The sequence below is a fragment of the Ctenopharyngodon idella genome, chromosome 3 (genome assembly GCF_019924925.1).
Source record: "Ctenopharyngodon idella isolate HZGC_01 chromosome 3, HZGC01, whole genome shotgun sequence".
Taxonomy (NCBI): Eukaryota; Metazoa; Chordata; class Actinopteri; order Cypriniformes; family Xenocyprididae; genus Ctenopharyngodon; species Ctenopharyngodon idella.
This window is the reverse complement of record NC_067222.1, coordinates 48,309,091-48,381,179: the sequence shown is the minus strand read 5'-3', so window position 1 is coordinate 48,381,179 and position 72,089 is coordinate 48,309,091. Positions and strand designations below refer to the sequence as shown.

General features: G+C 39.5%; 1 protein-coding gene, 3 non-coding genes and 2 pseudogenes across 4 annotated transcripts; 4 read left to right on the top strand and 2 right to left on the bottom strand.

Annotated features, from left to right (window-relative positions):
* Positions 1 to 5,720: 5,720 nt before the first annotated feature.
* On the bottom strand, positions 5,721 to 5,839 carry LOC127510262 (5S ribosomal RNA). Its single transcript, XR_007929516.1, has one exon. It is a non-coding gene; the product is annotated as a 5S ribosomal RNA (ribosomal RNA).
* A 43,434-nt stretch (positions 5,840 to 49,273) lies between these two features.
* LOC127510299 (U1 spliceosomal RNA) lies at positions 49,274 to 49,437 on the top strand. Its single transcript, XR_007929543.1, has one exon. It is a non-coding gene; the product is annotated as a U1 spliceosomal RNA (small nuclear RNA).
* Positions 49,438 to 50,449: 1,012 nt separating this feature from the next.
* Positions 50,450 to 53,639, top strand: LOC127510143 (transposon TX1 uncharacterized 149 kDa protein). The gene is given in 8 exon segments (XM_051889633.1): positions 50,450 to 50,529; positions 50,531 to 50,744; positions 50,746 to 50,856; positions 50,859 to 52,593; positions 52,596 to 52,818; positions 52,820 to 52,840; positions 52,842 to 53,128; positions 53,131 to 53,639. Coding segments are annotated over 8 exon segments (3,180 nt in total).
* Positions 53,640 to 54,219: 580 nt separating this feature from the next.
* LOC127510313 (uncharacterized) lies at positions 54,220 to 54,400 on the top strand (annotated as a pseudogene).
* A 468-nt stretch (positions 54,401 to 54,868) lies between these two features.
* LOC127510300 (U1 spliceosomal RNA) lies at positions 54,869 to 55,030 on the top strand. Its single transcript, XR_007929544.1, has one exon. It is a non-coding gene; the product is annotated as a U1 spliceosomal RNA (small nuclear RNA).
* A 10,050-nt stretch (positions 55,031 to 65,080) lies between these two features.
* LOC127510303 (uncharacterized) lies at positions 65,081 to 65,233 on the bottom strand (annotated as a pseudogene).
* Positions 65,234 to 72,089: the final 6,856 nt, after the last annotated feature.

The window sequence follows — 72,089 nt, the reverse complement described above, 5'->3', positions numbered from 1 at the left end:
TCAATCTTGCAAGTAAAGAAGTTCATAAAGTCATTACTGCTGTGCTCTTTGGAAACATCAGAAGTTGAAGCTTTATTTCTTGTTAATTTAGCCACTGTATCAAATAAATACCTAGGGTTGTGTTTATTTTCTTCTAAGAGTTTTGAAAAATAGGCAGATCTAGCAGATTTTACGGCCTTTCTGTACTCAATCATTCTCTCTCTCCACGAAATACGAAATACTTCTAGTTTTGATTTCTTCCAGCTGCGCTCCATTTTTCTGGCTGCTAACTTTAGGGCCCGAGTGTGGTCATTGTACCATGGCATTGAATTAATTTCCTTAATCTTTTTTAAACGCAAAGGAGCAACTGAGTCTAATGTGCTGGAAAAGACAGAGGCAATAGTTTCTGTTGCAACATCGAGGTCTTCTAAGCTGTCTGGTATGCTAAGGCGATGAAAATGATCAGGAAGATTATTTATAAAGCAATCTTTAGTGGTAGAAGTGATGGTTCTACCATATTTATGGCATGGAGGCAGTTTAGCCGCCTTGACTAAATGTAGTATACACGAGACTAGATAATGATCTGAGATGTCGTCACTCTGCTGCAGAATTTCAACAGCATCAATATCGATTCCATGTGACAATATTAGATCTAAAGTATGATTACGACAATGAGTGGGTCCTGACACATGTTGTCTAACACCAATAGAGTTTAGAATATCTGCAAATGCCAATCCTAATGCGTCTTTTTTATTATCTACATGAATATTAAAATCACCAACAACAAGGACTTTATCTGCAGCTAGTACTAACTCTGATAGAAAGTCAGCAAATTCTTTGATAAAGTCTGTATTGTGTCCTGGTGGCCTGTATACAGTAGCCAGCACAAATGTCAACTTACATAATGTTACGTAAAGTACCATAGTTTCGAAGGAATTATATTTGAAAGACTTCTGACTAATACTGTAAATATTACTATAGATTACAGCAACACCTCCCCCTTTGCCTTTCTGACGGGCATTGTGTCGATAATCATAACCTTGAGGACTAGACTCATTTAAAGTAATGTAATCGTCCGGTTTTAGCCAAGTTTCTGTCAAACACAGCACATCTAGATTATTATCTTTGATAATATCATTAACAATAAGTGATTTTGAAGAAAGGGATCTAATATTTAACAACCCGAGTTTTATCATTTGTTTAGCATTATTATCTCTATTTTTTATTTGTTGAACATCAATTAAATTTTTACCATTAAATGGGTTTGGAAGTTTTTTGTTTTTACTAATTTGGGGTACAGACACAGTCTCTATTTGAAAATATCTAGGTGTAAGAGTTTCTATGTGTTGAGAGTTATCTGAATTTTCTGAGTTCTGTAACGTGAGGCAGCTAGCAGACGGTCGGTTTAGCCAGTCTGTCTGCTTTCTGACCTGGGCCCCAGTTTGTCATGTTTCAGTTCTAAGACTATGTGCCATATTACTAGAGAGAAGAGCAGCACCATCTCGGGAGGGATGAGGTCACACAGGTTTGCTTCTCTTATGAAAAGGTAGGCAGGAAACATAGGTATCATATAAAAATACAAAATTTATTCACAGATTGAATTCAACAAGATAGAAAAATCACTTAAAATAGCCTCAATGATACAGTGCCACTCCAGGCAGCTCTCATGACACTTCAATAATAAACAAAAATACACAAAATAAATTACGTAAAAGACACAAATTCACACAAATCACAAAAACTCAAATTATACTAAATACAAAAACAAACTTTACAATGAAAAGAAGTACCCTCACTGTTAAAGATGCAGTGACTGGCAACTGATTCAAATAAACACCAAAAGAAAAACACAGCCACAGGAAAACACGTTACATAAAAACAAATTTACAAAACTCAAAATTAACAAAAACAAACTACACTAACCTACAGGGCTGAGTTTACCCACAGGAGTGATCACCAGCACTAGTTATCCAAAAGCACACTACCACACACCCCACCGTGCACTGTCTTATGGCAAACGCTGAAGCAGCACCACCACCACAAAAGATCCTTCACCTGTGGGACCCCAGCTCCTGAAAGAAAATCGAAAACAAATAAAAGGTTAGCAAACTGCTACATGCTAACAGCACATACCTGAAACCACCAACAAACAGAAGGGGGAGGATCCAGATGTGACGCATAACAGGCTGCAACCAATCAGGTCTAAAATAGGAAGCACTCATCGCTGATTGGTGATCACAAGTGTCAATCACCACCACTTACCTCATTCATACTGTCACATAAGCAAGTTATAAAAGAGAAGTTGTACGATAAGTTAGTGGATGCTGGCATTTTAACAGAGGGTTCGGAGGATAATGATGACGAGAAACCTCAGGATGCTGTGGCAGAGACATCTGCGCCTGCGGTTTTTCCAGACTCTGAGCTGGTAAAACCTTATAATCCCATGTTGGAGATTAGGCTTCGAGAATTAGATTTAGAATTAAAAAAAACAAGAATGTGAGTCTCAAACCATTAGGCTCCTTGTCATAGAAGCGGAGAAGGATCGTGAGATTCAATTGTGTAAATTAGATCTAGAGGCTCACGCTTTAATGAAAAAGCCGGTGCCTGTACCTCGTTCTCGACCATCCTCTACTACGACGTCTCCTGTTTCGGCAGTTAGCTTTGTTCCGCCTTCTACTGTTTCTGTGTTTGACATCCATAAGTATGTTAAACTTGTGCCTCCTTTCCAAGAAGCCGAAGTGGATCAAAATCACCCCGTCAACTACCTGCCGGACTTCTTCACCTTTTACCCATACCACGACGCCCCTGGTCTCACATAGCCATAGACTTCATCACCGACCTACCCAACTCTCAAGGACAGACCACTATACTCACCATGGTAGATCGATTCTCGAAGGCCTGCCGTTTCATCCCTCTGCCAAAGCTACCAACCGCCCTTGAGACTGCGGAGCATCTCTGCAACTACGTATTCCGTTTCTACGGTCTCCCCGAAGATATTGTCTCTGACAGAGGTCCCCAGTTCACTTCACGTCTGTGGTCAGCCTTCTTCCAAAAACTCAACATAAACATCAGTCTGATGTCCGGCTATCACCCTGAGGCCAACGGTCAATTAGAGAGGTTGAATCAAGAACTCATACGCTATCTCCGTTCCTACTGCCACCAGAACCAGTCCGACTGGAGTCGGTATCTGTTCTGGGCAGAATACGCCCAGAACTCGCTACAGAAGCCAGCCACTGGACTCACGCCCTTCAGATGTATCCTGGGTTACCAGCCTCCTCTGTTCCCATGGTCTGGCAAACCCACCGACCTCCCGGCCGTGGACCAATGGCTTCGAAGGAGTGAGGAAGTGTGGAACGGGGCTCACGTACACCTACAGAGGGCGGTCAGGCGTCAAAAGGAGCAAGCTGATCACATACGCCGGCCCCATCCTGATTACCGCCCGGGTCAATGGGTCTGGTTGTCAACCAGGGATCTCCGTCTTCGACTCCCCTGTAAAAAGCTCAGTCCCAGGTACGTGGGTCCATTCAAAGTCATCCGTCAAATAACTCCAGTTTCTTACCGTCTTGCATTACTTCCAGAATACCGTATCTCACCCACTTTCCATGTCTCTCTGCTTAAGCCCGCAGGTGGTCCGAGAGGAGAACCTAGAGGGGACCGGTGACCAGAGACCTCCGCCCCTCATCGTGGAAGGCGAAGAGGCTTATCAAGTTCACGAGCTGCTGGACTCTAGACGCCGGGGCAGACTCCTGCAATACCTAGTTGACTGGGAGGGGTTTGGCCCGGAGGAACGGTCCTGGGTCAATGCTGACGACATCCTGGACCCAAGTCTCATCACTGAGTTCCATAGGACCCATCCGGAGCGTCCGGCCCCTCATCCTCGTGGAGGACCCCAGCGTCGTCCGCCTCCTCGCTTCAGGAGCCGCTCGCAGGGAGGGGGCTCTGTCATGAACTCGGTCTCTGTGGCTCCCTCCGACCGCCACCTGAGGGCACCCTCACCCGAGTATTAACTGTTCATGGACTACATTTCCCACACCCCGTACCTGGACTGATTGCACACTCCCACCTGATCCATATTTCCCGGACTATAAAAGACCTTCATGCCCCACAATGCTTCGCAAAGTCTTGTTTTGCCCTGGCTAACATTTCTGAGCGTTTATTCCTGTGAATTATTTCCCGTGTATGACCTTGGACTGCCTGATCACCTTGTTTCCTGTTTGCTGCCTGCCCTGTGATATCTCTGCCTGTTTACCGGTTAACCCTGTCTTGTCTGCCGCCTGTCCTGATCCTCTGCCTGGTATTGTCACTGACTACGTCTTGCCTCCGACACTGATATTGCTGGTATCTGATCCCTGCCTGTACAACAACGTGTATTTAATAAAGCTGCAAATGGATCTCCCCGAGTCCTCCACTGCATTACAACAGGCAACCCCACGACGCTACTAAACATATTATGATTTAACTAAAATATTTAATATAATTACATTGTTGTACAGGTTGTTGTCAACATGTCTTACCTGCTTGATGAAGTCCGAAGAAGAGGAAGTCGTGGCCGCAAGGGGGAGTTTTTAACGTCATCATTAACGGGCATTAACGGGTATTTTCTCAGAATTTCCACCGCTGGAAAAACACGCAAGTTTCAAATTTGAGGGTAATAATCATGTGAAGTAGTAATTCAGTGTTTTTTTTTCTTCTTTAAATTAAACGTTAGCAAATTGTGGTGACGTCACTTAACGACTAACATCCGGGTATTTATTTGTTTTTCTTTCTGTTGTGTAGTTCTCACGTTTGCACTATTAATGTATTCTACCCAACATAGCAACATTTTCTTCTCTGAATTAAAAGTATAACATTAAAAATGCGGTGAACACATACTAATGTCTCCTAATCTGTAAGCACTAAGGTAGCACTGAAGTTACTGGTGTTGTTTCCTGCAGTTGCTAAGCAACGGAACTAGGTTGAGTAATTAAAAGTTTGTGGTTAACATGGTTTAACATCAATTTAATACATTGTTTTAGCGTATCTTTCACCTAAACGAGGTGTCAATCAGCTGGGGAAACAAGTAAAGAAATGAAATCAAGGCTCTGATTGGATGTTTTACTCATATGACAGAGTCTACTTCATTAAAACGTGACATTTACACAATTTTTTCGGCGTGGAGCGGGGCAAATTAATAATAAAAAAAATGTGTAGGCCATATCACGTTTCTTAATTTGTATGCTTGTATGCTCAATGATCACCATACAGCAATATTCCATTTTTATCGGTTTAATGAAAACCAAAATGGGCCGTGGCTTTTTTTTTTGGTTTTTACGGTTATTGCGTGTAAACATCCGGGTATTTCTCCACTAGACAAACGTAAGTTTCACGTCTGAGGGGCTTAATCCGTGACATCGAAACGTTTTCCAAAGTGGACCAACGTGATTATTTGACATCTTGACGTGATACTGGGTTGGTTTATAAGTCCAAAATTGACCACTTTAGTATAAATAACCTCAAACCCCAACAATAAAAACTTTCTGGGGTTTAAGTAAAATAACAAAACTTTTAAACTAATGTATTTTGAAGAAAAATAAAGATAAATATAACAAAATAGAGGAGAGCTTTTCTTCTCCCTTCTGCAGCCAACTCTCTTCCTGGAACATACCAAGATAGGGCCGCTCAGGGTGGTATGGCCGTAAGCGAAAGCTGCTGCCAAGAGTGGGCTATTTAAAATGTTAGCACACTAGTGAAGTAAAAGAAAAAGCTTACAGCACCTGGTATTCCCAAGCGGTCTCCCATTCAAGTACTAACCAAGCCCGACTCTGCTTAGCTTCCGGGATCAGACGAGATCGGGCGTGCTCAGAGTGGTATGGCCGTAAGCGAAAGCTGCTGCCAAGAGTGGGCTATTTAAAATGTTTGCACACTAGTGAAGTAAAACAAAAAGCTTACAGCACCTAGTATTCCCAGGCGGTCTCCTATCCAAGTACTAACCAGGACCGACCCTGCTTAGCTTCTGAGATCAAAAGAGATCGGGCGCGCTTTTATTTATATATTTATTTATTTTTTTTTTTTATTGAAAGTATTCCAAGACAAAATTACATCAAACATTTTCCACATTAAAATACATTAGGGATTTTGTTACAAAATGCTGTTGGTCATGAAGGAAGAGCAGACATTCAGTGAGGGTCCTTTTAAAAGGATTCTAAAAAATACATCCTTTTAACATTCATTCAGTTGTGTTAAAATGACATTCTCAAACCTGAATCCTTTAAAACCTTAGAGACATCCTTTGTAAAATCATCAATTTTTTCTTCTTGTTTAAAATAAAACAAGCATTCAACATACTTTTCAAACTTCCTTTTAAACACATGCCACACATCCATTAAAATATTTTCTCTCTTCTTTCCCATATTGCACTCTTAATCAACATCACAAGTAGATTTATAAGTTTTGTTTTTACATTGGTTATCAAGACCCAACATCATCATCTTATTCCATTCAAAATTTTCCCCTCTCAAACTTAAAATCATTCTTTTACATTTCCCATTAAAATCCTCCAATTCTTTACAATGTAAAAACAAACATAGAAACACTTCTTCATCATCATTACATACTTTGCAAACAGCAGTTTGTTCCATTCCAATTTTGTGTAAAATAGTTTCTGTGAAAAACACTTATATTTTATCAAAGTTCTCCAATTTTGACTGTATAATTTTTCCATTCAAGATCCCCCAAATGCTGTCTTCTTTTAAATCATTGAATTTCCATAACCAATATTCGTTTACAATAGGTTTCCTAAAAACAGTATCTCTAAAAAAAAAAAAAAAAACTTTTTCACAGTACATTCTTTAAAAGCATACAGTTTTCCCCCCAGCCTCACATACACATCTTTTTCTTGTTTCCCTTCTTCCATGTTTTCAATTCTCTTTATCCACTCTTGAGGTATTGCGTTCTTAATTACGTCATATTTGTTTTTTATCTCTTGTCTGCTGAAATCCTCCTTTTCCTCCTCTATTACATCCACAATGCATTGTACTGGTAAAAAACCCCTTTTGAATTTGTATAATACATCTCTGACTTTCATGATTCCCACATCCCACCATTTCTTAAAAAAGATATATTTCCCTTGATTTAAAATGCAGTTTAAGAATGCAGTTTAAGAATAAAGGCTGATTTAAAATGTTCTCTCTCCCTTGCGGATTAAAATGTACACTCGTTAAAAATTTGCCCCAGGCACTCATCAATTCTTTGTAAAAATCTGGCAACCCCTCCAACATCCAATTTTTTGTTCTCATCCACAATATGTTGTCCCTGTTACGTCCATAGGGACGTAGGAATTTATCTCATTTATTTTTCAATGATTTGTGTACTATGTGTCCTTTTTTTCTGTGTGTGCTCTGTTTTTCCATGATGCTCTTGCTCCTCCTACTGTCTGCTTGACAGGCTCATGAGTGCCACCTGAATCCTATTGCAGCTCGTTAGGTGGAATACAAAGGAACCCAACAAGTTCCAGTCCAGGAGAGAGACTGAGGCTTTTCTCTGAGAGATACTACCATTTCTGTTCTCATTTTCCAAAAAGTCAATCTTTCAAACCCTCTTAAAATTTTCTCCCACGTAGTTCCTTCTGCTTTCTTTTCATCCCTCCCCATTAAAACACCTAAAATCTTTATTTCTTTTGTTTCCTTGAAAGTAAAATGCTCTGTTAAAACTAGTGATGGGAAGCCGAGGCTTTCTGAAGCATTTGAGGCTTTCATCAAATTGTGCCGAAAAACGGTTCATTACTCGAAGCTTTTAACACCGTGCGCATTAGCGACATCTGGTAGTCAAACTTGTTTTCTCCACCATATCTAAATCATTGCAGAGCAGATCTATGGTTTGAAAAAGCATGTGACCAAAGCTTCCGTGACATACGGAATCACTCTTGTCTTGAATCAGTTCTATCTAATCTAAACTAATCTCATCTAAATTAATTTGTGACAATGAGACCACAACTCGTGTCATGTGTAACCTGGTCAAAGGATTCACATATTGATCAATAATATAAAATATACAATGATGTGTAGTTAAAAAAATATTTTGGGTGAGCTGGTAACCCTTATGCTCTGTTCAGGGTCTCTGAGACCCCAGCAATAAAACATGATTAAATGCATTTTCCTTCATGCATCAGCTGAAGCGCCAATTTTTTCAAACCAGCTGTCTCGACTTTCCAATACTGCATGACGTTCGAAGCTTCAAACGTCATCAATCACGTGGTATTGTCATTTCCATACAAGCATCAGTGTGCAGTGTGTGATACAATAGTGCTTTGAAAACTGTGTCGGAGCATCGGAGCCCCGGTATCAACCGTCCCATCACTAGTTAAAATCGTAGCCCCTCCGAATCTCATATATACCATTTTATCTTAATTTACTTTAGCTCCTGATCTCCTGCAATACTTTTGTACGATTTTCATTGCTTTTTTCACACTCTCAAGATCTTTTACCAGTAACGTCCATAGATGCAAACTCCTCACCTTTAGGTGAGAATTCACCTTCTTGAGATCAAAACAGGTCACCTACGAGATCCGTGTGGATGCGATGAGAAAGTCTGTGAGGACAGTCTTTGGACAGGGTCATGGTGAATGAAATCATAAGAATCATGCCTTCTCAGTTGTCAAAAAAAAAAAAAAAAAAAAAAAAAAAATCTTCCAACCTCCTGGCTTTGCACCACGTGCAACACTCCTGGGAAGAGTGAACACAACTGAAGAGACTAGTCATCTCCTTAACGTAAGAATCTCGCAAAGTAGTGTTATGATAACCTTAATTTAATTGGCATAAGTATCGATATAAAAAGCTTGGGACTGTTAATAAGCCTGACATGGCTGACTTGTTTTGATTTTAACGTTGTTAGTGTTATTTCCACGAAATCGAACGTACCTTTTTATTCTAAAAACAACTTGTATAATGTGTAGGAAACTTTTTCCTCGTCGAAGCAGAGACCAGGAGACGTTGGGATATCTTTCAAGCAGAAGTTACTCTTTATTGAGAAACGTGCTGTGCGTCGCTGTAGTCATCCAAGTCCAACTAAGGCAGTGTATACATGATATTTTATAGCAGAGATGTTCACGAGTCTTTTATCTGGAGTCCGAGTCAAGTCTTTTGTCACGAGTCAGAGTCGAGTCTCGAGTCATTTAAAAAAAAAAAAAAAAATAAAGATCATACTCAAATCCTATTGTATTATATAGACAAAATAATATGATCTTTCTATCATCTGTTTTGTTTGCAATAAAGGTCCTAAGATGTAAGGGATAATGTGCATCTAGCTTGTTACTTTATAATCCATTACAATGTACAAAACAATCACCCTGGCAACACGAGTAGTCATTTTCAATACAGTCGCTAAGCGGACGCAAGATGGCGCCAGTGAGTTGGTTTGTTATACAGCAGTTTGCTATACAGCTTTGTTGTTATTGACGATAGTCATTATCAGAAAATATCAAACCTCGGAATATTTAAGAACGTCAATAGAAAACTGTACGCATGCTGATTGCGATACGTTAAAATATTAGCTTTAAGTAATAAATGCATTAACATCTCTTTCTATCTCTCTCTTATGGACACATTAGGAAAGAAAAGCTGCATATACTACGAAAAGATGTTAGGTTTAAAAGCTAGATTTTTATTTATTTGTATTTTTGTTCATATTTTAACAGGCTGGTAATCCAAATTAGCCATGCAGCTTCACCACAGTATATAGCTAGCTGTTTGAGTTAATGTGACTACCTTTGTGGATGCGATGTCTCATAAAACTTGATGTTGTCGTTCCGGTGTGTTTTCCCACATTCTGTGCATTTAGCCGATCTGACATGATCACCTTTATTTATATAGCGCTTTTTACAATGTAGATTGTGTCAAAGCAGCTTTACATTGATAACTGGTACATTGTTTGGCTGCACAGCAGCTCTTAAAGAATAGTGTCAATGCAGGCAGATCAAAAGCACTGTTGAATATCAAAATGTCAAGTCAAGTGTCCCCAACTAAGCAAGCCAGAGGCGACAGCGGCAAGGAACCCAAACTCCATCAGGTGGCAGACAAGTGGCAAATTGGTGTTAAAATGGAGAAAAAAACCTTGGGAGAAACCAGGCTTAGTCGGGGTGCCAGTTCTCCTCTGGCCAACAGTGCTTTGTTACAATTCAGGTTGCTATCATAAGTCCAATAGGATCGCAACATTAAAAGTATTTATTTCAGTTCCATCCAATTGAGGATCGTATTCATCACGCCGGTATGGACGGTTGTTGAGGAACTGTGTCGTGGCTGTCGTGTTGATGAGGCCTTCACAGGGGATGATCTAGTTGACTCAATCTCTGCTGATACTTCAGGGCTGCGTTGTGGTCGTGTCAAGGTGCAGGTCCTTGGTCTCACCTGGATACGGCCCGGATCCGGTTGACTACGGTGAACCTCGGGATAAACAGAAAGACTAATATTAGCGTAGATGCCATTCTTCTTCTGATGTAACGAGTACATCAGGTGTTATAGGAAGTGTTCCCGGTTCCGGCTGACCTAATTTATGCAGCCTAATAATCCTTTAACAGATTTGGAAATATAAATTGGTAATGTGTTATGTGTATGCCAGGTTAAAAAGATGCGTTTTTAGTCTAGATTTAAACTGACAGAGTGTGTCTGCTTCCCGAACAATGCTAGGAAGATTGTTCCAGAGTTTAGGTGCCAAATAGGAGAAGGATCTACCACCTGCAGTTGATTTTGATATTCTAGGTATTATCAGCTGGCCTGAATTCTGAGATCGCAATAGACGTGAAGGACTATAATGAATTAGGAGCTCGCTCAGGTACTGGGGAGCTAAACCATTTAGTGCTTTGTAAGTAATTAGCAAGATTTTAAAATCTATACGATGTTTAACAGGAAGCCAATGCAGTGTTGACAGAACTGGGCTAATATGGTCATACTTCCTGGTTCTAGTAAGAACTCTAGCTGCTGCATTTTGTACGAGCTGTAGTTTATTTATCAGGCGAGCAGAACAACTACCCAGTAGAGCGTTACAGTAATCTAGCCTTGAGGTCATGAACGCATGAACTAACTGTTCTGCATTTTTCATTGAGAGCATATGTCGTAGTTTAGATATATTTTTAAGATGGAAGAATGCGGTTTTACAGATGCTAGTAACATGGCCTTCAAATGAAAGATTGGTATCAAAGAGCACACCCAGGTTCCTAACTGACGACGAAGACTTAACAGAGCAGCCATCAAGTGTTAGACAATATTCTAGGTTATTACGTGAAGAAGTTTTTGGTCCAAAAATTAGAATCTCTGTTTTTTCTGAATTTAGTAGTAGGAAATTACTGGTCATCCAATTTTTTATATCAGCTATGCACTCCGTTAATTTTGTGAATTGGTAAGTTTCGTCAGGGCGCGAAGAAATATAGAGCTGAGTATCATCAGCGTAACAGTGAAAACTAACGCCATGCTTCCTAATGATATCTCCCAAGGGTAGCATGTACAGAGTGAACAGTAACGGTCCTAGTACTGAGCCTTGTGGTACTCCATATTGAACTTGTGATCGATATGACATGTCTTCGTTTACTACTACAAACTGATAACGGTCAGATAAGTATGATTTGAACCATGACAATGCAATTCCACTAATGCCAACATAATTTTCGAGTCTATTTAAAAAAATATTGTGATCAATAGTGTCAAATGCTGCACTAAGATCCAGTAACACTAATAGAGAGATACAACCACGATCTGATGATAAGAGCAAATCATTAGTAACTCTAATGAGAGCAGTCTCAGTACTATGGTACGGTCTAAATCCTGACTGGAAATCCTCACAGATACCATTTCTTTCTAAAAAGGAACATAGCTGTGATGATACTGCCTTTTCTAGTATTTTTGACAGAAAAGTGAGATTTGAGATCGGCCTGTAATTGACTAATTCTCTAGGATCAAGTTGTGGTTTTTTAATAAGAGGTTTAATAATAGCCAGCTTAAAAGTTTTTGGTACGTATCCTAATGATAAAGATGAATTGACGATATTGAGAAGAGGGTCTATGACCTCTGGAAGCATTTCTTTCAATAGCTTAGTCGGTATAGGGTCTAACATACATGTTGTTGATTTTGATGATTTAACAAGTTTAGACAATTCTTCCTCTCCTAAAGCAGTAAATGAATTGAATTTTTCCTCAGGGACACTACAATGCACTATCTGACACGATACTGTAGTAGACGGTTGCATGGTTATTATTTTTTCTCTAATATTATCAATCTTGCAAGTAAAGAAGTTCATAAAGTCATTACTGCTGTGCTCTTTGGAAACATCAGAAGTTGAAGCTTTATTTCTTGTTAATTTAGCCACTGTATCAAATAAATACCTAGGGTTGTGTTTATTTTCTTCTAAGAGTTTTGAAAAATAGGCAGATCTAGCAGATTTTACGGCCTTTCTGTACTCAATCATTCTCTCTCTCCACGAAATACGAAATACTTCTAGTTTTGATTTCTTCCAGCTGCGCTCCATTTTTCTGGCTGCTAACTTTAGGGCCCGAGTGTGGTCATTGTACCATGGCATTGGATTAATTTCCTTAATTAATTTCCTTGTATAATGTGTAGGATAAACCCAAATGAAAGAACATAAGGCACGGTGGCTTCCATCATGTTTCATGGGACTCTTATGACATTTCGGAGTTTAACCACAATACACGGACATACGTAATCAAATTCTATGACAAGAGTCTGATCTACCATGACACGTAGGGAAATATCTGTGATGCAGGTATTATAAAACCATTCAAACACAACACAAATTCTTTATTTATTATATGGAATAACACATTTTTGTGTAAGCAATCCCTTTAATCAAGAACGTTCAAATATATGTATTAGGGTGTAAAGATAATTTATGATTTGTTGACGTAGGTTTTATTTTCAGACTAAATTATAAATGCAACCAGTGAATGATTCAGATGTTTCTTAATTGCAAATCTGGCTGGTCATTAATACAAATTATTTTAGTTTTGTAAAATAAAAATAAAAAAAAGTCCTATCCTTTGCTATCACATATCTGCACATAATCTGATTCCTTATTACAGATTATTCTGATTTTTTTTTTTTTTTTTTTTTTTTAAATGAGAAAAATAATCACAATTGCTTTATCACAGACTGAAAACATTCACCTGAGAAGAGTGTGCCCTGTAGGCCCTTTTTTCCTGAGAGAAAGTCCTGAAGACCTCATGAAGGAGTACCTTGTGAGTTGAACGTCAGCATATTCTGATTTATTTTTCAGAAAAAGCATAAATTTGTTTATTTTGTAGTTATTCTAGCAAAAGGCAATGAAACTGGTGTAAGGTCCGCCCACTGGTCCAAGGACGGTAGCCAATGGCACGGTAGAAGGGTTCCTACGTGTCACTGTCTTCCTTTATGCAACGCAACAAAATTAAATTAAATACATTTCTTTATATGTATTACCTCTGTATTTTCATCTGACTCCAATTATGAAAAAGGTTTTCAATCATATTTGATTATTTATAAATTTGAGTAAGTGTTTGATTATTCTATTTAACCCTTAGTTATACTATACTCGTTCATTCAGAAACCTGTAACCTTTTGAGTCTCGCACCAATCGGGAATACGATCTCTTTATCACAAACTTGTCAGTCTTGGTCATTAGACAGAGTACTGTATACTTTTAGACGCCGCACCATGCTTGCTTATTTCTAAAAGTATGTTATTTAGTCCCCATAGATCTGTACACACTTAATTAAAGTAAGACTATATCTATCCAGAGGTCATGACCATTACCATAGAACCAAGCTGATCAATTTAACTTCCTCTAATGGTAACTTTACATAATCATGCCGTGGTTTCCCACGTACACTTAGTTAGAATAATATTACAATAAACAGAGGTTGAGGCTCACCCTATTCAGATTGATCTAACAACACTGTTGTTCTGAACGGAAAAACCCATTATTAGCCTCTACAGTCTAAGTACACATGACTAATGCCAATGTGTTAGTCGGAGCTCTAAAACTTCAGTCGACGTGCCCCGATGCTCCACAAACCGAGTTTTAGTCCGTTACTAACCTGAGCATAGATTTGTGGTGTTACGGACTTAACGTAATCTACTAGAGTTAATCATTTCAGAGTCAATCAGAATAAATTCAAACATAACAATTTATTAGCCAGGCAATAGAACAATAATTCAAACCCAATTCCAAGAATAAAACATACATCCATCATATACATCAATTCAGAAATCAAAGAAGTTTTTACCTGGCAATGAAAAGGACTACACACAGCAATCGTGCGGGAGATCTGTCTACACATTCCTTGAAATTTTTGCCATCTCTCTCTAAATACCCAGATAATTCAATAGGCTTACCAAATGGTGGTGTCTGCAATTATAATTAGGTTTTGGTCCCCTATTCAAGAGGTCACAAATGGGCAATCAGAATTTGTGACTGAATGGGTTATTGATACCTGTAGAAAAGGGCACTTATTTACATACAGGAGGTAGTTTGCATGAAGGACCTGGGGGAGGGCACACCCTAAGTGGCACACAATATTTCTTGTTCTCTAGAACTTCTTGGAAGTTTCTACTATGTCTGGGAGAATGAGACCATTTTACCAGGCACACTGAGACATTTCAAATGATACCAAACATATATATATTCACTTGTTGTACACACTTAACATTGCATAGATTTAGAGTGAATTTTAGGTGAGGGAGAAAGGATGGGAAACAGACTGTGAGGGGAGAGTGTGATGGTGAGGTGTGAACTGCTTGGCGTGGTGCATATCGGATGGTGCTGTTACTTATGCAGGAGGGTGTTCAAGAGAGTGTTCAAATGTTCATTATCAGGAAAGTCCTTTGTTCTCCTAGGGAGAAGTTGTCCCTCAGTCCAGAAGGTCTGACTCCAGCCTTACACTGGTTTGTTTTATGTACACGACTTTAGGATAACCAGACAGATGATTGTGAGGGTGACCTTGAGCAGCTCTTCATGGTGTTGTTCATTATTCGGAAAGAGGGGGAGAACTTCATGAACCACCTGCTGACATTGTGGTTGAGGGAGTTAAAGTTTTGAATAAACTCACTTCAGTCACATCAGCTTGTGCCCTGCTTCTGGGTATGACATCAAGGTTTATATTAAATTAAATAGTCATAAATTTGAATTCAGCGTGTTTTAACTTAAACCTTTAATCAACTCTAACCTTTTTTTTTTAATCATATTTCAAGTTGCACTTAATTTTGTAGTACATTGTAACAGTCACATTTCCAAATATTTATGACCCACCTTCTGTCAGTCATACACTACTACCGATCAAATGTTTAAGAACATTGTGCAGTTCTAACTTCCTCTTTGTTTTTGTTTTCTTTAGATGCCTTACAACAACAAGTGAAGGCTGAGAAAAAGGAGGCCTCAAAGTTTGTATTTGCTGTTTCTGCAAAACTGGCTCCGTTATGCCCCTGATCTCCTTGTGGGCATTGCTCATGGTGGAAATCCCTGAGTTCGTCAGAGTATCAATTTAATGAATAAGGACGTACTTTTTGCATCAGAAGAGTAGCTTCAATCCTTGAAAAGCTTCAAGTCCTGAACAGTGAACTGTGGTAGTGTTTCAGTCTGTAGTACTGTGTTTCTGTCTTCGTTGGTGAGTTTCCATTTGTATTTACTTACATTTTACAGATGCAGGTTGCATTTATGTTGTCACAGTTTTCCAGGCTCTTCTCCTGAATTTTCCAAAGACTAAAATGTTTGAGCTGTTTTAATTGAAAGCATATCTTAAAATATGTTACTGCCATTGTTTTGTCTCAAGATAAACACCAGTAATGTGTTTTTTTTTTTTTTTTTTTTTTTTTTTTTTCTAAGGCATGTTTATAAAAGCTACATAAATAATTGAACTAAGGTCTGATCCTGGCTTAGCCTAAGCCCTGTCTGTGAAACCAGGTCTATTTGTTTGTCACCATGAAATGCCATTTTTACAACCACTTGTTTTTCCTGAATGTGATGTTAATTCCTGTTCAAAAGTGTGTGGTTATAAATAAATACATTTGTATGTAAACTGAAGGAAGTTGTGAATTTTTCATTAAAAACCATATTAACTGCAGACTTTAAATTGTCTTTGATTGAAATGAGTAGAAATAGACATTTAACTTGCATAGAATCTTGCTGTACATAAAGCAAGATTGCTTTGAATATTGTTTCCACGTTAATTCAATGTTAAATAGGTGATTTAATTAAGATTGCATGTTTTACTCATATGACATTTAAAATAGTAGAAGAGAAATATGATATTCTTGCAGCATTGAGGGCTGTACGGTAGTTGAGCAAATGTTGTTTCAAAGCCAAAGAGTGCACAATGAGTCCAGTTTTCCTGCAGTACTTTATTGTAAACTTAACTAAATATTTAAAATTTTCCCACCTTATTCTTTTTTTCTTCCGTGTACATTTCCTTCTCCTTTTCTTTTTCAATCATTTTTTAATACTTAAAACATAGTCCTCATTCTTTCCCTCGTCACAGAACTCCAGTCTATTTGCATAAAAATTGGTTTATGATCACTTAAGCTTGATTCTTCATATTTAATACAGATAAAACTTTCCACGTTCCTTGTACATAATATAAAATAAATTCTTGTCTTGCACACAAAATTCCCCACTGCCTCCTTGAATATTCTTTTTTTCATTTCTTTCTCTTCATATATCGATCATGTTGTTTTCTTCCATTAATAGCTTTAACTCTTTCCTTTATCAGTTTTAAAAACCATTCCTTCACCAATTTCTAATTTGCTAAAAACTGTATTAAAATCCCCCATCATAATGACTTCTTTGTATTTCTTAAACACTAAAAAACTCTTCCTTTTTGTTCTCTTCCGTTGGCGCATGTACATTAACCACAACTACTACTTTGCCCTCGTAACCCATTTCTACAGCCATACATTTTCCCTCTTTATCATTGTATATTGTTTTACATATTACACCGCTGTTTTCCCTAATTAAAAATGCTACACCTCTGCCCAGTCTGTCATCCCCATTATTATATAAAATCTCTCCATTCCACCTTTTCCTTATTTCAGTCATAAAACCTTCCCTCCAATTAGTCTCTTGTAATAAAATCAAATCTTCACCTTTGCACATTTCCTTCATTTTCTCAAATTACCTTACATCTAAAAGTTCTCTGGCCTTAAAAGTAGCTATTCTTAAAAGCATAAAACATATAAAAACATTGATAAAATCCATCATCTCAGTCCGTCTCCTCCAAGCCCTTTAGCGCATCAAACTTATTCCCAATCACAATTTCATCATTTTTAAGTACTTTTTTTCTGGCAGTCTCTAAATTTGGTGTTATCTTTACTGGTCTTTCCTTTCAGCCTCTTGTTCCTTACTTGTTTGATTAAGTTCTATTGTATCCAAGTCGTTTTGCAGATCGTCCTGTTGTGTATCCATCAGTTTATTGTTGATCATTTTGTTCCAACGCGTCTAAAGCATTTTGCAAACTTTCTGTTAAATCCAGCGGAGTCCAGTATTCCCCCGTCTTGTTGTGATTGTTCCTCCTGATCATTACAGTCTTTTCCTTGATGTTCAATGTCCTTGTTCTCTGTTGTTTCACCTTCTTGTATTGCCATTGTTTCCTCTCCTCTGTTCATTGTCTTGATCATACATCTGCTCGTACACGTTCCTCCTCCTCCTCCTCCTCCTCACTCCTCATCCGACATGCATACTTATTTAAAACTAAATTGCAATCCGGGCACATTACTGCATTGCAGTCCCTCGCAAAGTGCCTCCTCTCGGGCGTGCTCAGAGTGGTATGGCCGTAAGTGAAATCTGCAGCCAAGAGTGGGCTATTTAAAATTTTAGAACAATAATGAAGTAAAACAAAAAGCTTACAGCACCTGGTATTCCCAGGCGGTCTCCCATCCAAGTACTAACCAGGCCCGACTCTGCTTAGCTTCCGAGATCAGACAAGATTTTTTTTTTTTTTTTTTTTTAACATAAATACAATCAACAATAAAATACACATACAAACTTCTTCCATATAACAGTCACATCTTAAAAACATTTTTATTCCATATTTCATTAAGATATTTTGTACTTGAAAAGAAAACATTTTAAAAAACACTTCCTTTCTCTTCCATTCTCCAATAATTACACAATGTAAACATATAATCTTCCACCAAATTCGTAAATAGCTTCCACACATCCATATAATCATTCTTAATTTTAACAAAATTCCTTCTTTTCCAAATTGCACTTTTAGCCAGAACACATAACAAATTTATCATAGTTTTGTTTTTGTCATTCTCCCCTAGTCCCAACATAAAGTTTTCCCATTCTTTTCTTTTTCTTCTTTTCCCTCTCTTAAAACATTCACAATGGATCTTAAATTCTCACATAGTAAAAACAAATGTAACAAACCTTCATCTTGCTTTTTACATACTTTATGCATTGCAGTTATATGCATTCTTATATCATATTCTTCCTTAGCCTCTTCCAATTCATTAATAATTACTTGATCTTTTACCTCATACAGTATGTCTTTAAATTTTTGTAATCCCAACCTGCCACCATTTTTTTTAAAGAAAATTTCTCTCCCATTAATTTCCCATAAAACAATGGTTGATCTAAAATAATTTCCCATCCTTCTGGTTCAAAATGTACCTTTGAGAGAAAAAGACCCCAAGCTTTTAAAATCTTTTTGTAAAAATCAGGTACCCTTTTAAACATCCATTCTTTCATTTTCATCCATAAAACACTGTCTCCCAAATTTACCTCCCCACATTTGTTTAAAAAATACTTCATTGTTTCTTTCCATTCTCCCTTTTCTTCTTTATTCAGATATTTTTTCACCACTTTGATTCTCCTACTTTTTTTCTTAAGTTCAACGTCAACTAACCCCATCCCTCCTTTATCTGTCGGACCAATCAAAGTGTTGTAAGCAACTCTTGGGGGCTTTTTCTCCCAAATAAAATCTTTTTAATTTTATTTCTACCCATCTTGGTACTGCGACTACAGTTAAAATATATCACATTTTAGATAACATTAAAATATTAACCACTAAAATCTTTCCTTTCAAACTTAAAACCCTTCCCCTCCAAAATCTTAACTTTTTTTTTCCATTTCCCCTACCACCATTTCCCACATTCTGTCCTTTGCCCCTTTCTCATCTTTTCCTAAAGTAACACCTAAAATTTTTTTTCATGTACCTCTTCAAAATTAAAAACCCCAGCTAAACTATGTACTCTGCCAAATTTCATATATACTGTTTTTTCTTCATTCACTTTCACACCTGTAATCCTTACCATATTTCTCTACATTTTTCATTACCTCCTTCACACTCTTTAAATCCCTTAAAATCAATGTTGTGTCATCTGCGTACTGAAAAACCTTTTTCTCCTTTTTTTTCCTTCACCTATTCTAATACCTTGTATATCTTTGTCCTTCTTAATCATCAACCCTAGTGGTTCTGCTACTAATGTGTACAACTGCGCTGAAAAGAGGGCAACCCTGCTTAATCTCGTAATTTTAATAGGTTCCATTAAAAAGCCATTACATTTTACTTTTGTCATTACATTTTTATATAAAACTTTAATCCATTCCTTAAAATTGTCCCCAAAACCAAATTGCCCTAAAACTGCGAATAAAAAAACTGTTCAACTCTATCAAAAGCCTTTTCAAAATCTAAGTTAATAATATACCCATTGTCCTGTCTTTCATTTAAAAAACCACTCGTTATATCTGCAATGTCTCTTCCATTCACGCCATACGCTTGGTTCGTTATTATAATTTTTGGTAAAATCTTATTTAATCTGTTTGCTAAGACTTTAGCTAAAATTTTCAGATCCGTATTCAACATAGTTGAATGTTTCACGTCATTATTTCAGTCTAAAATTATTTAAAATATTCTTATTTCCTTTTCTTTTATAAATTAATTTCATCAATCCCATACTCATCATTTGGTCTAATTATTTTTTCTTAAATTTCTTGATATACTACTTTTAAAATTTCACTTATTTTATCCTTAAAAACTTTTATAAAATTCATTTACTAATCCATCTATCCCTTGGCTTTTCTTTCAGCATATTTACAGCTTGTAAAATTTCCACTTTACTGATTTCCTTAAAATACTCATACAATATCTGTATATGCCCCTCTAATTTCCGCCTAAAGAAAACCCACATATTTATATTACCTTTTTTCCCTTTCATGACATTCCATCTGCACCATACTGCATATCTTGCCACATTTAAAATAAAATTGACTATGTTTTTATTATTCCCTCTTCCTCTTTATCCAAGTAAAAATACTTTATTCCAATCATTAGGTTTAATTTTTTCTCCCATAAAATCTTGAAGACTCAAACACAAATAAAAACAAATGTAAAAACCCTTCATCTTCCTTTTCACAATTTTACATAATCTCATTTTTGTATAAATTGCATTATGTCTTAAAAGAAAATTAAAATTCTCAATCATTGGATCCATGAAATTTATTCTCAGATTCTCCCAAATGTTTTCATTTTCCGTCCCCGGGAATAACCTACTCCAAAAACCGTTTGCAATTGGTTTAACAAAGATCATCATTCTAAAAAAATTATAAAACAACTTTAGAGAACATGATTGAATTGACATTTTGTTTTCAGTTTCTTTTAAAAACACTTCAACCTTTCCCCTTCCTTCATCCTTATTCCCTATTCCGTCAATCCATTCTTTGGGGATTGCTTTTTTGATTTTGTCAAATTGTTGTTTAACAATACCCCTTTCCACCTCTTCCCCAATCCCCTCAATTTCATCTATTGTACCTTGTAGTGGTATAAAACCATCTATGACCTCATATAAAACATCTCTAACTTTTATTAGCCCTGCTGCAATCCACTGTTTAAAATATAATTCATTTCCTTCATATAAAATATTAAAAAGTTTAAAAACAATGGATGATTCAAAAACTCATTAATTCCTTCTGGCTTATACACAACTATCGTTAGAAATTCTTTCCATGCCCCTAGAACTTCTCTATAGAATTCCGGTACACCTTTTAACATGTGTTCCTTCAGTTTCATCCAAATTACTCCCTCCCCCATATTAAGACCTCCACACTTATTTAAAAAATATTTCATTCCACCCTTCCACTCTTGTTAGTTATCTTTATTTAAAAATTTCTTCATTATCTTAACCCTCAGACTCTTCATTCTTATACTAGGATCCAGCAAACCTAAACCTCCCTCTTCAACAGGTCCTATTATTGTATCATACGCAATCTTAGCCGGTTTCCCCTCCCATATAAAATTTAAAATACACTTTTTCAACCTCTTATAAACCCAGATTGGTAAAGAAGTGACCTCTAAAGCATACCACATTTTTGAAAGCATCAGGGCATTCACAATCAAAATTTTCCCTCTTAAGTTCAGCAATTGTTGTCTCCAAAAAATTAACCTTCTCTCCATGCTTCTGACAATTTCATCCCATATTATGTCTCTAGTTTTCTTTTCATCTTTCCCAATTCTAATTCCTAAAATTTTCATATTTCCTGTCTCCTCTTTAAAATTAAGATCGCCCGGTAATTGTTTTGCTGTCCCTATTTTCATCACCACAGATTTTTCTACGTTAATTCTTGCTCCCGAACCCCTACAATATTTTTTAATTTTTTCCATGGCTCTTTCAATGCTCTCCATATCCTTTAAAATCAATGTAGTATCGTCCGCGTATTGGTAGATTTTTTGTTCTTTCTCTATTTCCCCAAAGCTAATTCCTTTAATATTTGCATCTTCTGCAACTGCTAAACCCAACGGTTCAGCTACTATACTATATAATAATGCTGAGAGAGGGCATCCCTGTCTAATTGACCTTGATATTGTAAAAACTTCCGTCATAAAACCATTATACTTTACAAAACTAATTGCATCTTTATATAAAGCCCTAATCCATTTTATAAAATTAATCCCAAAACTGAATTGCTCTAAAAGTTTAAATAAATAATCATGTTCAACCCTATCAAATGCTTTCTCTAAGTCTAAACTCAACATATATGATAGAAAACAAAAGAGAAGAATATAACAAATTTTATCACAGATACGGTATGTAATATAAGGGATTTCTCTCCCTTTAATTGAATATGCTTGATTTGTTGTTATTATCTGTGGTAAAACTTTCTTTAATCGATTTGCTAGAACTTTGGCTAAAATTTTAAAATCTGTATTTAACATTGAAATAGGCCTATAATTCCTTAAGTCTGCTGAATCTCCCCTTTTCTTAAAAATTAATTTCACCATCCCAACTCTCATCCCTTGACTGGCTTCCCCTATATCATAAATTGCCTTGTACATTTCTTTCAAAACTGGTATTAAAGCATTCCTAAAAACCTTATAAAATTCACTTGTCAACCCGTCTGCCCCCGGACTTTTCCCATTATTCAGTTGTGAAAGTGCAACCTCTATTTCTTCATCTAAAAAATCCATATCACACATTTCTTTATCTGCTTTATTTACTTTTGCTTTAACTCTACTTAATAAAAACTGTTTTTCTTTATCCCGAGTCCAGTAATAAACATGAAAGTAACAGAATTCAAAAGCTGAATTTAAATATAAAGGCCAAATTACAGGGGTTTTTTTTGTGTATTTTTTTTTTTTTTTTTGGCTAAGAAAAATAAAGTTTTTGTTTCTGATAATACTAGAAAAAGGGATACTTCACCCAAAAATGAAAATACTGTCAGAATATGACTTTCTTTCAAATGATGATTTTTAGAAAATAATCCATCTCTGTGAGTGTAAGGTCGACGCTTCAAAAACCACACAGAGTGAAAAGCAAGGTGTTTCTAACACACACCCTAGTTGAAACAATAGGTGTGTGTTAGAAAAATACTAATATTTTAAAGTCTGTGCTTCCAAATGACTCCTCAAGCTTTAAAACACACATCACAAGTTACAACATGCAGACTTTGAGCCCATATTTGACAGTTGGCAAATTTGTAGTGCAACAAATTTACCATAATAGTATTTTCCTCAAACACACCTATTGTTTCACTTCAGAAGACATTGATTCGTCAGCTGAGGTCATGTAATCCACCATCATCTTCACTTTGTTTGGTTTTTGACCTTTTTGCATGAACTCACAGAGATGGATTATTTTTCCTAAAATCTGTTTGTATTCCACAAAAAAAGAGAATGTCATAATCATTTGGAACAGCATGAAGGTTAGTAAATGATGAGATAATTTCTGTTTTTGGGTGGATTATCCCTTTGAGTTAAGTTAACTTAAATGAATGTGCCTTTGTGATATTCCACTATCCCTTCATTTGTAAAAGGGAAAATGCAATGCAGAAGAGTAAAGAAAGGCCAATCCAACCTCTCCTCAATCATCAGTTTCTTGACTCCAAAAATATGCCCATTAAATATCTTTAAAATCCAGTATACCTGTAATTGTTTTAGTTCCAGTGTAAACAAAATATCAGGAAATCCAAAACTAGTCAGAAGACAAAGTGCATGCCCTCTGTACCTGTACAGATGTTCAGTTATTGTGTTTTGTCTTTTGTAGGAGCAAAGAGCAAAACTGACAGTGGTGGAGAGAGAAGTGCCCTTGACGAGGAAACCATGGCAGCCATATATACGGTAAGTCAATACTTGGTGAAAGGAAAATTTACTAGAAACATTTAGTTAACTAAAAAAATAACTAATTTTTGTCTCGCAGTCAAGAAGAGATTTCCAAATGTGTCCAAAGAGGCTTTGAGGATTTGAACTGGGGAAATTGAGACTTCTTGAAAGCCAAAAAAAAGTTATATTTTTTGAACATTGTAAAGTATGTTCCTTGCTGATTTTTATTCACATGTTCATGTGTTATAGACAAAAAAATTAAAGTTTTTCAAATGTCACATGTGAACGTATTATCTTGGGTTGAAATATATGTAGGGCAAAATATATTTTTAAATGCTTTTGAAAATATATATTTTTAAAATGTGTGATTAGAACGTTCAGCGCCTCACGTGATCAACTGCCAAATTCAAATGTGCTTGCGTGCTTTGGCTGGTTCTAAACCATATATGCAGTGTTTTCAACCAAATAATGTTTATTTTAGGTTTCAGACATTTAAATACACATGAGTACTAACAAAACAATGTATTTAGAGTTTGTATAATACACAATGATGTCTATAGAAGCGGAAATAACAGCCCTTTCCATTATAATTAGACGACACGTTTTATTCATATCAGATACACATTGTGAAAGTAACTTTAAAGTTTACTCTACCCCAGTTCACCGACTCACTTACTTTCATGTATTTCGGGATAAGTGGATGAATTCACGTGTTGTAAATCTAACAGATCCGATTCTGCGATCGTTAGTGGTGTGTTATGTGACAAGCAATGACGCATCACCATGGAAACAATAAAGTGATAAATAACGGTCGCCTTAAAAAAACTCACGCTGGGGGGTCAGCCAGAATATTTTAAACTTACGTGCGAAAGGGTTAAAAACACTATCTCTAAAAACACAATAAAACATTTTTACAGTACGTTCTTTAAAATCACACAATTTTCCCCCCAGTTTCACATAAATGTTTCTCCCTTTTTGCTGTTCTTCCATACACTCTATTCTTTTAATCCACTCTTTTGGTATTGCGTTCTTGATGGCTTCATATTTGTTTGTTATTTCTTGTTTACTGTATTCTTCTTTTGCTATTTCCATTGCATCCACAATATATTGTGTCGGTAAAAACCCCTCTTTAAACTCATACAAAACATCTCTCACTCTTGTTATCCCCACTTCCATCCATTTTTTAAAAAATATTTCTTTCCCTTGTCGTAAAACGTTATTTAAGAACAGAGATTGATTTAAAATGTTTTCTCTTCCATGCAGATCGTTAAAAATTTTCCCCAGGCACTAAAAATTTCACTATAAAACGCAGGTAATCCTTCCGTCATCCACATTTTTTTTTTCATCCATAAAATTCCATCCCCAATGTTAAAATCCCACATTTGATTAAAAAGTATTTCAGTGTTTTTTTTGTTTTGTTTTGCTTTTTTTCCATTCCGTTTTGCTCTCTTCTTGCACATTTCTTTTCGCTGTCGCACATCCATTAACCCGAAGCCCCCCTTCTCTACCGCCCCTAAAATCATGTTATGTGCAATCCTTGCTGGTTTCCCCTCCCATAAAAAGTCAAGAAAACATTTCAATCTCTGTTCTGTCCATAAAGGCATCTCAGATACATATAAAACGTACCAAAGTTTAGAAACCATTAAAACATTCAATATTAAAAACTTCCCTTTCAAATTTAGTGTTCTCAGTTTCCAAAAATGTAACCTTCTCTTTAAATCTGTTATTGGTTGCTCCCACATTTCATCTCTTACTTTCCTCTTATTCTTCCCTATTAAAATCCTCATTTCTTCCACTTCCTTGAAATTAAAACAATACATTAAAACCATAGCTTTACCAAATGTCATATATACCGTTTTATCCTCGTTTACTTTACTTCCAGACCCTCTACAATACTCTTTTACAACCTTCATAACTTCTTTAACGCTCTCTTTTCCCTTTACAATTATCTTTGTGTCATCAGCATATTGAAAAACTTTCCCCTCAGCCTTATTTTCTTCAATTTCAATCCCTATTATTCCTTCTTTTTGTCTAACGGTTCCGATACAAGTGAATACAATAACGCAGAAAGCGGACAACCCTGTCTAATTGACAGTGTGATTTTAAAACAGTCTGTTAAAAACCCATTACATTTTATCCTTGTTAGTGCACCCTTATATAAAATCTCAATCCACTTAATTAAATTCTCCCCAAAACCAAAACTCCTTAAAACCTCAAATAAATACCCATGCTCGACCCTATCAAAAGCTTTTTCGAAATCCAGACTAATTACATATCCCTCTTCATTTTTTCCTTTTATATACCATAATGTCTTATACTCATCGTTATATCCGCTATATCTCTTCCTTTTACTCCGTACGCTTGGTTTGTTTTAATTATACTTGTGTCAGGTCTCGTGACAAAAGGACAGAAGATCCAAATGCGAGAACAATAAGCAAGAGAACACAGGCAGGCGATGAGGCGCAGGTGGTGTGCTGGGTGACGCAGGGCTGCAATGAGTACCAGATACCGAGGGATAATCCAACCCAGAAAGCAGGGCAAAACACGAACAGTCCATAGAATCCAGGGAGAGGTGAACGGGGGGGGGGAACCGGAACCGGCGGATTAATGTGGGAATGAAAAACAGGTTTGACTTTGGAAACGTGGAACACGGGATGGATTCTCCTGTACGCCGGAGGAAATTTAAGGCGGACTGTCACCAGACTAAGGATCTTAGTGACAGGAAACGGGCCAATGAATTTGGGTGCAAGTTTATTACAAACGGAGCGAAGAGGAATGTTCTTAGAAGAAAGCCACACTTTTTGACCAATGACGTATATGGGTGGCGATCGGCCTGAGCCTTGGTGCGCGCTCCCACCTGAAGAAGAGTCTCACGGGCTCTTCTCCATGTGTGACGACACCTCTGGATGAAGGCGTGGGCGGAGGGGACTGCGACTTCGGATTCCAGACTAGGAAAAATAGGTGGCTGGAACCCTAAACTACACTGAAAAGGCGACAGGCCCGTGGCAGACACTGGTAACGAATTGTGGGTGTACTCCACCCATGAGAGCTGCTGGCTCCAGGAGGAAGGTTTCTGAGCAACCCGACATTGTAACATTCTCTCCAAGTCCTGGTTGGCTCTCTCAGCTTGCCCGTTACTCTGGGGATGGAACCCAGACGATAAACTGACAGTCGCTCCCAGTAAACGACAAAATTCCTTCCAAAATTTGGAGGTAAACTGAGATCCCCTGTCAGAGACCATGTCTACCGGGAGGCCATGAATACGGAAAACGTGATCTATGACAGTAACCGCTGTCTCCTTGGCTGAAGGTAATTTGGGCAAGGGAATAAAGTGTGCCGCCTTCGAGAACCGGTCCACTACGGTTAAAATTACCGTATTACCCTGTGAAGGAGGGAGGCCTGTGACGAAATCTAGCGCTATGTGGGACCAGGGTCTCGAAGGGACAGACAGCGGTTGAAGAAGCCCATCAGGGGGACGATTGGAAGTCTTACCACGAGTACAGACTGAGCAAGCCAAAACAAAACTGCGAATGTCACGAGCCATGCAGGGCCACCAAAATCGTTGTTTAACCAAAAAACTGGTACGACTGACTCCTGGATGACAAGACCCCACCGGATAACGTCTGACCGTAACCTCTCTGGCACGAATAAACGACTCGGTGGGCACCTGGGCGGAGGCGTTACCCCTTCTAAGGCCGTGCGGACATTCAATTCGACCTCCCATGTGAGTGAAGAGACAATAAGTCTCTCAGGTAAAATGCACTCTGGAGTAGACGGGCGTTCGGAACGATCAAAAATACGAGATAACACATCGGGTTTGATGTTCTTAGACCCGGGACGATATGATAGGGAAAAATCGAAACGACTGAAAAAAAGAGCCCACCGAGCCTGCCTAGAGTTAAGTCGTTTAGCGGACCTGATGTATTCCAGATTCTTATGATCGGTCCAGACGATAAAAGGTACCCCCGACCCATCCAACCAGTGACGCCACTCCTCCAATGCTAACTTGACTGCCAGCAACTCTCTGTTACCAATGTCATAATTGCGTTCGGCAGCGGATAAAGGATGAGGAAAAAAATGCGCATGGGTGCATCTTGTCGTCCGGCGGCGCGCTGGGAGAGAACTGCGCCTACCCCCACCTCTGACGCATCAACCTCCACCACAAACTGACGTGACGGATCAGGGGCTACAAGAATGGGAGCTGAAACAAAGCGGCTCTTGAGGTTGGAAAATACAGCCTCAGCTGCATTAGACCACCTGAACGTAGTCGCGGTGGAGGTCAAGGCGGTCAGAGGAGCGGCTAGTTGGCTGAAATTGCGAATAAAACGCCGGTAAAAATTGGCGAATCCCAAAAACCTCTGCAGGGCCTTACGGGAATCTGGGATTGGCCAATCCACCACAGCCTTAACCTTGTCAGGATCCATGCGCACCCCCTTGGACGAAACGATATAACCCAAAAACGGAACTGACTGTGCATGAAATACGCACTTCTCCGCCTTGACAAAAAGCCCATTCTCTAACAGCCTCTGGAGCACTCGTCTGATGTGTTGCACATGTTCCTGGAGAGAAGAAGAAAATATCAATATGTCGTTCAGGTAGATATAAATAAACTGGTCGACCATGTCTCTCAACACATCGTTGACAAGTGCTTGGAAAACGGCAGGCGAGTTGGAAAGGCCGAAGGGCATAACCAAATATTCAAAGTGCCCTCTGGGGGTATTAAATGCCGTTTTCCACTCATCCCCCTCCCTTATGCGAACCAAATGATAAGCGTTGTGCAGGTCTAATTTCGTGAAAAGAGACGCTCCCTGCAACCGTTCAAAGGCAGAAGACATCAACGGCAAAGGATAAGTATTCTTTACCGTGATGTTGTTCAGTTCTCTGTAATCGATGCACGGCCGCAGCGACCATCCTTCTTACCCACGAAAAAAAAAACCTGCCCCCTTGGGTCTGTGCTTGACCAGCCACGGATGACCCAAAACAACTGGCATGAGCGGAGACCTGGAGATGAAAAAAGAAATCTGTTCAGTGTGATTACCGGACGTGATGAGTGTCAAAGATCCCGTGGTGTGTGTTATGGTGGGCAGTTCTTGGCCGTTGAGAGCATGTACAGTGATGGCTTGTTTCAGTGGAAATATCAGAATCTGTAATTGTTTAGCCAAAGAATAGTCCAAAAGGCTGCCCTCTGCTCCCGAGTCGACTAGCGCCTGGCAGCTGTGATACCCTGATACCCATTGCAGTCTCACCGAGAGGAGAGTCGCTGACGAGGATTTCTCCATGGTTAACCCACCCGACAGTAACCTCCTATCTACTGCCGGGCTTGACCTTTTATGGGACATTCTCTCAGGAAATGTCCAGCTTTACCACAGTACAGACACAGGCCTTTCTCTCTCCGATGTTCTCTCTCCTCCCAGGAGAGCCGAGCTCTACCCACCTGCATGGGCTCGTGTTCGATCGGATGACTGACCGTGCTACATCCGCTGGCATCAGCATCATCCGGGTAGTCGAACCTTGACACTGGTCGAGTACGATCCGCATGTTCCTGTAAGCGAGCATCTACTCGTAGCACCAGTTCAATCAATCCGTTGAGTCCGACTGGTAACTCCAAGGTGTAAATCTCCTGTTGTACACGGTCAGCCAGCCCATGCAGGAACATATCCCACTGCTCCTCCTCGTCCATTTACACTCCGCTGCCAGAGTCCGGAATTCAATCGCGTAATCCGAAACGGGTCCTTTACCTTGGCGAAGATCAGCAAGTTTACGAGCTGCGTCCCGTCCAGCCACCGTGCGATCAAAAACCCTCCTCATCTCCTGGGAGAGGGTTTGGAACGAGGAGTAGCAAGGGTGGTTATTCTCCCACACCGCTGTTCCCCACAATGCCACACGTCCTGTCAGCATCGCCATGACCAACGCCACCTTTGACTCCTCAGAAGAAAACGTTATAGGTTGCAGAGAGAAAAAGATGGAACACTTCGTTAAAAATGCTCTACACAGATTCGGTTCTCCAGCATACCTCTCAGGTGTAGGAATACGTGGTTCGTGTTGGTTGTCAATGTTCACTGGTGGGTGGGGAACAGACGGTGGGGCTGGCGCAGTGGGTGATGATAGATGTTGAACTTAGGTAGATAACTCGGCCACCTGCGTCACCAAAACCTGTACAGCTCGAGCAGTGGCCAGCACCTGTTCATCTTGCTGGTCCATGCGCTGGGCATTCTTGCTCAGATACTCCTCTAAATCGGACGATCTCGCTGGATCCATCGGGGTCAGATCGTTCTGTCAGGTCTCATGACAAAAGGACAGAAGATCCAAATGTGAGTAAACACAGATTTATTGACAGATTAACGCTGCACAATAAGCAAGAGAATGCAGGCAGGCGATGAGGCGCAGGTGGTGTGCTGGGTGACGCAGGGCTGCAATGAGTACCAGATACCGAGGGGTAATCCAACCCAGAAAGCAGGGCAAAACACGAACAGTCCATGGAATCCAGAGTCCAGGAAGAAAAACCAGGGAGAGGTGAACACACCAGGACAGCCTGCAACGATCTGACAAACACGACACGTTGGTACACACATTAAATAGGACGCCGAAACAAGACACAGCTGACACAGATGTCATAAACAAGGTAACGCCCACACACATACTCACGCACATCCTAAAACCACACGAGGGCGAGTCAGTGAACCCATGAACCGTGACAACTTGGCATTACTTCCTTTAACCGGTTTGCTAAAACCTTAAGATCTGTGTTCAACATTGTGATCGGTCTGTAGTTTTTTAAAATCTACTTTTTCTCTTATATATCAGTTTCATTAACCCCATCCTTGTTCTTTCATTAATTTCTTCTTTTTCAAAAATGTCTTTAAAAACCTCATTTAAAATCTTTGTTAAAAATTCTTTAAAACATACATAAAATTCAGTTCCCAAACCATCTATTCCTGGACTTTTCTTTTTATTCAGTTGATTTATTGCTCTTTCAATCTCTTCTTCTCTGATTTTTATCTTCCTCGCTTACTTTTGCTTTTATCTGATTCAACAGTTTCTTTTTTTCCTCCTCTTCCACACCCCTTGCACTAAACATATCCTCATAAAAATTCTTTATTTCTTCTAAAATCTTTTCATTCCCTTCTAAAATTTCTCCATTTCCCCCTCTTATTTATTTTATCATTTCAGCTTTCCCTTTTTTTTTTTCCAGATCAAAAAATAACTTTGTGCATTTTTCTCCCTCCATCACATATTTTGCTTTGCTTCTTAGCCTTGCCCCCTTTTTCTACTATTTCTTTATCTTTTGTATGTCTTTATTTTCTTTTTTCAATTCCATTTCCAAACTTTCTCTTATTTCTCTTTCTTTGTATCTTTTTCATTTCTGTATTAAACTACAATATTTGATCGGGAATTTTTTGATTAAAATCTTTACATTCTCCCACCATATTCTCTTATCCTCTTCATACATTCCATTTTCCTTTTCTTTTTCTATAATTTCTTTAACCTTTGATACATAATTCATTCTTTAAAATCTGTGTATTTAAAATCCATACTCCCGGCCCTCTTTGCATTTTACTTCAGTCCACTATAAAACATAAAAACTTGTGATCGCTAAAACTTGTTTTTCTCATACAAACCCGATTCCAAAAAAGTTGGGACACTGTACAAATTGTGAATAAAAAAGGAATGCAATAATTTACAAATCTCATAAACTTATGTTATCTATATTCTATTATGAATAAAATATATCAAATGTTGAAAGTGAGACATTTTGAAATGTCATCCCAAATATTGGCTCATTTTGGATTTCATGAGAAATAGTGGAGCAATATCAGAAAGGAGTTTCTCAGAGAAAAATTGCAAAGAGTTTGAAGTTGTCATCATCTACAGTGCATAATATCATCCAAAGATTCAGAGAATCTGGAACAATCTCTGTGCGTAAGGGTCAAGGCCGGAAAACCATACTGGATGCCCGTGATCTTCGGGCCCTTAGATGGCACTGCATCACATACAGGAATGCTACTGTAATGGAAATCACAACATGGGCTTAGGAATACTTCCAGAAAACATTGTCGGTGAACACAATCCACCGTACCATTCGCTGTTGCCGGCTAAAACTCTGTAGGTCAAAAAAGAAGACACATCTAAACATGACCCAGAAGCACAGGCGTTTTCTCTGGGCCAAGGCTCATTTAAAATGGACTGTGGCAAAGTGGAAAACTGTTCTGTGGTCAGACGAATCAAAATTTGAAGTTCTTTTTGGAAAACTGGGACGCCATGTCATCCGGACTAAAGAGGACAAGGACAACCCAAGTTGTTATCAGCGCTCAGTTCAGAAGCCTGCATCTCTGATGGTATGGGGTTGCATGAGTGCATGTGGCATGGGCAGCTTACACATCTGGAAAAGCACCATCAATGCTGAAAGGTATATCCAAGTTCTAGAACAACATATGCTCCCATCCAGACGTCGTCTCTTTCAGGGAAGACCTTGCATTTTCCAACATGACAATGCCAGACCACATACTGCATCAATTACAATATCATGGCTGCGTAGAAGAAGGATCCGGGTACTGAAATGGCCAGCCTGCAGTCCAGATCTTTCACCCATAGAAAACATTTGGTGCATCATAAAGAGGAAGATGCAACAAAGAAGACCTAAGACAGTTGAGCAACTAGAAGCCTGTATTAGACAAGAATGGGACAACATTCCTATTCCTAAACTTGAGCAACTTGTCTCCTCAGTCCCCAGACGTTTGCAGACTGTTATAAAAAGAAGAGGGGATGCCACACAGTGGTAAACATGGCCTTGTCCCAACTTTTTTTGAGATGTGTTGATGCCATGAAATTTAAAATCAACTTATTTTTCCCCTAAAATGATACATTTCCTCAGTTTAAACATTTGATATGTCATCTATGTTGTATTCTGAATAAAATATTGAAATTTGAAACTTCCACATCATTGCATTCCTTTTTTATTCACAATTTGTACAGTGTCCCAACTTTTTTGGAATCGGGTTTGTATTTAATCTTTTCTATAAAATTCTCCACATTTCTCGTACATAAAATCAGGTCAGTTCTAGTTTGGCATACAAAACTCCCCACTATTTGTCTCCTTGAAAATTCTTTTTTCTTTTCATTTCTTTCTCTAGACACTATCATATTATTTTCTTCCATTAATGCTTTTAATTCTTTTGTTCCCCTATCAGTTTTAAAAACCATTCCTTCAGCCATATCCTGTTTACTAAAAACTGTGTTAAAATCCCCCATCATTATTTTTTCTTTATGATGTTTCTTAAAACATTAAAAAAACTTTCCACTGGTGCATGTACATTTACTAAAATCAAATCTCTTCCTTCATATTTTGTCTCTACTACCATACATTTCCGCATCTTGTCCTTATGCACAATTTTGCTCACTTTAAAAACATCAAAGCCACACCTCTCCCAAACCTCCCATCTCCATTATTATATAAAATACCTCAATCCCATCTGTTTTTATAATCATTCATTACATTTTCTCTCCAGTTCGTTTCTTGTAGTGCAATAATGTCTTCCTTTTTACATTTTTAAAATTTTCCCATGTCCATCAATCCCCTTGCATTAAAAGTCACACAACTTAAAACCATTAAAAAAAAGAAAAATAAATACTTAAAAATCATTATTCACCATTTTCTCTCTCCAGGCCCCTTAACACTTCATATCTGTCATAATCTTTTTTCTTGCACTTTCCAAATTTGGTTTTACCTTCAATGCTCTCTTTCTTATTTGTCCATGTTCTCCATCTTTATTTCTTCTTCACTGTCCGTTTCTTTATTTTGTTCCATTCTTCCTTCCTTTTCCATCTCGTCATCCAGAAAACTGTTAAAACTGTCCGATATTTCCATTTCCGTCTATTGAGTGACCTACTACATTGTTTGTTCATTATCTTTAGCGTTCTATTTTTCTTTCTCCTTCCTCTCTGTTGCTCAATCCTCCTTCCGTTTCTTTTTGTTGTAGTCCTTCTTCCTCTTGTCTTTCATCAGTTTGTCCATCCTCCTCGTTGTTTCTTTCATGCATTTGCCTGTTCACCTGTTCCACCCCACCTCTTTCCTCCTCTTCCATCCAACACTCGCATTTATTTAAAAACTTTTGGCACTCCGGGTACTTAACGGTATTACAGTCCCGTGCAAAGTGTCCCCTTTCCTCACACTTGTAGCACTTAAAATCAGGGCAATCCTTCACCAGGTGATCCGGGCTCATGCACAGCCGACAAGTCTTCACCTGGTGGCTGTGCATCACCTGGAAATATTGCGGCCCTTCTTCTGTTTCCAGCTTGGTGCTGTATGGCAGGGAAACCACCTCCCTTGGGAACCTCACTTTGACAAACCTAGTGCCATCCTCCACATTAGTGCACGGATACAGCCTCCTTTTAATTTTTGAAATGGGGCAAACCCCCCAACCCTCCAATTTTTCCAAAATATCTTCATCTTCCAGGAAAACAAGCAAATGCATGAAAGAAATAACGTAGTCTCTGTTCTGCTGGTTTTTTTTTTACCTCACAATCAGTTCCTTTTATTGTCAGTCCATCCATGAGTTCGTCGCACATTTCCTCCTAATTCTTTTCCTCCAAAAAATTATACAAAACTACAAAACAAACAGAGAGGTGGTAGAGCCTTCCTCTCCCAACTGCTGCCAACTCACTTCCTGTTGACTCAACAGCGCCCTCAAAGTGGTATGGCCGTAAGCGAAAACTCCGGCCAAGAGGGCGCTATTTAAGAAATTTGAAAAAACAAAAAGCTTACAGCACCTGGTATTTCCAGGCGGTCTGCCATCCAAGTACTAACCAGGACTGACCCTGTTTAGCTTCCGAGATCAGACGAGATCGGGCGTGCATTTTTCTTCTTCTTTTTTTTAAGAAATTTCAATCAATAAAATACAATACAATAAAAAATACAATCACCTATTGGCATATTTCACTATTGATATTGGCAAATATCACTTTTTTAAAAAAACAAGCTTCTGTGCACATACATACTCAAACACGCAAACCTATAGACTAAACACGTAAATGAACGGCAAGAATGCATTAAAGGTATTTGGTTTTCAGTAGGAAAGGTGTCATTTAAGTTGCCCCTAAAGTAATATTTAACAATTTTTACAACGGAAGTTATTCAATCAAAAACCAACTTTAGCTCGATAATAATTTTCCTATTATCACTGTGAAGCTGCTTTGAAACAATATGTATTTTGAAAAGCGCTATATAATTGAAGAGGACTTGACGTGACTTGACATATCACATATTTACGTGTATTCCGTTTCTTTTTGTTGTGGTCCTTCTTCCTCTTGTCCTTCATCAGTTTGTCCTTCCTCCTCGTTCATGCACCTGTCTGTCCACCTATTCTTCCCTTCCTCTCTCTCCATCCAACATTCACATTTATTTAAAACTTCTTGACACTCCGGGCACCTGACAGCATTGTAATCCCTTGCAAAATGTCCACTTTTCTCGCATTTATAGCACGTGAAGATTGGGCAGTCCTTCAGCAGGGACACAGCACACTAGTGAAGTAAAACAAAAAGCTTACAGCACCTGGTATTCCCAGGCAGTCTCCCATCCAAGTACTAACTGCTTAGCTTCCGAGATCAGACGAGATCGGGAGCGCTCAGAGTGGTATGGCCATAAATGAAATCTACAGCCAAGAGTGGGCTATTTAACCCTTTAAGACCTGAAGGCTTTTTTAGAGTTTTTTTTTTTTTTTTTTTTTCTGAGCGACATACACAAAAGTAAAGACCCATAACTCCAAAACTGTAGCAAGGAGAGTCAAAAGGTAGGTATCATTTGATAGAACACTTTTTAAATTTTTAGAAAATATAATTTACATTACATTTGGACATTTTCTTGCTGAGAAACCGCTGATAAAAGACAAAAAAAATCTGTTTTTTTATAATTTTTTTTATAAAAATATCTATATTTTTTATAATTTTTCTTTTTCTCAGGAAGGCAATAAGATCGGAGAAAATTTTATTTTTTGGTGATGCTCTCCTATATGTGAGCTGCATCTGGTTCAAATTTTGTGGTTATAGCATAAAGTATAGTTGAATAAAGTGTTTTTCATTTTTTCGACCCCAGATGAGATTGACAGACTGGTGTTTGTCAGTGACCAAGGTGCAAATGTGCAGGCAGCGCTCTCCTGATGGGTGCACAAAAGCTGAAGCACACCTTCAAGAAGTCTAAGGAAGGTGATGATGAGGATGATGGAGATGAGGAAAAACTGCAACAAGTAAGAAGCTGCATTGAGCAATGCAAGACCCTGACCACATTTTTTAAACAGTCTGGATTACAACTTCGACTCAAGCAGTCTTTGAAACAAGAATGTGAAACAAGAATGTTAAACAAGATGGAATACTAAACTGGATATGTGACTCATGCGATGCATCTCTCCTCATTCAAGCAGAATGGACTGAATGTCTTCAAATGCATTAAGCACAGATTTGACCATCTCCAAAGACATTCTTCAGATGCTTGTCCAATTCCTGCAGCCTTTTAAGCAGGCAACTGAAGAGATCAGTGGCTCAAAGTATTGTACAATCAACTTAGTGGCCCTCTGGAAAACCACGCTGATGACCCATTGCCAATTCTCCCAGTCCCAAGCTGATCCAGCGCCACTCAGGATACTGAAACACAGGTGAGATGTAGTCTAAGTACTCTTCTAATTTCTAACACATTGCCTGTATTTGTAACTGTGGTATATAAAAAAAGTTATTATTATTATTAATTTAATTTATTCACTGTTTGCTATAGTTAGACCTGTTAAGTGTTGTTTAATGCAGTATTCAATTGATTCTATTATATTGTATTCTATTTATTAGGTGCATGATACTTTTGGCTGAACAGTTTTGGGACAGCACGAAAAGCTTGCCGTTCTGCTCTGGCCAAAATTCAAGCAACTTCAGATGTTCACCACAGAAGAGAGGGAGGAAATATATCATGGTGCACAAAGAGAGTTGGCCAGCTTCCCTAAAAATGCTTCAACTGAGGTGAATGCCCAGCAGACGCAAGAGAAAGATAAGGAGATTGCTGGGCCAGTACCACCACCACCAGTGCCGCTCTTTAGCCGGTGGGCTGATATCGAGGATGCTGAACTGGACAGAGGGCTCGATGAACTAGAACAATATTTGAAGCACAAGCCCACAATGGAAAATGATAGAGACATCCTTAGTTTTTGGAAACACAACCAAAATATGTTTCCATCAATGGTACGACTGGCAAGAAAAATACTTTGTGTGCCTGCATCCAGTGTGAGTTGTGAGTCGGCCTTCAGCATCTCTGGTCGCACATTGGAGAATCGTTGGACCTGCCTCAGCACTGCTAGTGTAAATGCTTTGCTGTTTCTGAACAGCAACATGTCAACATGAAAGTGAAAGCAGCCCTACTACACCTCTAAGCACCATGTTATTACACACAGCTTTTTTTTTTTTTTTGCACTGACTGCATATTTAATATTTAATTTCTATTTTTTTCCTACCCATTAATTACTTTTTCATAAGCTCCTACCTAGGGCAAGGCTTCAAGAACACATATGTTGAAATAGAATTAGGATATGCTATATATTAACAAATGACTTGCAAGGGCAATTTAATGTTTTACTAGCTGAAAAAGATCTATGGTTGCTAAGGTTTTTTTGCAGGCAAGGTTTTATAGCCTATATTACACCTAAAAGCAGCACTCTGTTTACTTCAAGATGGTATTTTGTGTTTGTTTAATTAAGTTAAGATAGCCATCATTAAATGCTTCTTTGTTGACATGCATGGTTTTGTGTACAGCAGGGAATCAGATAATTATTTTCTATATAAGTTTATTGTATTCTATATTTTATTTTGTTTTTCTTGGACTCTGTTCTTGGCAGAAACAACAAGATCATGGAGAGATGGGAAATACAGTGGATTTTGAAAGCCTGGAGAAAACCATTAGAGCTGTCACTACCTTTGTTAACCAGCAACATATTGCCCAGGACGTTATGGTTTCCCAGGAAAAGTCTATTATAAGTCCTCCACCACAGGCGCAAAGAGTAGTTGAAGATTCTACATTGATTTTGCCGAAAGAAGATCCGCAGTCTTCCTTGAGAGCTGTATATCTTCCTTTGACAATTAACAATGATAAGAAAGCAGGGGAAGAGGCGCAAAGATGAGAAGACCATCCATTTGAAGGAACTGAAGCTGGAGTCGATGTTATGATATCAACTCCAGATAAAGAAGCTCAGAAACAAAAAGGAAACATTCTTCTGGAGGTAGCTGAAGCCTTCCCTTTGTCTTTGTCTCTTTTGTCTGGAAGATCTTCAACATTAGATTCCTCACCAGATGACAACAATCAGGAATCCTTGAGCCCTATAGCGCTCTCTATGCAGGAACAGGAAGAAGCATCTGTTTGGGCATCCAATTCCACACCTTTTCTGAATTCTGAGGAAATTAATATGATCTCATCCGCCACCCAAATGAAAGAAATACCTCCACGATCTAAGAAAGAAAAGAAAAGGAAAAGACTGAAGAGTAACTTAGCTTCTCCCACGTAACTCTCCCCTTCTTCTTAGATTCCTCGCTTATCTGTTACATCTATCAATACTAGAGGTTTAGTTGATTTGGTAAAATGTTCTTCCGTGTTTTCTTTTCTATATAATGAGGGCCATGATATTGCCCTCCTTCAATTACAAATTCAATTATAGACCCTTTCAAGATGGGTGGAAATATGGTTATTCTATATGGTCTGGTGATAAAAAGAATAGGTCATCTGGGGTAGTTATTCTTTTTAGAGGTTGGCATTTTGAGATTCAGCAAGTCCAGGAAGTTGTTAATAGAAGATTACTGTATATAGACGTAAAATTGAATGGTACACCCTTTCGTATACTCAATGTATATTGCCCTCCAGATTTAAAAGAACGGAAGGAAATTTTGAAAGATATAGATTCAATATTAATTTGTGGGCGTGAAGTAATTATGGGGGGTGATTTTAATTGCATAATAGCAAAAGAAGATAGGAAATCAATAACAACAATAAAACTTGATTCTAGTTCAGTAGATCTTATGGACATTATTAAGGACTTTAAACTTACAGATGTTTTTAGATCGCAGAACCCTAATAATGCAGGTTTTACTTGGCCCAATGGATTTTCTTTCTCTTGTATTGATTTCGTATTCTTCACGTAAAAGTAGATTGTGTAGTAAATATATAAACGGAAGTACGAGAAGACCTGGATTATGGAAGTTAAATACAAGCTTGTTAAAAGATCCTAAAATTGTATTAAAATTAAAAGAAAGGTTAAATCAATGGAAATCCTTGCAAGAATTATATAGTTCGGTAGGTGATTGGTGGCAGGATCTTAAAATTAATATAAAGAATTTTTTTATTAAGGAAAGTAAGAAAGTGACATCCAAAAATAATTCTTGTTTTTTTTTTTTTTTTGAGAAATGTCAGAAAGATTTAAAAACTTTGTATACTATGGCCCACTCGGGATTTGATGTAGTAGACGATATTGCAAAACTTAAGAGAGAAATGGCTAAAATAATGGCTTACAAGAATAAGAGTTATATTATAAGCAGTAGAGTTCAACATTTTGAATCCGATGAGAAATGTACAAGATATTTTTTTAGGAAAATTATTAGTTTCCAAAGTTTGGATTCCTTAAAAGTCCAAGAAGACCAAGTACTAACAGGAACACACAATATAGTATCCCACGTTTATTCCTTTTACAAGAATTTATATAGATCCAAAAATATAGAAAATAACAATATTGTTGATTTTCTTTCCGAGACTGATAACACTCAAGAGGATCTCAGAATTGACCATATAAACCTATGCGTCGATGATTTAACTAGAGCAGTAAAGAGTATAAGTAATAATAAGTTTCCAGGAGCGGATGGGCAACCTAAAGAGTTTTATATAACCTTTTGGGAAGATTTGAAAGATTCCTTGTTGATTATGTTTATGGAGAGCCTACGTATAGGAAAACTTCCATCTTCCTTAAGAGAAGGTGTTATCTCCTTGATGTTTAAGAAGGGAGATAGTCAGGAGCTTAAAAATTGGTGCCCTTTGACTTTGTTAGGTGTAGACGTTAAAATATTGTCTAAGGCACTCTTTTTTTAAGATCCAGCCTGATATGCCTAAGTTTATTGGTCACGACCAAACATGTGGTATTAAGGGGCGATCTTTACGAGATAATTTGGCATTAGCAAGAGATATTTATTTGTTTGCACAAGATCGTAAATTATCTTTGGCAATCTTGGGACTTGATCTCGAAAAAGCCTTTGACAGTATAGACCATTGTTATTTACATATATTGTTGAAATGTCTGGGCTTTAGCCCATCTATCTGTGCATGGATTAATCTTCTCTATACAGATTGCCAAAATAGAGTATTGGTAAATAACTATCTGTCAGCCCCTTTTGATATCTGTTCTGGTGTACGACAAGGTTGTAGCTTGTCTCCATTGTTATTTATTTTAGCAATCGAGCCATTAGCTTGCTCACTTAGGCAAAATCCTGAAATTAAAGGCTTTCCAATCCCGGGTAGCTCAGGCAGAGAGGCCAAAGTTTCACTTTATATGGATGATCTTACCTTCTTCCTTACTGATAACAATTCTATAAAGAAAGCATTGCAAATTTGCGATAAGTTTACTTTGTCTTATTGATTCTAGCACCAGTAGCCAAAGACAGAGGTTTTGTATTATTGCTGGAAAGAACCAAAATTAAAACTGAGTTTTAAAAATCAGAAAGAATCCATAAGGATTCTAGTACTTTTTTGGGGGGAAAAACATGGATAAGATGAATTGGGATTTGAGACTTGATAAGATTAAATGGAAATTAACACAATGGGAGAAGCGAGATCTTACTTTGAGAGGGAAAGTGTTCGGTAATAAACGCTGAGATTTTGGCATCCCTTACCTTTCTGGCCTCATTTAGGTTTTTCTGGGGCTCACAACATGAAAAAATGAGATGAGAGATATTGTATAAGCCATTGGATAAAGGAGGGCTAGCAGTTCCAGAATTGGAATCAAAATTGGAATCTATGTTTTTGATTTCAATTTTAAAAGTTTGTTTGTCAGAGAATCAAATAAAAACTTCATGGCATTGTTTTGCTAAGTTTTGGGAAGGCCAACAGGTAGCTAATGCCTGGGGGATAAGACTTCCACAAAATACTCCTCATGCTGAATACAGACCAAATATTTATGATAGGGTGTTATCCTTTTTAAGGAAAGTTAAAGTTTCGCATATCCCTATTGGGGAAATAAATCGGGTAATTGTTCAAGGTATGTTATGCCCAGGATTACAGAGGATAACCCTAGTGGGAAAACTTACTAAATCTGATTGTATTATAGTCTGGAAGAATGTAAACAATATTTTTTTGTTTAATTCTCACAAAGACATTGCTTGGCAAGTGGCACATCAAAGCTTGCCTACTCGAGTTTTTCTGAAAAAAAGGAATTGTTCAAAGAGTTCACAATGTCCTAAGTTTAAGTGTGGAGAAGATGAGTCTATCAGCCATTTATTTTGGTTTTGTAAATATGCTAGAGAGGTATGGTCCCTGGTACGAGAATGGATGGTTGATTTGTATAGGTCTCCAACTGAACTAGATATTCTGTATGGTGAGTTGAATAGAGTGGATTCTGATGAATGGATTAAATTGTGGGTAGTTATTAATGTCATCAAAGAAGGGATATGGAAGGCAAGAAATATTTCTTGGTTTAAAGAATATGACATACCAGCGGAAACAGTGGTCTCTTCAAGCCTTGCTTTAATTAGAGACTATGTGTTAGGAGACAAGAAAACTCTTTCCTTTAAGGAAATACTTCAGAAATGAAAATGTCTGACTAATTCTACGATTTTAACCCTTTGGGATGATATGGGGGAGTGAATTTTGAGGGCTATGTGCCTTTATTGTTTGTTTTCTATGATGTTATAATTATGTATTGTGTGAAGGATAAAATTAAATTTTAATTTATAATACAAAGGTTACAGAGCATGATGAATGGATTCAAAATACGTGATTATATTCCGTATTTACTAAGACTTGTAATGAATCCTTTCTGATCTGTAGGAAAAAAAAAAAAGGTTCACCCAGGGTGAGACTCGGCCATTGCACTCCGGTTGTGCTGACCCCTGTGAATTCCCCAAATTTGGGAATCTCAACTGCATAATTTATGGTAGTGCTGTGGTTTTTAACAGTCGTGGTGTTGTCTGTGGCTCTGTCTCCGTACGTGTTTGCACGCCCCTTTTTGGAATCGTGTTGCATGTGCTCACCTAGTTTTGCAAAGTTCTGAGTTTTCGTTTAGGGACGATAGGCTTTTGGGGGCACTTGACCACACCCGTTTTCTAAATGACCCTGTGGTAGCTATTGTCACGACCGACTCAAAGCCGTGACAAACGAAATGGAGTACATAGTCAGGTTGGAAGGTTGCAACAAAAAGAGATTTATTAACATAAGAAAATATATAAAACAAGAAATCAACAAAACTAAACACAATTTCTGTCAGACACATCAATAATCAAACATCAGACAGAAGCAAATTTAAATTAATAAGGAAATCAAAATAAACAAAGACCAAAATCAAAACCAAAGCACCCAGGAGCAAGCAACACACCACGCCAAACAAAGCCTAAGCTTTATAGAGGGAAGAACAGGTGTACATGGTTCACTTGATGAGTCTCCCAGCCACACCCACTGGCCGGCCGTAGCAGGAAGAACGAGAGACTCGTCACACTCCCACCCCTAAAAAGAAAAGACCAGAGTCTTTAAGAACAACTCCACAACAACAAAAAACATTCCAGTAGTCCAAGTGACAAGAATCAATCCAGATCACAAATCTCATCAGTCTTATCAACTCTCCAACTACTTCCAGCAGCCTTTGCGCCTAGGAAGCAAATTAAGAAAAAAACAGATAAAAACAGGGAAAATGGGACAAATCCTATGACACTTAGAGCACATAACTGCTGATGCCTTATCTCGTATCCATATAGTCTGAGTCTTTAATGTGGTGAATATCTAACAGGCACCCCTGTAAAAATAAGCACCACCTCATTAACCTTTGGTTAGGGTTATGTAACGAGGGAAGAAAAACAAAAGGGTTGTGATCAGTAAAAACCACCAGAGGTCCCTCAGAAGAACCCACATACACTTCAAAGTGCTGTAAAGCCCAAATGAAAGCAAATAAGCAAAACAAAAAAGCAGAGCTCCGTAAACAACCTTGAAGAGCAGAATCCTCGAGATAGATTTCATCTACCTCCCCACCTACACTGACAGAAGTCGACGCTAAAACTGTAACGTCACTAATAGCACAAGAATCTGTTAGAAAAACAGGTTTGATAGGAGTGTCAAGCACATTGATTTTGTCCCAGCTACTTGATATTGTGTCAAAGCAATCTCTAAAAGCATAAGAAATCTGGCGAGCAACAGTGTACGGTCCCACAAAGTTTTCTTGAAATGGTAATCTGACAACAGGCAACGACACGAGGGCCTGGTCATCTGGTTGCAAAGAGCGCACCTTTGCATGAGGATCAAAAAGCAATTTCATTCGGTCCTGAGCTTTACACATACATGCATTTGCCAACTGGCAAGACTCAAAATCTCTTCGACAAAAATCACCAACATATGACAGAACATTCTTTGGTGGCTCGGACGGCTGGCTGATGGCCAGAATTGGATAAAGAGGTATAGGTTTCGATGACTGATTTGACTTTTCCGCAAGTTGACACATGTGACAAGATTTAATGTACTTGGATACATCACGCTTCAATTTCGGCCAAAAGAAACATTTCCAGAGTAACTTATATGTCTCTTTTACCCCCATATGGCCAGATGTTTCATGTGCCGTCTGTAACACAAATTGGCAGAGAGACAGAGGAATTACAATTTGTACAATGGGATCACCAATTGCAAACTCTCCCTGTGGCACCCACTTCCGAACCAACAACCCTTCGTCCAGGTAACTCCCAGAAGAAAGATTGACGATTCTGTCATAAGGAACAACTCGATCAAACAGCTCAACAAGAGCTGAATCAGTTTTTTGTCCCTTAATCAAATCGTTGCGTGACACAGACGATCAAACATCAGACAGAAGCAAATTTAAATTAATAATGAAATCAAAATAAACAAACAAAGACCAAAATCAAAACAAAAGCACCCAGGAGAAAGAGACTCGTCACACTATCCAAATGTTAAAGTTTAGCTTTTTTTTCCTCCTGGTCATGAATGACCTAGGGAGTCCAGAGAATTGTACTGTGGTGCTTTTGTGGAGGTTGATCGAAAAACCTAGGACCAGTCCGCAAAAGTAGGTTGTTTCAAATAATCTCCAATATTTAACAAACGATCTGATCGACAGCAGTGGTCCTAGAGGCAAAATACAAACTCACCGCGGCCCAGATGGGCGTCACCTTTGCTGGCTCTGCCCCCACTGCTTCACAATGGCATCGCTTCTCGGCCTTTTGGCTTTTGGTAGAGTTGCGATCGCCTCTTTGCGGGTTTTTAGGTTGTGTTTTACCATAGCATTTCCTACATGACGTCTGAGAGGTATATTGTATTGCTTTCAGCATACTTTTTTTTAGTATTTGTCTCTTAATATTGTGTGGTGCTTGCTTTTAGGAGTTTTTTACTGAGAAACTGGTCTTAAGGTAAGTCTTTTATTTCTGCTTTTTGTTCCTTTTGTTCTGTTGATAGTTTTTAAAATCCCATTTTAGCTGTGGGTGCCTCCAACATTCGGCTGCCTGTGCCGGCATGCAGAGGCACCACAGCACTTTTTAGAAAAAGATGGAAAGCTGCTAGAAATGTCTAGGCTGGATTTTTCAAGGAAAATGATTCAAAAACTTTTAGGTTTTACCTACGCTGATCTGAATTGCATTCTGACCCTGCCTTTTAACAAAGGCTTTGATGTTAGTTTTAAAAATGCAGCACTGTTAAATGACTTCTGGCAGCACTTTGACACACAAAAGAGCACTTCGACACACAAAAGTGGAGACCTTTTTCATCTCTACAGAGATTGCCCCAAATCGTTTGCCAACAAAGTCAAAGCACACAATATGGCGGTTGAGGAGAGAGTACAACAAGATAACGAGGAGGCGGAGCCAAATTCAAATCTCCCGCCAAACCCTGTGGTTGGTGGAGAGAAAGCAGATGACAGAGGTAAGGAGAGGGCGGAGCAAATGTCTAATTTCCCGCCAAACCAAACAATTGGAGCGGATGAAAATGAGATGGAACTCCACCAATCATTAATGGATAAAGAAACTGAGTCAGATGAACAGAGAAAGGATGGTGATAGTGAACAGGAAAAGGTAGCAGAGGAGGAACAAAAGATTGAGGTAAGGATTTTTCAGGAGTGAGATTGAGAGGTAAAAAAAGGAATGCCCGATCCCCCATTGAGGAGAAAAGTAAGAAAAGGGATTGGGTGGGGTTGCGGTCAGACTCCTCCTCATCAGATCCCATTCGATTTCCCAAATGAAGTATCCTTTTTGTCAATAGAACTACAAACATCAACCCCTAGAGCTAGCTCAAGGGGAAAACAGCTTCAGTCCCCGGATTCCCCCAATATGGAAGTAAGGGAAAAGCTGGTTTCACAGGATAAAGATTTTTTTTTTTATTGAAATTTTAGTTATTTATTATGTCTACTAAAATGTCATACTTGTCTTTTTTAATTGTTCTTATCATGACACTCACACTCAACTTAAATGTAAGAAGTGTGAGGTCACATTTGAGAGTCAAAACTGTTTTATCATTTTTACAAACTCAAAATAGCGATATACTGCTTTTACAAGAATGTGCCTTACCTTTTATGTCAAATTATAGGAGATGGTAAGAACAGTGGCCCCACTTACAATCTGTGTGGAGCGGATCCAATTTTAACAGAGCAGATGGAGTAGCAACTTTAATTAAAAACCCTCAGCTCTTGGTGAAGGGAAGCACAGTGGTGAGAGATGGGCGAGCTCTTAATAAATGTGTCCTTTTTGGGACATGATTTTAATATATTAAATGTGTATGGATTTACAGATAAGAATGACAGGAATGACCTTTTAGAAGACGTGCAGTCCCATCTTTTAGGGAAGACTCCAATCGTTTTAGCAGGGGATTTTAATTGCATTTTAAGTAAAAATGATAGGAAAGGGGGAAAGAGAAGATTTTAAAATAGATAAAACATTTTTTATTATAGAATATTATGACTGACTGTTTTAGAGCTATGCATCCTGGGGAAAAAGGACTCACCTGGTTTAGAAGTGATGGCACAAAAGCCTCACGTATAGATTATATCTTTACATGGGACCTTGTACCAGTAGATGGTAAATTAACTCCCGTTTTCTTTTCAGACTACGTTATGCTTTCTTGCAGTCTTTCATTTCCAACAGGTGTGATGACAGGTGGAGGGATGTGGAGGCTAAACTGCTCCCTGTTGGAAGACCTAGATATCATGACAGACTACAGGGAGCAGTACATGCAATGGCAGACCTTACAAGACTTCTATGATTCACAAGCACAGTGGTGGGAGATGGTGAAGGGAAAGACCAAGACCTTTTTTAGATGGGCAGGGAAAAAGAAAAAAATCAAAAGAAAAGAGATGAATGGTGGGACTGCAAAAGAAGCTACAACGTTACTTTTATCTTCTTAATCAGGGTTTTGATTTTAATGATGAAATAAAACAAGAAAGAAATTTCAGAATTGGCTGAGGTTAAAAGTAGAGGTATTATTTTCAGAAGCAAAGAAAGGGAAATAGAGGAAGGTGAGAAATTCACAAGATACTTTTTTAAGAAAATCATTAATGGAGGTGGAGCAATGGTAAAATTGAGAAACAAAGAAGGAGAAACGATGACAGACACAAATGGTATTTTATCAGTAGTAGAAAGTTTTTATGAGGAACTTTATGAAGAAAAGATAAGTGATGATAGCATTTTAAGCGAAATTTTAACGTGCATAGAGAAAACAGTAAAAGATAATACCGCTCTGACAAATTATTTTAACCTCTCTGAGATAGATAAAAGTGTAAAGAATTTTAAAAAAGGGAAATCTCCTGGAGGTGATGGACATCCCTTAGAATTTTATTTGACCTTTTGGGACATTTTAAGACAAGACTTACTGGCTGTTTTTAATGACTTTGATAATCTCGACCGACTCCCTGACAGTTTTAGGATGGGAATAATGACCTTGCTACACAAAAAAGATGACAAGACAGATCTAAAAAATTGGCATCCTATAACTCTTTTAAATTTCGATTGCAAACTTCTAACAACACGAATGTAAACAGTTTTAGCAGATCTGATCCACCCAGATCAAGCCTGCGCCGTCCCTGGGAGGCAGATCACGGACAGCCTCGTACTGATAAGAGACGCTATCTGTTATGCAAGAGACAGAAATATTTGGCTGATAGTTTTAAATTTAGATTTTGAAAAAGCATTCGACCGAGTCTCGCACCATTACTTGTTTCAAGTTTTGGGAAAAATGGGGTTTCCTGGGAGATTCTTAGCTTGGGTGGGGTTGCTGTATAAGGATATAACCAGCAAAATCCTAGTTAACGGTAATCTTTCAAAAGCGATAGATATACGCAGCAGTGTCCGTCAGAGCTGTCCTTTATCTCCCCTCCTGTATGTGGCTTGCATTGAACCCTTAGCGCAGGTTTTGAGAAGGGATCCATGGATTAATGGACTGACTAGACCCGGGACTGGAGGACTGACTGCAAAGACTGTTTTATATATGGATGACGTTAACCTTTTATGCACTGATGTTTTATCAATACAGAGGACTATGGACTTGACAGACTGGTTTGGGAAAGCGTCGGGAGCCAGACTTAACAGAGACAAGACCCAGGCACAGTTTTACGGCCCATGGAAACCCATTGAGCCTGCTGGACTGGACATTAGTATTGAAAAGACAGACTTAAAAATACTGGGCATCAAATTTGACAGAGACGGGGGAGGGAGTGGAAATTGGCATGACGTGATGGGTAAAGTGAGGAAAAAATTGGGGTTCTAGAGACTGAGACAGCTGACTTTTGAAGGAAAGGTTTTAATCATAAAAGCTGTGATTTTACCCTTGTTTTTATTATTGTGTTCTGTCTTCTTTACCCCCAGATTATTTCTTATGTCCTTAGACCCCCACAGGAAATAAAACATGGCACGGTCCAAGTGGGAGAGGCTAAAAAGAGTAACCATGAAGAAAGCACCCCAAAACAGAGGAAAAGGCGTACCAGACCCCTATTTGTTCTTAGGAGCTTTTTATACTGCACTACACATAAAACATGCCCTGGCCCCATCCAAACAAGACAAAACAGCAGCCATGGTCCAGTTTTGGATGGGGTCCTATTTAAGAGCCCTAAAAATTTTACCGAAAGGCTTGACAATGCCACTTGCTTTTGACCAACCTCTGGCATAAGCCCATATAAAGAAGTTTTTAAAGAATTTTAATTTGGAAAAAGAAAGTGTGACTATTTTAACTAATCATCGGCCCGGTCAGGGCCGTGATGCACTCCCGAGGCATGTCAAAGAACTCCATCTGCCCAGGTGTGGCGCGCCCGAGACCGTGAGGCACACGCTTTGGGATTGCAGTGCTGTGAGGGACCTGTGGGCGAAGGCTGGCCCCCAGCAATTCCCGTACCTGCCAGTAGGGGGGGTCCCAGACTACCCAATGGGGAGAGCAGGGGTGAGCCAAGAGGAAATGCCAGCAAAAACACCTCCCAAGCTCTGGCTCACCATCCTGTGTATTAAAGACGCCATATGGACCTCCAGAAACCTACTGGTAGGGAAGCGCATGCAGGTGTCCCTCGACGCCACCCTCCAGCTGGCAAAATCAAGGCTGCAGGAGTACACCGCATGTTGCCATTCAGATGTGGAGGGTCGAAGTTTCACAAGAAAGGTCCCCATAGCCATGAGCCCTGACTGACCGTAGATGCCCCCCGAACACCTTGGGCGGGGCAGCAGTGCCTCGGTTTAAGAGGATCTCCTCTGGGCCCAGAAGGGCCAGGTCTTTGGGACTGTTTATGGGGAACTGAGCTGATGGTCATCTTTTTTTAAGGACACACCCGTTCTCGTACAATGGAAGAGAGAGCTTTTAATCCCGTTTTTTGTTTTGTTTTAACGCACACTGGTTTTAACACTACAGATACATAACACAAACAACACTCCACACAAAATGTTTTTATTTTTGTAAAAAGACTGCTCTTTGGTTGTTTTATTGTGTTTTGTTATTTTTTGAGACTTTCCATAATGCATAAAACACAATAAATGTATCATGTGTTGTAACAAAATGATCGCATCGACCTGGTATTACAGTGTCTCCAGGAACGGTGTGCTTCCCCTTTTTGGGGACTGCAAATTGTTGTGGCTAACAGCAGAAGGAATGTCGCTGGAGCTTCACGAAAAGTCTCTACCTACCTGTGGGGGGACGGCTGGCATGGGGGTGCTGTCTCGCACCCTTATGAAGCGGTCGCCATTGTTCCAAAGCGGTGGTTCCCAAACCAGCACTGCACGTCTTGGATGTCACTCTTGTCTGGTGCACCCATCTGAGGTCTTGGAGTCTTTACTAGCAAGCTGATGAGTGGAATCAGGTGTGTTTGATTAGGGAGACATCTAATCAAACACGCGTGATTGATGGGAACCACTGCTCTAAAGGACCACAGCTCGTGTAGGTGCTTGGCAGTTTGCAGGCTTGAAGGCATGGTCACGGAAATCGCAGTCAAGTAAGTCCTTTGCTTGGGGAGGGGGGTCACCGTTGATGAGGATGGCAAAGAGGGATAGGGTAGCCTCTGACTGGAGGCCTGGGGACTCATACTTACCTGGCAGGGGAGACACCATGATCAGGAAGGTGGTTTACCCAGGGTGAGGCTTGGCCATTGCACTCCGGTTGTGCTGACCCCTGCGAATTCCCCAAATGTGGGAATCTAGACTGCATAATTTATGGTAGTGGGGGACTGTGTTCACGCTCTCCCCTGAACATACTGGTTGAAAGCAGATTAGGTGGTGCTGTGGTTTTTAACAGTTGTCTGTGGCTCCGTTTCCATACGTGTTTGCACGCCCCTTTTTGGAGTCGTGTGTTGTGTGCTCACCTAGTTTTGCAAAGTTCTGAGTTTTCGTTTAGGGACGATAGGCTTGCGATTATTTATTTATTTATTTTTTTTATTCAAAGAAATTGATGGAAGGCTCCTGGGGATGTCACGATCTTGACTTCTCCAGAAGACTTTACGTTTTAAACCTGAAGAACTGAACTGTATTGTGACTCTGCCAAAAATCATTCAGGTGGGAAACAGCTCTAAAGCTAACATCATAGCTTTTGTTCAGGGGCAGAGATCTGAATCAGTAAAATCTCAGTTCTCCATGTTTACTGTTGAAAAGCTTTCTGATAATACACTTAAAACTGTGATTGTTAGAATGTTTAATGAGACAGTGACTGGGGAGGAAATTTGTGTCTGGTTGGGTAAATTTCAAATTCTCTGCCAGCCTCAGGGATTGGGCAGGAAAGAGGAAGTGGGGTGGCTAAAGGGGCGGAGTCACAGATTGAAACGAAACAGGGGGAGGGAACCACTCCCAGACAAGACAAAGGAAATTAAACAAAAGATGAGTATGCCATCAAGGGGGAGTGAAACTGACTGTTCACTCCCCAATGCTCAAGTACAAAAAAGGCCTGCGGGATCTGCTCTGCATGACGCAGAGGAGAAAAAGCTGAGGGTAGCACATAGGTCAGATAGTTCTTTATCAGAAGATCTGAACCGGATGTGGCCCCCCGAGTCTCTTAATGAGGTTTCTTCTTTGCACATCAACAACATCGTCGCCGAAGGATCTCTCTGTGGAACCTGAGGTGGCAAACATTTCCCCTACTGCCCCCAGTATCCATGGGAGAACAGAAGGGCAAGTGTTACAAGAAATTACTTGATTTTAATCTGTCTTTGTAGTTGTTAAGTGTCTTCTTTTATCATTTAAGGGCTCATCCTTTTAACCACGTTGCTCATGGCCCTCACAATCTCCACAATCAATGTAAGAAGTGTGAGGTCCATTTTAAGAGCACAAAACTTTTTAAAAAAACTTTTAAGAGTCAGATGTGTTTTTATTGCAAGAGTGTGCTCTGCCTTTTTTAACCAATTACAGGAAATCGGAGGAGCTTTGGACCTCTGGACCCTCCCTCTGGAGCGGTTCCAACTTCAACAAAAATGACGGGGTTGCCATTTTAATTAATAATCCCAATGTCTTGGTGAAGGGAAGCACAGTGATAAGGAATGGGCAGGCAATTTTAGCAAATCTGACTTTTTTTAGATAAGAGTTTTAATGTTCTTAATGTGTGTGGTTTTACTGACAAGAATGAAAGATATGAGCTTTTAGAAGACTTGCAGCCCCACATGTTAGGTAGAGCTCCACTGGTGTGGTAGCAGGGGATTTTACTTGTGTTTTATCCCAGAAAGACAGAAAGAGAGTAGAGGATTTTAAAGTTGACAAAACATCGGTTTTATTGCAGGGTTTAGTCAGAGATTTTAAATTAGTTGACTGTTTTAAAACAACGCATCAGAGAGAGCAGGGCTTCACCTGGTTCAGTGGTGATGGCACCAGAGCCTCTCGCATTGACTACATTTTTACAAGAGACTGCCCGCCAACCGACGCAACATTAACCCCTCTATTTTTCTCAGACCACATAATGCTGTCAAGCACCCTTTCACTGCAAACTGGTGTGACAGTAGGGGGTGGGCTGTGGAAGCTGAACTGCTCCCTTTTAGAGGACGAGGAGATAGCCAGAGAGTATAGTGAGCAGTTCAGCCAATGGCAGACCCTCCAAGACTTTTACGACTCACGTGCACAGTGGTGGGAGATGGTGAAGGAACGGACTAGACAGTTTTTTAGAAAGATAGGTAGGGATAAAAAGAACAGTTTAAAACGGCACATGATGGGGCTGCAAAAATGACTACAAAGGTATTTTAACCTTATAAACACAGGTTTTGATTTTAATGAAGAGATCAAAAATGTAAAAGAAGAGGTGTCAGTTTTATCCGAAAGTCAAAGCAAAGGTGTCATTTTAAGGAGCAGGGAAAAGGATATAGAAGAAGGTGAAAGGTGTACCAGGTATTTTTTTAAAAAGATAATTTCACGGGGTGGGGCAATCACTGTTTTAAAAAGTGAAGGAAGGGAAGCTCAAACTACAAAAGAAATTTTAAAGGAAACTTAAGTATTTTATGAAAACTTATATAATACCAAGAAAGTACACAATGACACGTTAAGGGAAGTTTTAGAGTGTTTAGAAAAGAAAGTGGACAGTAAATGTGCCGTTTTATCTCAAGATTTTACAATTTTAGAAATTCACAAAGCTCTTAAAAGTTTTAAACGAGGAAAGTCCCCCGGAATAGACGGACTTCCTCTAGAGTTTTATTCAACTTTTTGGGATATTTTAGCACATGACTTACTGACTGTTTTTAAAGAATTTGAGACTCTTGAAATACTTCCTGACAGCTTTAGAATAGGGATAGTTTCACTTTTACACAAAAAAGGAGAAAAGACTGACTTACGGAACTGGCGACCTATTACACTTTTAAATTTTGATTGTAAGATTTTTAGTAAAATTTTATCCATGCGTATGTTGACTGTTTTAGAGGACGTAATCCACCCAGATCAAGCATGCGCTGTGCCTGGAAGGAAGATCACGGACAGCCTGGTACTGATCAGAGATGCCATCTGTTATGCGAGAGACAGAAACATTCGACTGGTAGTCCTAAATTTAGATTTTGAAAAAGCATTTCACCACATCTCGCACCAGTTCCTCTTTAAGGTCCTGGAAAAAATGGGGTTTCCAGGGAGGTTTATAGCCTGGGTGGGACTGCTGTGCAACTGTCTGGTTAGCAGAATTTTGGTTAATGGGCATTTATCCAAAGCTGTGAATATTCACAGCGGTGTCCATCAGGGGTGTCCTTTATCTCCCCTCCTGTATGTGGCTTGCATTGAGCCACTGGCACAAATCTTGAGAAAGGATAAATGGATTAAAGGACTGGACGTCCCAGGGACTGTTGGACCGACAGCAACCTGTGTTTTATATATGGACGACGTAACCCTTTTAGCAACTGACCTTTTATCAGTACAAAGAGCATTGGACTTGACTGACTGGTACGGTCAGGCCTCGGCGCTAAGCTCAACAGGAGTAAGTCCGAGGCCCAGCTCTTTGGGCTGTGGGGAAACGTGGACACAGGCAGACTGGATTTGGATTTTAAAAACAATGACCTGACAGTTTTAGGGGTAAAACTTGACAGAGAGGGTGGAGGACGGGGAAACTGGACTGACATTTTAGGGAAAGTTAGACAAAGACTGGGGTTTTGGGGACTCAGACTAATGACAATTGAAGGGAATTTTACCACTAATTTTACTTGTCTGTTTTTAGTCCCCCAAGACGATTCCTGGCCAACCTGGAGAGGGCGGTATTTTATTTCCTGTGGGGGTCCAAGTGGGAATGATTGAAAAGGGAGGTCTTTAAAAAAAGAAAGGAAAATGGCGGGAAAGGCCTCCTGGACCCCCACTTGTTTTTAGGCAGCCACTTTACCGCCCTCCACATTGGATATGCGCTGACCCCATCCAGAGAGAATAAGACAGCGGCCATGGCTCATTTCTGGATGGGGTCCTACTTAAGAAGCTTAAAGATTTTACCTATCGACTTGAAAACCCAGTGTCTTTTAATTTGCCAAAAGAGTACAGTTTTATCAAGAAATTTTTAAAGAAATACCTCTTAGAGACAAATGACGTCACCATTTTAACTAACTACAAATCTCTCATCTCTCTTATGCAGGACCGGGAAATGGTGAGTCCAGTTCCAGGCCTCACACTAAGTGAGGCCAAAGATGTTTGGAGGAACACAGCCCACCCAGCTCTCCAGAACAGGCACAAGGACTTATCGTGGATGACTCATGAGATCCTCCCGGTCAGGGCGGTTATGCACTCCAGAGGCATGGCCAAAACCCCCATCTGCCCACGGTCCGGATGCAACTGCCCGGAGACCGTCCGACATCTGCTCTGGGAGTGTGGCGTAGCGCGGGACCTGTGGACCAAGACCGGCCCCCTGGTTTTCCTGTGCCTGCCAGTGGGTGGGGCCCAGGTGGACTTCAAGCTCGCTATCCTGGGGGTGGGTCAGGGCTTGAAGGAGATGACAACAACAAAATTTGCCTTGCTCTAGCTCACCCTAAACATCATAATACCATCTGGGCTACCAGAAACCTGCTGGTGGGGAAACGCGTGACAGTCCCCCTCCACGAGCAGAAAATAACATCAATGCTGCAGGGTGGGCCACATGTCGTCATTCGGATGGGGGGGTCAGGGTCGCACGAAAGGGTCCCGGCCGCCACCGACCTTGGCCGCCCGTAGATGCACCCTCACTAATCTGGCTACGGGAACAGCGGGCTGGAGGAGAAGGGATTTCCTCTGTGCCCTAGAAGCGGGGAGTCCTGGGCCTGTTCTGGAGACCTGGAGTGAATGGTCTTTCTTGATAGGGACTCACCCCTGGTCCTGCACAACAGAGGATTTTTAAATAGAATGATTTTATTTTGTTTTATCTTGCTTATATTTATTTGCTATTTATTTTTCATTCTTTTATACTTTCTTTTAACACCACACTGCCTTGCATACATGGACTTTTACACAACACATGACATTGACTGATTTCAACTAGAATTGTGTCATTTTTGGTTTTATTCTGTATAAACAAGTATGTTTTTAAAGACAAGAAATGTGTGGTTTGAATGAAAAAATGTGACAATAAAACTTTTTTTCGAAAGAAAAAAAAAATCTGTTCTTATCAGTTTAATATCTGATACGTCCCCTATCTGGGGACTACATATTAAATGGATTTTCGGCTCATGGAGCCGGAACCGGGGCTTGCTCTGTCCACTCGACGCATCGACCTGGTATTGCAGTGTTTTCAGGAATGGTGTGCTTCCCCTTTTTGGGGACTGCAAATTGTTGTGACTAATAGAAGAGGGAATGTCGCTGGAGCTTCACGAAGAATCTCTACCTACCTGCGGGGGGACGGCTGGTAGGGGGGTGCTGTCTCGCACCCTTATGAAACGGTCGCCATTGTTCCAAAACAGTGGCTCCCAAACCAGCACTGCACGTCTTGGATGTCACTATTGTCTGGTGCACCCATCTGAGGTCTTGGGCTGATGAGTGGAATCAGGCGTGTTTGATTAGGGAGACATCTAATCAAACATGCCTGATTGATGGGAACCACTGCTCTGAAAGACCACAGCTCGTGTAGGTGCTTGGCAGTTTGCAGGCTTGAAGGCATGGTCACGGAAATCGCAGTCAAGTAATGGAAGGGACACGCCCTTCCTTCGCTTGGGGGGGGTAACCGTTGATGAGGATGGCAAAGAGGGATAGGGTAGCCTCTGACTGGAGGCCTGGGGACTCATACTTACCTGGCAGGGGAGACACCATGATCAGGAAGGTGGTTCACCCAGGGCGAGGCTCGGCCATTGTACTCCGGTTGTACTGACCCCTGCGAATTCCCCAAATGTGGGAATCTCAACTGCATAATTTATGGTAGTGGGAGACTACGTTCACGCTCTCCTCTGGACATACTGGTTGAAAGCAGATTAGGTGGTGCTGTGGTTTTTAACAGTCATAGCGTTGTCTGTGGCTCCATTTCCGTACTCGTTTGCACACCCCTTTTTGGAGTCGTGTGTTGCATGTGCTCACCTAGTTTTTCAAAGTTCTGAGTTTTCGTTTAGGGACGATAGGCTTTTGGGGGCACTTGACTATGCCCATTTTCTAAATGACCCCGTGGTAGCTATTGTCCCGACCGACTCAAATCCATGACAAATGAAATGGAGAACATAGTCGGGTTGGTAGGTTGCAAGAAAAAGAGATTTATTACTATAAATACAAAAATATATAAACCAAGAAATCAACAAAACCAAACACAATTTCTGTCAGACACATCAATAATCAAACATCAGACAGAAGCAAATTTAAATGAATAAGGAAATCAAAATAAACTAACAAAGACCAAAATCAAAACCAAAGCACCCAGGAGCAAGCAACACACCACACCAAACAAAGCCTGAGCTTTTAAGTCCAAGTGACAAGAATCAATCCAGATCACAAATCTCCACCAGTCTAATCAGCTCTCCAACTACTTCCAGCAACCTTGGCGCCTAGGAAGCAAATTAAGAAAAGAACAGGGAAAATGGGACAAATCCTATGACACTTAGAGAACATAACTGCTGATGCCTTATCTCGTATCCATGTAGTCTGAGTCTTTAATGTGGTGAATATCTAACAGGCATCCCTGTAAAAATAAGCACCACCTCATTAACCTTTGGTTAGGGTTCTGTGACGAGTGAAGAAAAAAACGAAAGGGTTGTGATCAGTAAAAACCACCAGAGGTCCCTCAGACGAACCCACATACACTTCAAAGTGCTGTAAAGCCCAAATGAAAGCAAATAAGCAAAACAAAAAAGCAGAGCTCCGTAAACAACCCTGAAGAGCAGAATCCTCGAGACAGATTTCGTCTACCTCCCCCCCCCTACACTGACAGAAGTCGACGCTAAAACTGTAGCGTCACAAATAGCACAAGAATCTGTTAGAAAAACAGGTTTGATAGGAGTGTCAAGCACATTGGTTTTGTCCCAGCTACTTGATATTGTGTCAAAGCAATCTCTAAAAGCATAAGAAATCTGGCGAGCAACAGCCACAAAGTTTTCTTGAAATGGTAATCCGACAACAGGCAACGACGCGAGGGCCTGGTCATCTGGTTGCAAAGAGCGCACCTTTGCACGAGGATCAAAAAGCAATTTCATTCGGTCCTGAGCTTTACACACACATGCTTTTGCCAACTGGCAAGACTCAAAATCTCTTCGACAAAAATCACCAACATATGACAGAACATTCTTTGGTGGCTCGGATGGCTGGCTGATGGCCAGAATCGGATAAAGAGGTACAGGTTTCGATGACTGATTTGACTTTTCCACAAGTTGACACATGTGACAAGATTTAATGTACTTGGATACATCACGCTTCACTTTTGGCCAAAAGAAACATTTCCAGAGTAACTTATATGTCTCTTTTACCCCCCATATGGCCAGATGTATCATGTGCCGTCTGTAACACAAATTGGTGGAGAGACTGAGGAATTACAATTTGTACAATGGGATCACCAATTGCAAACTCTCCCTGTGGCACCCACTTCCAAACCAACAACCCTTCGTCCAGGTAACACCCAGAAGAAAGACTGACGGTTGCGTCATAAGGGAACAATTCGATCAAACAGCTCAACAAGAGTTGAATCAGTTTTTTGTCCCTTAATCAAATCGTTGCATGACACAGCCGATCAAACATCAGACAGAAGCAAATTTAAATTAATAATGAAATCAAAATAAACAAACAAAGACCAAAATCAAAACCAAAGCACCCAGGAGCAAGCAACACACCACGCCAAACAAAGCCTAAGCTTTATAGAGGGAAGAACAGGTGTACATGGTTCACTTGATGAGTCTCCCAGTTTTTTTTCCTCCTGATCATGAATGACCTAGGGAGTCCAGAGAATTGTACTGCGGTGCTTTTGTGGAGGTTGATCGAAAAACCTAGGACCAGTCCGCGAAAGTAGGTTGTTTCACATAATCTCCAATATTTAACAAATGATCTGATCGACAGCAGTGGTCCTAGAGGCAAAGTACAAACTCACCGCGGCCCAGATGGGTGTCGCCTTTACCGGCTCTGGCCCCACTACTTCACAACGGCATTGCTTCTCAGCCTTTTGGTTAAGATCAAGTGTCTTGTCATTGGGCAGTATTGCGATCGCCTCTTTGTTGGTTTTTAGGTTGTGTTCTTTTATAACACTTTCCTATACCTTAAGAGGTATATTGTACTGCTCACAGCTGTATCTTTTACTATTTATTGGTTTTTAATAGTGTGTTGTTTTTGTTTTAAGGAGGAGATTTGGTTGAAAGAATTGGTCTGGAGGTAAGTGTTTTTTCTCTTCCTGTTTTAATTTTGTACTGTTTGGATAGTTCTTTTAGGTTTCAATTCAAAGCTGTGGGTGCCTCCAACATGTTGGCTGCCCGTGCCGGCGTGCGGAGGCACCACAGCATGCGTTTCACACTTTTTGAGAAAGATGGAAAGCTTGTTCAAATTTCTTGCTTGGATTTTTCCCGCAAGTTTGTTCAGCAAACTCTGAGATTCATACCTAATGATTTAAACTGTATCCTGTTCCTCTCTTTTAATAAAGGTTTTGATGTAAGTTTTAAGTCAGCTAGTTTGCTGAATGACTTCTGGACCAGATTTGAAAATGCAAAGACCCAATTTTCCATGTTTAAGGTGGAGAAACTGACTGACAATACCCACAAAATGGTTATTGTCCGAATGTTCAATGAAACCGTTAGTGGAGAAGATATATGTACTTGGCCTCTCACAGAGCAGTATCTACCCAACCAAGCCATGAAAAGGTTAGGTGAGGATGGTATCTGGAACTGTTCCTGGAGAATTCCCATTAAACAGTGGGAAGATCCCCAGGACTTCCAGGGCCTGAAACATCTTCCATCAGTGATTGTGCTTGGAGAAAACAGAGGCTACATTTATTATCAGGGAATGCCCAAGCTCTGTCGTAGATGTGGAGAGGTTGGGCATTTAGTGGAAGCTTGCCAGAAGTCTTTTTGTGGGAAATGTAGAGAAATTGGGCATACATTCGATGAATGTCCCTATGGCTGAAGGTGTAATCTGTGTGGAGACTCCAACCATCTCTACAGAGATTGCCCAAAATCTTTTGCCAACAAAGTTAAAGCACACAAAATGGCGGTTGAGAAAAGCAAACAAAATGATAACGAGGGGGCGGAGTTAAGTAGTGAGGAGCAACAGGGGGAGGATGATCAAAGGAAAGAGATAGGAGAAGACATCACAGAGGTAAGTGGAAATGCAGGGGAGGACACAGACGATTTACAGAAAGAAAGTCAATTAAGTGAGAAACTCCCCTGTGCTCAATCGATTAAGAAAAGAGAGTGGCAAACTCCCCTCTCTGGAAAGAAATAGAAAAGGAAAAAATGGGAAGAATTTCAGATTCCTCCTCATCGGAGGACCTGAATAGATCAAACAGCCAATGAGATTTCTTTCCTATTGATTGAGCTGAAATCATCCACACCCAGCAGCTCTCCCTGTGATTCAAAAGGAAAACAAGCTCAATCCTCAGCCTCCAATTTTGTGGAAATGCAGGAAGAGTTTGTTTTACAAGAAAATTTGTTTTTTAATGGTTAGCATGTTTTCACTTCTTTTAATACAATATGGTGTATCTGTCTTCTTTTATTCCTGTTTTAATGGTTACGACCATCACCATCTCAACTATAAATGTGAGAAGTGTGAGGTCACAGATGAGAGCACAATCTGTTTTAAGTACACAACCCTATGATTTGTTTTTACTACAGGAATGTACGCTACCCTTTTTAAATAACTACAAGACGTGGGAGGATAAGTGGCAACAAGGATCATCTATATGGAGTGGCTTAAACCACAATAAAGCAGATGGAGTAGCCATTCTGATAAAAAACCCACAAATCTTGGTGAAGAGGAGCACAATATTAATAGATGGACGGGCTCTTTTAGTAAATTTGACATTTTTAGGCAGGGATTTTAGTGTATTAAATTTTAACGGGCATACAGAAAAGAATGACAGATACAGTCTTTTAGAAGACATGCAACCCCACCTTTTAGGGAGAACCCCCTTAATCTTTGCTGGGGATTTTAATTGTATTTTAGGAAAAGGAGATAGGAGAGGAGCGGGGAGAGATTTTAAAAAGGACAAAACAACACATTTACTACAAGACATAATAAAAGATTTTAGATTAACGGACTGTTTTAAGATGATGCATCCTAAAGCGGGGTGCCACACTTGGTTCAGTAGCTATGGCTCCAAAGCTTCTCGAATAGATTATGTATTCATTAGAGACTGCCCGCCGAGAGATGCTAGAATCACCCCTGTCTTCTTTTCTGATCACGGCATGCTGTCATGCACCCTTTCACTTCCCCCAGGTGTGACTGTAGGGAAGGGTCTGTGGAAACTAAACTGCTCCCTGTTACAGGACAAAGAAATAGTAAATGAATACAGGGAGCAGTATAGTCAATGGCAGACCCTTCAAGACTTTTTTGATTCAAGAGCACAGTGGTGGGAGATGGTGAAGGGAAAGACCAAGACTTTTTTCATTTGGGCAGGTATTAAAAGGAAAAATAAAGAAAAGAAAAGAATGGTGGGGTTGCAAAAACGTTTACAACATTATTTTAACCTTTTAAATTTAGGATTTGATTTTAATGAAGAAATAACAGAGGTCAAAAAAGAGATGAGAAATTTATCAGAAATAAAAAGCAAAGGAGTCATCCTTAGAAGTAAGGAAAGAGAGATCGAAGAAGGTGAAAAATGTACGCGATATTTTTTTAAAAAGATTGTGAGTAAAGGTGGGGCAATGGTAAGCATAAAAAATAAAGAAGGAAATCTGATGACCAATACAAAGGATATTTTAATGGTGGTGGAAGATTTCTATGAGGTATTGTACAAGGAAAAAAACATAGATGAAGAAATAATAAATTAATTGCTAGATTTTATTTGAGAAAACAGTGAAGGAAGAAGAACTTTTAAGTAAAGACTTTAACAGATCAGAAATCACTGAGTGCTTGAAAAGTTTTAAAAGAGGTAAGTCCCCAGGTGCGGACGGACTTCCTTTAAAATATACGAGACATTCTGGGACATTTAATAACTTTGACAATACAAATCTTTTACCGGAAAGTTTTAGGATAGGCATTGTGATGCTTTTATATAAAAAAGATGATAAAGACCTGCAGAATTGGTGCCCCATTACTCTTTTAAATTTCGAATGCAAAATTTTTTGTAAGATTTTAGCAACACGCCTGTCAGGGTTTTTATCAGGGCTGATCCACCCGGATCAAACCTGTGCTATACGAGGAAGAAAGATCACGGACAGCCTCGTACTGATAAGAGACGCCATCTGTTATGCGAGAGACAGAAATATTCGGTTAGCAGTGCTAAATTTAGATTTTGAAAAAGCTTTTGACCGGGTCTCGCACCAGTACTTGTTTAAAGTACTGACTAAAATGGGGTTTCCAGGGAGATTCCTGGCATGGGTGGGATTGCTATATAGGGATATAAATAGCAGGATCCTGGTAAGTGGGCATCTCACAAAAGCAGTCAATATACGCTGCGGCGTCCGTCAGGGCTGTCCATTATCTCCCCTTCTGTTCGTAATGTGCATAGAACCGTTAGCACAGGTCTTAAAAAGGACTAATGGATCAGAGGACTTCCTATTCCAGGAACAGGGGGACTGACAGTAAAGACTGCACTGTATATGGATGACGTGGACATTTTATCAATTCAAAGGACCTTAGATTTGACTGACTGGTTTGGGAGGGCAAGCGGGGCTAAACTCAATCGAGCAAAAACACAAGCACAGTTTTATGGACCATGGAGACCCACAGACATGAACGGACTAGAAGTAACAATTAAAAGCACTGATTTTAAAATTTTAGGAGTAAAGTTTGATAAAGAAGGAGGAGGGAAAGGAAATTGGGAAGAGGTTTTAAATAAGGCAAAACAACGATTGGGGTTTTGGGGTCTAAGGAAGTTGACAACAGAAGGGGAAATTTTAATAATAAAAGCTGTTATTTTACCTCTAATGTTAATTTTATGCTCTGTTTTTAGCCCCCCAAGACGGTTCCTGCTGGCCCTGGACTGGGCAATATTTTATTTTCTGTGGGGATCCAAATGGGAGAGATTGAGGAGAGACGTAATGAAAAAGACTGAGACAAATGGAGGAAAAGGAGTACCAGACTTATATGTGTTTTTAAGATCCCATTTTACTGCACTATATATGCAATATGCCACATCACCATTAAACGACAACAAAACAACAGCAATGGTTAGGTTTTGGATGGGCTCTTACCTTAGAAGTCTAAAAATTTTAGAAAGTGACCACACAAAACCAGTAGCTTTTAACCAACCAACAACATATGGATTTATTAAAAAGTTTTCTAAAAAGTTAAATATGGAAAAAGAAGAAATAGACATTTTAACTAATCATACGTCGATCCTTTCTCTTGTGCAGGAGCGGGAGCAAGTGAGCCCAGTGCGCGGGCTCACTCTACAATGTAAGACTGAAAATATCTTAAGATATTTTAAAACGAACAAAGACATTTGCTTTACTGTTTCAACCCCCTCTCTCTTGCTACAAGGGCCATTTGGAAGGCACAAAGGTGTTGAAGGTGATCAAGGCCTGTAGGCCAAAATGTATATACATCGGGGGTCTACAAATGGTCACACCTTTAGTACAGTGGGGGAAGTTTTAATTTCCTGATTGGTCAGTTTGAATGTCTCATATTTTGGTTTCAGTCACATGGTCAAGGAAGGGATAAAAGAGGATTATAACTGTTGCTCTGGGTCTTTGATTCTTGGCTTTTCTTGGGCATTCTCTCTGGCCCTCTCTCTCTCTCTCTCTCTCTCTCTCTCTCTCTTTCACTCTCTCTCTCTCTATCTCTCAGGTAACTTTTGACATACATGCTGGGTACGATTAATGGTATATGATTTTATCATCTCATACATCTATTTTGTAAGTATGTTAAGTGTAACCATAATCAGATATTGTCATTAAACCCTTTCTATTACAAATGATGTGCTAACTAGTTTTGATTTAGTATTAACATTAATGTGCTCCCTATTGCAATACAATATTGTCACACTGTAGCAACGCTCTCCCACATATTTTGCTATTATAACTGCGCTTATTTCCGTCGTTGGTATAAGTTGCAGTGGGTGGTTATAGACAAGAAATGTACAGTTTTCTGCCATCTTGCTGATAACGTTTCTTTAGTCACTCGGCAACCCTACAGCCTGAACCCCTGTAGGAGCTCCACCCTTACAACAAGAAGCCCAGATCATTTGGCGCAGTGTGTCCCACCCAGCTCTTCTGAACAGGCACCGCGACTTGCCGTGGATGGTGGCCCACGAGATCCTCCCGGTCAGGGCCGTGATGCACTCCCGGGGTATGGCAAGGGACTCGAGATGCCCACGGCCCGGGTGTGGTGCACCCGAGACCGTGAGGCATGTGCTCTGGGAGTGCAGCACTGCGAGGGACCTGTGGGCAATGGCCGGCTCCCAGCAATTCCTGTGCCTACCAGTAGGGGAGGTCCTAACTTACCAGAGGATAATGGGTGGGTTGAGCCAGAGGGGAAAGCCAGCCACACCGTCTAAAAACCTCTGGCTCCCCATGGAAGACTCTATTTGGACCTCCAGAAACGGCTGGTGGGGAAGCACGTGCAGGTGTCTCTGCACGCCGCAATGGAGCTGGCTAAAAAGAGGCTGCAGGAGTATGCCGTACGAGGCTATTCAGATGTGGGAGTCGGAGCTTCACAGAAAAAGGTCCCCGTAGCCACGTGCCGTGGCTGCCGTAGATGCCCCACACAAACATCTGGAAGGGGCAGCGGAGCCATGGTTTAAGAGGGTCTCCTCTGGTAGCCTGAAGCGCCGGGCCTCGGTGCCTTGTTTGGATGAGCAGAGGGGAGACAATATTGTTAAGGTCTCACTTCGCTCCTGCACAGGGAAAGTTTGACTGTTTTATAAATGTCACAGCTAATACTAATAATCTTTTAAATTATTTTATTTCATTATTTAAATTATTTATCAGACATGCATTTCAATAATTTAAGTATTTAAGGAAACATTTTATTTTTTCTTTGGAAACTTCTTTTAAGACTAATCAATATAACAAATTTTACCTTCAAAGTGTATGAAGTGTAAACAAACCAAATGCTGTTTAGAATATATGAGTACGAATGTTACAATGAAATATGTCACACCTGGGAAACAAATGTAAATGTCGATGTGATTGATTATTATTGAAGTGAACAATAAAAAAATCAAGAAAAAAAAAAAATCTGTTCTTATCAATGTAGTCCCCAATGGGAGGACACCGGGGGTTACCAGGACCTGAAATATCTGCCCTCCATGATTGTGCTTGGAGAGAATAGTGGCTACATTCATTACCAGGGCATGCCAAATCTATGTCAAAAATGCGGTAGATTGGGGCATTTAGCCGAAGCATGCCAAGAATTAGTATGTTGGAAGTGTAAAGAAATTGGACATAATTTTGAACAATGTACCAATGGCAGGCGGTGCAATCTTTGTGGAGAATCAAACCATCTCTACAGAGACTGCCCTAAAATCTTTGCCAACAAGCTAAAAATGGCCGCTTCACAAGCTCACCAAACAAAGGGAGGAGGAGGCGGACCCTGAGGTTTTGGCGAGAATTTCAAATCCCTGGCCAGCCTCAGGGATTGGGCAGCAGGAAGGAAGTGGGGCGGTCACAGGGGCGGAGTCAAACATTCAAATCGAACTCAGAAAAGTTACCATCATTGAGAAAGACAAGGAAGGAGAGGAGAGAGAGGAAGAAACAGTTTTGGATAAGTGTACAGAATCCAGTGGGAGTGAAATTGAGTCGATAAGACATCGGTTTTATTACAGGGTTTAGTTAAAGATTTTAATTTAGTCGACTGCTTTAAAAATGTGCATCAAATAGAGGAGGGCTACACTTGGTTCAGTAGTGATGGTGCCAAAGCCTCTCGAATCGACTATATTTTTTACAAGGGACTGCCTGCCGACCGATGCTACAGTGACCCCCCCCCACGGGTGTGACGGTAGGGGGAGGGCTGTGGAAGCTGAACTGCTCCCTTTTAGAAGATAAGGATGTAGTTAAGGAATATAGGGGGCAGTTCAGCCAATGGCAGACCCTCCAAGACTTTTACAATACACGTACACAGTGGTGTTGGTGGACAAGACAGTTTTTTATGAAAGTAGGAAGGGACAAGAAGAATAGGGAAAAGAGACACATGATGGGGCTTCAAAAAAGACTACAAAGATATTTTAATCTCAAAACAATGTTTTTGATTTTAATGACGAAATTAGAGAAATTAAAAAAGAAATGTCAGTTTTATCCAGTTTTCAAAGTAAAGGGGTTCTTTTAAGAAGATGGTGAAAAATGTACTAGGGACTTTTTTAAAAAAGATAATAACAAGGGGAGGGGCTATAACCAGTGTAAAAGTAGAAGAGAGGGAAGTTAAAACAACAGATGAAATTTTAAAAGGGGTGGAAAGTTTTTACCAGGAGCTATATAGTCCTAAAGAAGTACACGATGACACTGTAAAGGAAGTCTTAAATTTTATAGTCAAAAAAGTTAATAGTAAAAATGAGCTTTTAATCCAAGATTTTACCTTTTTATAAATACAAAAAGCACTTACATTTTTTTAAGGGGGGGGGGAGTCCCCGGGAGCAGATGGACTCCCCCTAGAGTTTTATATTACCTTTTGGGATATTTTAGCTCACGAATTGAGACCCTTGACAGACTTCCAGACAGTTTTAGAACAGGGATAGTCTCTTTACTTTACAAAAAAGGTGACTGGACTGACTTGAAAAATTGGAGACCTACTACGCTTTTAAATTTCAATTGTAAACTTTTTAGTAAAATTTTAACTACACGTATGTTGACCGTTTTAGACTATGTCCTCCATTTCATTTGTCATGGCTTTGAGTCGGTGGTGACAGTAGCTACCACAGGATCATTTAGAAAACAGGCATGGCTGGGAGAAGAATTCCTGCTTCTTCCCCTAGTTTTGTGAGATTTCCACATTTGGGGAATTCGCAGGGGTCAGCACAACCAGAGTGCAATGGCTGAGCCTTGCCCTGGGTGAGCCACCTTCCTGATCGTGGTGTCTCCCCTGCCAGGTAAGTATGAGTCCCCAGGCTTCCAGTCAGAGGCTACCCTATCCCTCTTTGCCATCCTCATCAACGGTGACCCCCCCCAAGCAAAGTCAAGTCAAGTCAAGTCAAGTCACCTTTATTTATATAGCGCTTTTTACAATGTAGATTGTGTCAAACCCGCTTTACATTGATAACTGGTACATTGTTTGGCTGCACAGCAGCTCTTAAAGAATAGTGTCAATGCAGGCAGATCAAAGCACTGTTGAATATCAAATGTCAAGTCAAGTGTCCCCAACTAAGCAAGCCAGAGGCGACAGCGGCAAGGAACCCAAACTCCATCAGGTGGCAGACAGGTGGCAAAGGAAGGGCCTGTCCCTTCCATTACTTGACTGCGATTTCCGTGACCATGCCTTCAAGCCTGCAAACTGCCAAGCACTTACACGAGCTGTGGTCCTTTAGAGCAGTGGTTCCCATCAATCAGGCATTTGATTAGATGTCTCCATAATCAAACACACCTGATTCAACTCATCAGCTTGTTAGTAAAGACTCCAAGACCTCAGATGGGTGCATCAGACAAGAGTGACATCCAAGACTTGCAGTGCTGGTTTTGAAACCACTGCTTTGGAACAATGGCGACTGTTTCATATGGGTGCGAGACAGTACCCCCCTACTCCAGCGACAATCCCTCTGCTATTAGTCAAGTCACCTTTATTTATATAGCGCTTTTTACAATGCAGATTGTGTCAATGCAGCTTTACAGTGATAACTGGTATATAATTTAGGCTGCACAGCAGCTCTTAAAGAAAATGGTGTCATTGTCCATCTTAAGTAAATTCAGTATTGATTCATTCTGTTGTAAGAATCAATAGTTATTAATTTAGTTCATTTATCTATATCAGCACTGGAGTGAACAGTGATGTCATCATCCAGCTCAGTTCAGTTCGCATACAATGGTGTCAATGCAGGCAGATCAAAACACTGTTGAATATCAAATGTCAAGTGGCCCAACTAAGCAAGCCAAAGACGACAGCAGCAATGAACCCAAACTCCAACAGGTGACATCAGGTGTTAAAATGGAGAAAAAAAACCTTGGGAGAAACCAGGCTCAGTCGGGGGGCCAGTTCTCCTCTGGCAAACAGTGCTTTATTATGATTCAGGTAGCTATCATTAGTCCGATTGGGATCGCAACAGTCAAAGTATTTATTCCAGTTCCATCCAGTTGAGGATCGTATTCATCACGGCGGTATGGACAGTTTGTTGATGAACTGAGCCACTGTCTGTCGTGTCGATGAGACCTTCACAGTGGATGATCTAGTTGACTCAATCTCTGCTGACACTTCAGGGCTGTGTTGTGGTCATGTCAAGGCGCAGGTCCTTGATCTCACCTGGATACAGCCTGGTTCCGGCTGACCTAATTTATGCAGCCTAACAATCCTTTAACGGATTTGAAAACATAAATTGATAATGTGTTATGTGTATGCCAGGTTAAAGAGATGCGTTTTTAGTATAGATTTAAACTGACAGAGTGTGTCTGCTTCCCAAACAATGCTAGGAAGATTGTTCCAGAGTTTAGGTGCCAAATAGGAGAAGGATCTACTGCCTGCGGTTGATTTTGATATTCTAGGTATTATCAACTGGCCTAAATTTTGAGATTGCAACAGAATTCACGTCTATTGCAATCTATTGCGGACTATGATGCGTTAAGAGCTCGCTCAGGTACTGGGGAGCTAAACCATTTAGTGCTTTGTAAGTAATTAGCAAGATTTTAAAATCTATATGATGTTTAACAGGAAGCCAATGCAGTGTTAATAGAACCGGGCTAATATGGTCATACTTCCTGGTTCTAGTAAGAACTCTAGCAGCTGCATTTTGTACGAGCTGTAGTTTATTTATCAAGCGAGCAGGGCAACCACCCAGGAGAATGTTACAGTAATCTAGCCTTGAGGTCATGAACGCATGAACTAACTGTTCTGCATTTGTCATTGAGAGCATATGTCGTAGTTTAGATATATTTTTAAGATAGAAGAATGTGGTTTTACAGATGCTAAAAACATGGCTTTCAAATGAAAGATTGGTATCAAAGAGCACACCCAGGCTCCTAACTGACGACGAAGACTTAACAGAGTAGCCATCAAGTGTTAGACAGTATTCTAGGTTATTACGTGAAGAAGTTTTTGGTCCAAAAATTAGAATCTCTGTTTTTTCTGAGTTTAGTAGTAGGAAATTACTGGTCATCCGATTTTTTTTTTATATCAGCTATGCATTCCGTTAATTTTGTGAATTGGTAAGTTTTGTCAGGGTGCAAAGAAATATGGAGCTGAGTAACATCATCGTAACAGTGAAAACTAATGCCATGCTTCCTAATGATATCTCCCAAGGGTAGCATGTACAGAGTGAAAAGCAACGGTCCTAGTACTGACCCTTGCGGTACTCCATATTGAACTTGTGATCGATATGACATCTCTTTGTTTACTACAACAAACTGATAACGGTCAGATAAGTATGATTTGAACCATGACAATGCAATTCCACTAATGCCAACATAATTTTCGAGTCTATTTAAAAGAATATTGTGATCGATAGTGTCAAATGCAATAAGATCCAGTAACACTAATAGAGAGATACAACCACGATCTGATGATAAGAGCAGATCATTTGTAATGAGAGCAGTCTCAGTACTATGGTACAGTCTAAATCCTGACTGGAAATCCTCACAGATACCATTTCTTTCTAAAAAGGAACATAGTTGTGATGATACTGCCTTTTCTAGTATTTTTGACAAAAAAGGAAGATTTTAGATCGGCCTGTAATTGACTAATTCTCTAGGATCAAGTTGTGTTTTTTTAATGAGAGGTTTAATAATAGCCAGCTTAAAAGTTTTTGGTATGTATCCTAATGATAAAGATGAATTAACTATATTAAGAAGAGGATCTATGACCTCTGGAAGCATCTCTTTCAATAGCTTAGTCGGTAAGGAGTCTAACATACATGTTGTTGATTTTGATGATTTAACAAGTTTAGACAATTCTTCCTCTCCTAAAGCAGCTAATAAATTGAATTTTTCCTCAGGAATACTACAATGCACTAATTTTCAACATCGAGGTCTTCTAAGCCATCTAGTATGCTAAGGCGATGAAACTGATCAGGAAGATTATTTATAAAGCAATCTTTAGTGGTAGAAGTGATGGTTCTATCGTATTTGTGGCAGGGAGGCAGTTTAGCAGCCTTGGCTAAATATAGTATAATGATAATGATATGAGATGTCATCACTCTGCCTGCAGAATTTCAACGCCATCAATATCGATTCCATGTGACAAAATTAGATGATTACGACAATGAGTGGGTCCTGACACGTGTTGTCTAACTCCAATAGAGTTTAGAATGTCTGTAAATGCCAATCCCAAAGCGTCTTTATCATTATCTACATGGATATTAAAATCACGAACAACAAGGACTTTATCCGCAGCTAGTACTAACTCCGACAGAAAATCAGCAAATTCTTTGATAAAGTCTGTATGGTGCCCTGGTGGCTTGTATACAGTAGCCAGCACAAATGTCAACTTACATAACGTTACATAAAGCATCATCACTTCGAAGGAATTGTATTTGAAAGACTTTCAAGTAATACTGTAGATATTACTATAAATTACAGCAACACCTCCCCCTTTGCCTTTCTGACAAGGATTGTGTCGATAATCGTAACCTTGAGGGCTAGACTCATTTAAAGTAATGTAATCGTCTGGTTTTAGCCATGTTTCTGTCAAACACAGCACATCTAGATTATTGTCTGTGATAATATCATTTACAATAAGTTCTTTTGAAGAAAGGGATCTAATATTCAGCAACCCAAGCTTTATCATTTGTTTCAGTATTATCTCTGTTTTTAAATTTTTACTCTTAAATGGGTTTGGAAGATTTTTTGTATTTACTAATTCGGGGTACAGACACAGTCTCAATTTGATAATATCTACGTGAAAGAGTTTCTATGTGTTGGGATTTATCTGACTTCTGTGATGTGAGACAGCTAGCAGACGGTTGGTTTAGCCGGTCTGTCTGCTTCCTGACCTGGGCCCCAGTTTGTCATGTTTCAGCTCTAAGACTATGTGCCATATTACTAGAGAGAAGAGCAGCACCATCCCAGTAGGGATGGATACCATCTCTTTTCAACAGGTCAGGTCTGCCCCAAAAACTTTTCCAATTGTCTATGAAACCTATATTATTCTGTGGACACCACTTAGACAGCCAGCCAGCCATTGAGTCATGACAATCTTCTAACTATCTCATCACTCTGACGAACAGGAAGGGGACCAGAGCAAATTACTGTTTCAGACATTGTACTTGCGAGTTCACACATCTCTTTAATGTTAATTTTAGTGATCTCCGACTGGCGAAGTCGAACATTAGTGCCAACGTGAATAATAATCTTAGAGTATTTACAATTAGCAATTAAATTTGCTTTGATGTCAGGTGCTTTGGCTCCCGGCAAACATGTGACTATGGTGGGTGGTGTCTCTATTTTCACATTTCGTGTAATAGAATCGCCAATAACTAGGGCACTTTCAACAGGATTCTCAGTGGGTGCGTCACTGAGTGGGGAGAACCTGTTTGATGTTCTTATCGGAACGGAAAAGTGGTGTTTTCCGCGACTATGCCATCTCACCGTTACCCAATTGCCCTGCTGCATGGGCTCTACAGTCAGAACTGAACAATGAACAATGTACTGAACAATGAGTTCACTAAGCTAGTCGCATCCAAAACAGTATCTAAAGCCCTTGCATTCTTGCTATCCTCAATTAAAGTTTGGATGCGTGTCAGATTAATGTGATATGCAATATTAGAAAAATGGTAATGATAATATATGTAGAGATTTTTACTTTCACCCATCCAAGGACGCAAAGTAAAATAGGGATTGGTACTCGCGTCACCGCTGACGTTGTGATTTTTGGATCACACGTCTCTTAAGGTGTGGTTATGAGTACATCAGATGACCACTTCCCCCCCTTTTCCTAGTTTAGGGCACCAGTCAAGGTCTTTTACCTTGGCAGTATGAGAACACTCTCAACAGGGGCTTTTCATTCATTTAGAATGTATTATCTTCTGTATTATCTTCTGTATTATCAGCACAAAGAAGACACAAGTGTAATATAATGTATTTTATTAACAAAAAGATAAACAAGAATAACTAACACAACTACAAACTCGATTCCAAAAAAGTTGGGACACTGTACAAATTGTGAATAAAAAAGGAATGCAATGATGTGGAAGTTTCAAATTTCAATATTTTATTCAGAATACAACATGGATGACATATCAAATGTTTAAACTGAGAAAATGTATAATTTTAAGGGAAAAATAAGTTGATTTTTAAATTTCATGGCATCAACACATCTCAAAAAAGTTGGGACAAGGCCATGTTTACCACTGTGTGGCATCCCCTCTTCTTTTTATAACAGTCTGCAAACGTCTGGGGACTGAGGAGACAAGTTGCTCAAGTTTAGGAATAGGAATGTTGTCCCATTCTTGTCTAATAAAGGCTTCAAGTTGCTCAACTGTCTTAGGTCTTCTTTGTCGCATCTTCCTCTTTATGATGCGCCAAATGTTTTCTATGGGTGAAAGATCTGGACTGCGGGCTGGCCATTTCAGTACCCGGATCCTTCTTCTACACAGCCATGATGTTGTAATTGATGCAGTATATGGTCTGGCATTGTCATGTTGGAAAATGCAAGGTCTTCCCTGAAAGAGACAACGTCTGGATGGGAGCATATGTTGTTCTAGAACTTGGATATACCTTTCAGCATTGATGGTGCCTTTCCAGATGTGTAAGCTGCCCATGCCACATGCACTCATGCAACCCCATACCATCAGAGATGCAGGCTTCTGAACTGAGTGCTGATAACAACTTGGGTTGTCCTTGTCCTCTTTAGTCCAGATGACATGGCATCCCAGTTTTCCAAAAAGAACTTCAAATTTTGATTTGTCTGACCACAGAACAGTTTTCCACTTTGCCACAGTCCATTTTAAATGAGCCTTGGCCCAGAGAAAACGCCTGTGCTTCTGGTTCATGTTTAGATATGGCTTCTTTTTTGACCTATAGAGTTTTAGCCGGCAACGGAAGTATTTCTGGAAGTATTCCTGAGCCCGTGTTGTGATTTCCATTAGAGTAGCATTCCTGTATGTGATGCAGTGCCGTCTAAGGGCCTGAAGATCACGGGCATCCAGTATGGTTTTCCGGCCTTACGCACAGAGATTTTTCCAGATTCTCTGAATCTTTGGATGATATTATGCACTGTAGATGATGATAACTTCAAACTCTTTGCAATTTTTCTCTGAGAAACTCCTTTCTGATATTGCTCCACTATTTTTTACCGCAGCATTGGGGAATTGGTGATCCTCTGCCCATCTTGACTTCTGAGAGACACTGCCACTCTGAGAGGCTCTTTTTATACCCAATCATGTTGCCAATTGACCTAATAAGTTGCAAATTGGTCCTCCAGCTGTTCCTTATATGTACATTTAACTTTTCCGGCCTCTTATTGCTACCTGTCCCAACTTTTTTGGAATGTGTAGCTCTCATGAAATCCAAAATAAGCCAATATTTGGCATGGCATTTCAAAATGTCTCACTTTCAACATTTGATATATTTTATTCACAATAGAATATAGATAACATAAGTTTATGAGATTTGTAAATATTGCATTCATTTTTTATTCACAATTTGTACAGTGTCCCAACTTTTTTGGAATCGGGTTTGTACTAAATGAATACCATGAATGATAAAGGAATAAAGTGCATAAGATACATAGAATACAGTGATTAAGTTGGTGTGGCTATGGAAGAGTTACGTTATCTTATGGAAAGATAAACTGTTTCTCTGAAAATAATAACGTG